The sequence below is a fragment of the Clinocottus analis genome, unplaced genomic scaffold (genome assembly GCF_023055335.1).
Source record: "Clinocottus analis isolate CAN_PGR_092001 unplaced genomic scaffold, fCliAna1.0.p SCAF_15, whole genome shotgun sequence".
Classification (NCBI taxonomy): Eukaryota; Metazoa; Chordata; class Actinopteri; order Perciformes; family Cottidae; genus Clinocottus; species Clinocottus analis.
The window spans coordinates 16972611-17044699 of NW_027175876.1; the positions used below are offsets into that span (position 1 = coordinate 16972611).

Consider the following 72089-nt stretch of genomic DNA (forward strand, 5'->3'; position numbering starts at 1 on the left):
AACGGGTCGGCTCCTCCACAGAACAGGTGGCGTCCTCCACAGAACAGGTGGGCTCTTCCACAGAACAGGTGGCGGCCTCCACAGAACAGGTGGCGGCCTCCACAGAACAGGTGGCGGCCTCCACAGAACAGGTGGCCTCCTCCACAGAACAGGTGGCCTCCTCCACAGAACAGGTCGCCTCCTCCACAGAACAGGTGGCCTCCTCCACAGAACAGGTGGCCTCCTCCACAGAACAGGTGGCCTCCTCCACAGAACAGGTCGCCTCCTCCACAGAACAGGTGGCCTCCTCCACAGAACAGGTGGCCTCCTCCACAGAACAGGTGGCCTCCTCCACAGAACAGGTGGCGCCCTCCACAGAACCGGTCGCGTCCTCCACAGAACAGGTCGCGTTCTCCACAGAACAGGTCGCGTCCTCCACAGAACAGGTGGCCTCCTCCACAGAACAGGTGGCCTCCTCCACAGAACAGGTGGCCTCCTCCACAGAACAGGTGGCCTCCTCCACAGAACCGGTCGCGTCCTCCACAGAACAGGTCGCGTCCTCCACAGAACAGGTCGCCACCTCAAACGAACAGGTCGCCAACTCAAAACCGTCACCCTGAGCAACAGAGGCAAAATTCACACGTCAGATATGAAAACTTCTACAGTTCGATTTCAGAATTCTGCATATCCAAATCCTTTACTAAATCTTGGAGAGGAGCTGTGCAGGTCTGTGTCTCAATAGCTGCTGTGTCCAAGTTGAATGGCAGGACTGCAAATACAAACACATAAATTGCATATATGTGTTACGATACAATACCAGGGCTTTGAGTATCAACACATTACCAGTGTTTAATTAATTAAGTGTTTGCATCACTGGTTGGAAGAGACTGGGATCATTATTTTATAGGCAAGCAATTAGACTCGACATAAACATTGCTTTCTTGACTTTGTATAACAAAAGAATATATAGAAATCAATTCACTGAATTCTTATTTGATAAAATAATAGTATTAGTAATAATAGTAACGGAGAAGGCTGAAAAGCCATTAAACAAACGATTTCACTTGGCAAACAAATATTCGGAGATGTCATCAAACCTGAATATCCATCCTCATGATGAGCCACGTTATCCTCTGCAGTCATCAAGTCATTCTAAAACAACAGAATATCAATCATTGACCAGCACACTATGTCAATTGTGTCCTGTAAAACAATCTAATTGGTCACAAACCATAATAATTTACTCTGCACAATAACTACAAAAAGCACGGGAAAATGACGACATTCAAAATGCAGATTTTCCACAACATTACCTCAACAGGTGCGGTGACACATGCAAGCGCCGCCTCTGGGACACCATCTCCTATGTCAATCTTCTGCTCTGAAGGAACATCTATGTACATGATCACAATCACAAAATACAGTATGTTCAGAACACACAGTATTATAAATTACACTAATTTTAGTTATCCAAATATATTTGACACCTGTCATTTCCAGAGTTGATAACTACTTTCTACATATAGTCTATTAAACAAAGTCTTCCTGATTACCTAAGGCCAGTGTAAATTATGTTAAACGCTAATGTGATAGCTTGCCTTAAAGCCTAAGCCAGGCATGAAAACGGGTCAGGGGTGAAAAAGGTGAGAAGGATATTACGGGGTAATAATACAATATTTCACAACAAACATTTGATGCTAAATATGAAACGGACCGCAATAAGGAGGGAGCGTGGATATTTAATTGGGAGTATTGAATATTTACAGTTAATTCTGCAGGGAATAAAAAACAAAAAATAAAATAAAAATAAGGATAAGTAAAATGCACGGAATGCATAAACGTGTGAAAGTGACACATGTAAAAGAGTTTTACAATTCTAGATGGAAACACGACTCTGCTGCTCAGGAGACGCTGCAGCTGACTCCTGCTCAGCCCAAAGTACAACTGAAAGCTCTCGTCATCCAGAAACAACTCGCGGTATTCGCCGTACTCTCTTTAAAAAAAAATAATAATTTAAAAACGCTCTGCGAGTTTTTGGGAAAAGCGCCCGGTGCGTTTTTGTCAAGGAGTTTTTAGGCGGCTGCGCTTTAAAAAGTCTCGTCGTGTGTGATTGGCCCCTCAGTTCCCTCACCTCCGAATCTAGCTCCTCATTAACAGAAGCGTTAGCTAATAACTTTCCACCGGAGCGTTAGCTAGCTGGCTAACGTCGCGTTCTCTCCTGCTGCGTTCAATGACTCAATTCATCAAGCTGGAGCTAACGTTAGCTAAGTCTATGTCAACAGAGCTCCTGGGTAACTTAACTTAGATATACCATCAAATATTATATTACCATGCACTCGCGCTCCCTTCTGGCACGCGCATCACTGAATATAAATACACCCCCCCCCCCCAAAAAAAAAACTTGTTGAATCTACACGATTCACATAGGTCACCTATTTTGGTTTCAAAACGGCGAATTTCGCCGAAAGGTGAGGGCTTTTCATGCCTGGCATAAGCCTACACTGTTTGAGTGTTTCATGGTAATATGAAGGAACCTCTCACCAAATGCAGGAAGCACACAGTAGGGCACCACCACTTCTGCCTGAATCTAAAAGATGACAGAAGGCACCAATTAAACCAATGGAAGAGGAAAAGGCAGTTTTTTTCATGAGTAAACTGTGTGTAGCAACACAAAAAATGCCATGTACCTGTTTTGAGTCTTCAGAAATGTGAACATGGGTCTCAAGCAAATCAACGCTCTCTTCGGGCCAGAATGCTTTACGAGAAACCTTTAGAAGAATGCAACACCCAATTGGATTTTAACCCATATGTGCTCAAGTCAGCAGTACAAACAACTTTACACCTATTTACTTTTATACTCTCGTCATTGTCACAGAGCTTACCATTTTCACTGTAGTCGTACTGATTAGAGACTTATCCCCTGCCATGATAACCTTGCGGTCATCGCCGTCTTTAATCAGATCTGGAAATGCAAAGAAAAAAGTTCCTCACCCCCATTAAAGTGATTTACATATGCCAATTATTTTTAGCTGTTAATTTGATAGGCAGGAATGCATCACATAGTTTACTTATCAGAAACAATAGCTAGAAGATATGAATGTGTTTACCTGAAGAATGTATGTCAATGCTGCTTTCCATGCTGTAGGTAGGAACTTCTCCTGACAGAGACTTCAAACCAGCCATTACGACCAGTGACTCGTCTATGGCCTCCGGCGGGTTCTCATTCAATGGAGAATTTAAGTCATCTGGCCCAATTATGTTTATTTTCTCCTCTTTAACTCCTTTGTCAGTTTCCACCTCACCCTTGTTACAGCTCAAGGTTATAATACCTTGGGCATCTTTGTTATGGTGGTTAGGTAACCTTGTTTCATTGATGCCACCATCACATGGCAAAACATCTGCATGGGGGTCATCAAGCTCCCCGATGCTCTGCTCTTTAGATTGCAAATGTGTTTGGCATGGAGGGGCAAGTCCAAAAGCACCAGGTTGGATTTTCGTCGTAGTGCTCTTCCACCAGGTTTTCAGTGCTTCATTTATCACCTGGCCTTCACATTCCAACTGCACAAGGCATTTGATTTTTCCTGCTTCTCTCATTACTCTCGTGACAGTCAGCTGTAGCACTTTGTCTGTTGTAAGCACTACCAACGCATCTACTGCACCGCTTTGCCAGGATCCATGTGAAGCATCAAAGCCGTCCAGCTCACACAAGAATGCCAGTTGAGGAATTTCCGTCAGGTAAGGGGGTATTTCCCTCAAATCTGTAAAGTTGACTTGGATCTTGTTCCCATAGTCTACAAAGAGAACAGACAGTCTATCTTCCTCTCTGTCTATGACTTCCGCACGGTACCAAAAACCATCGTCTGAAAAGAGAGCAATACATGGGCGGCCAGGGGAGATAGAATCTGGGTGAATGTGCTTGAGCTCGGCAGAATCTGCATCCACCACTTTTGAGACACTTAATGTAATGTTCTCAAGGTCCTCTGAGTCTGTGAGCTGACACCAAAAGGTCAGAGCATCACTTATAGACGTGATGTAGACCTCTAACTTCTGTCCCTCAAACATCTCTTCTTGGTGGTAACGTAGCAAGGAGTTCGGTGGTGATTTATCTGAGTTCTCTGGCACGTTCTGCCAAATCTGTTTAGGCTGTGCCTTGGCTTGTTCATGTTCATTAGAGGCAATTTCAGAATCATCAGTTGAGCAAGTAGGAGGAACTTCAAACATCACATTCCCATCATAGTCTTTAAGTCTGACTTCCCACACAGATCCTGACTGCCTGAGGAAGTGGCACTTGAGCACTTTTTCTCCATTACTACCTATGTTTTCTTTGAATGCCGAAAGTGCTTTTGGGTCGAGCACTTTCTCTTTTCCAAGACCAGAAGCCTCGTTCAGCATACAGTGTGTGCTGTAGCTGGGAAGCTGCAAGAAAGTCTTTTGAAGTAAGCCAATCTTGGAAATTGGCACCATTGCAGTGTTTCCGAAATCAACAAATTCAACAAGAGCCATCGTTTTGCCGTGGATCTCCCTTACAACTGCTCGGTACCACGAGGAATCATCTGCGAACTCTGCTTGAACGAGGTCACCTGGATGCAAGTCTTTGACAATGTTGGTTTGGGAGGTGGATTGGGGATCATTTAGTTTTTCCGCAAGGGAGAATAGGTCATCCTCTTGTCTGACAAGTTGCACATAGAAACTTGAAGGGCTATTGCAGTGCGAGACATAAACATCTGCTTCCAGATCTGATGTGATAGAGTTTGATGGTAGGTCTGCCAGTTCAGGGGATTTTTCCACAACACTTTCCTTCAGAAACTCAGTGCCAAGGGATTTGGACTCGAGTGGCTTAGTTTCTGTGGAAAGACTTTCTTTTCTTGGTCCAATATGGGCACCTGTCAACTCCGGGACATGTTCTGTAGTACTTGGTGTCCTTCTACATGTCTGTCTTTTGTGTGGAGGTATGTAGCACTTAAAGGGAGCATGTCTAAACTTTCGGCCATTTCCACAAACATAGTTCAAAGTCTTTAAAGCAGACCGCTGACTCATATTGGCATCCTGCATTTCTGCAGCTTGTTCTGGGACAACTTTTGGAATCTTTTGGGAATGATTTACTGCAGCCTTGAGTGCACTCTGAGGTGGGACAACATTCTCTGCTGTGTGCTTCTCAGTCTGAAACATCTTCTTGATCTTAGAATTGACCTTAGTGTTTGCGTGATACAGCTCAACCTGTAGTTTCCCATCAGGTTCTCGGGCCACTACTAGGGCTCGGAATTTACAGTCTGTTGCACTGGTCTCAAACCAGCTGTTCATCTCAGTGGGAACATTGGCAGGGACATCAGAGAGACTACACAGAACTGCTTGCACAGGCACAGACATGATGTCACTAGCCTCTCTGGGAACTGGAAGCAAGTCAGACTTTTCCACCTCAATAGTTTCTCCATAATCCACCAAGTGGACCAGAATTGCTGGCTTTGTAGCCTTGATCTGTCCCCTGTACCAGTGCCCATCAGTGTATTTCGCAAAGCACAAAGTTCCAAAGACAGTTGGGAGCTTTACATTCCTAAGCTGATGACAGAGATTTCCCACTTTGATCTTGAGATCTTTTATCACATCAGCATTTTTCTCAAGGTGGCAGTAGAACTCATCGACATTGTTCACACACGTCACTGTGACCTGTTCCTCGGTTCCAGTTTTGATATTGTGCGTTGAGTAGTAGTAAGTGTCCAGACGGAAAGATGGCCCAGCAGTTTTTTTGGGAGGTGCACTTTTGGCCAGGTTGACAATACTGGTGCAGACACTCTCAAAGGGAGTTTCTAGATCCACAATGTTGAAAACGATCTTCTGCTCACTGTACATGACAGCATATATGGTGCACTTCAAAATGACAAAGTTGGAGGCCGCCGTTTCCACAAAGCTGTGGAACTTTGCTATCGCTTCTCCATTCCACTCATTTATGGCAGACATGGGGTCAACAGGGTTTAACAAACTGCATCGAAAAGCTTGACCTTGCAGGGAAAGGAATTGTGGGCTGATCCTTCTCAGGTCATAGAGGGAGACTGTCTCCGTCTGGCCATAGTCAACAAACAAAACATCCACTTGGGGATTTTCACGTTTGCAAATTACAAGGGCCCTGTACCACAATTGGTTATCAGGGTGGCGAGCGATACACGCCATTTCTACATTGGGTTGGAACTCACTGCCAGCATACTGAGCCTGTATGTCATGCATGAGCAATTTCAAGTGCGCTGTATTTTGTACTTGTTGGCACCAAAAGTCATTTGGATTTCCAATGTGGGACACCCTGACATCAATGACACTTCCAATGGGAAACATGTGCTCCTTGAATGTAGGAATTTGTTTATCCTTACCGACAGCGGCAACTGTGTTCACGGTCGTCTGGAAAGACATCCCTTTGTTGCTGTATACACCCGAGAGCCTAGCATCTAGGAGTTGTGGCGGAATAGCAGGTTGTGTGGTCATTTTAGTTTTGAGTTGTCTCTGCGTCTCAGCATGGCCAGAACTATACATCAGTGTGCTGAGATCTCTTTCTCCCTGTGCTTTAGGATCTGTTAGTTGAACAACATAACCCCAACCATATTTTTCTATTACGTGTACAGTTAGATCTTTATCTTTAACCGCTTTGATGAAAAACTCACAAGCACTTTGACTCCATTTCCCATCTTTTGGCCCGACACCAGCCAAAGAGCATTTTAGTGAAAGACATGGCAGCTTTTTGAACTCGTCAGGAAGAGTCCTGATGTTACTCCTGTCCACCACTTCGGTATTTCCATAATCGACAAAGAACACCTTGACTTGTGTCTTGCTACTCTCTGCCACAGTTGCTCTGTAGAACTCACCATCTTCTGCCTTGGCAGCACAGTAGAGGCCAACTGTTGGATTGCTCACCATATCTATATTATCTGAGTCTTTGTACCGATGGTATATATTGTCCATCAGTTCATCAAACTTATCAGCATAGCTCTGTGTTTGGATCCAAAACTCTGAAGGGTCAGCTATGTGATGAACTGCCGCCACATGTGAGGAATTGAGAGAGAGCTCTTCAGTTGGCAATCTCAATATTCCTTTCCATTCTTTTCCCTCTACAGTTTGTCCATCAGTCAACATCTTTCTTGGATGTATTTCTGGTTGAGCTGGATGCTTGCAACTGGATGCAGTGTTGCAGATTGCATAATCTCCAAGTGTTTTTTCACTCTCCAGAAAACAGCTCTCCTTGGAAGAAAACAGCTTGTTAATGCTTATGTTGTCTTCGCCATAGAGCGTGACATAGTGAACACCCTCTGAGATGCTTTGGTACTCAAATTTGGCAATCACTGTCTTGTGCAGAAGAAGGTTCTTGAGGAAGTCAATCTGGCTGGTTGTCCATCCAACCCCTTTGTCAATGATTCCATGTAAGGAGCAGTTGTAAGTCACAACTGGCATCCTGAAGAACTCTGAAGCCAGTGGTCTTACATTCTTCATTTGAACTAACCGTTTTGTTCCATAGTCAACGTTTAACACTTCTACCACTTTGTTGTTTGAGCATACCTGTTGTAGAACAGAGCGGTACCACTTGCCGTCACTTCCTTTTGTAGCACACGGAAACCCAATCATTTCTGGGCTTACAATGCAATTGGCTATTCTTCCCTCACAGCACTGCGTAATTTTCCCCGACAGTTTTCTCAGCTCTTGTGAGAAGACGTTCAACTGGCAAAACATCCGCTGGGGATTTGTCACTTCTGTGACTATGACGGTCTCTACACTTCCTGCCGCCAACTCGGGGTACATGAAGAGCTCTTTCTTATGCAGTTGCTCACCTGCTGCCATTGAGATCTGATTCTCCGGAGACACCTCCATTCCACTGTGGGACTGCAGCGACATAAGGACAAAGTCCTGAAACATATCTGGAGACAGCTTCCTGACTAATCCCATCTCATACATTTGTTTTGATATGCAAGGAATATGCAGGAGAAATGTTCTGTGCAGCACAAGTAGATCTTGCACATGTGCCTTCATAGACTTTCCTGAGAGAGATTTTAGAAATTCAAGAGCCCCTGGGGACCATCTCTTATCAGGTGAGAGTGGTAACACATTGGCTAGGACACAAAATTCCACTTCGGGTGGCAGGTGGAAATAGTTCTTCTCGCCCCAGGCCAGCTGACTTCTGGTAGTACTATGTGTCCTCCCTTTGTCAAAGAGGAACACACTGTATTTTAAGCCATTTTTGGAGACTATGCGAGACCTGTACCAAGAACCGTCTACTTGAGCCAAGCACTGGTCACCAGGATTTCCTTCAAACTCTTGAAATATGTTTCCAGGAGATTGAATCTCTTTGGCAAGACACCTATAATCTGCTGTCCGCTCCTCGCTAAATTTCCCCCAGAACTCTACAAGCACACAAAGGGGATTCAAGTGGACGCTGCTAATGAAAACTGTTACATCTGAATGTTGGGTTGGGAGTCCTGGGATTGAAGACATTTTGATAGTTTCATGTATTCCAGCTTCCCATGATTTTTCATCTCATCAACACAGCGGTGTGAATATTGGACGTTTTCTGAAAAAATACACACACAAAAACACAACATTGCCACTAACTCCTAAAATTATTGTCCATAAATACTTTTTTGGTATTCTTCTAAAACGGTGCATCACAAATGTAAACTCTGCAGTTACACACAAAATATAGTAAGAATCAAACCACAAATGTTATAAATTGTTGCATGGCCAAGATAATTAGTTTAAGATCCCGTCAATGTTTTTTTAACAAGAACATTCTGCAGACCATCTCCTTAATAAGCTTACATTGTAATACACATCTAAGGTTGTTTCCTCTTAGTACTGGGAAAAAAAAATTTAAAAAAAGAAAAAAAAAGGATGAAATACCAACCATTATGGTAAATCCAGTTAATACATCCACAAGTATGCTCATTAGATGAAAACCTACAAAAGTGTTTAAAAGGATTTTACGACTGAAGAAAACATTCCACCAGGAATGTGCATATATGTAATAGACCAATTCAATCAATTGCAGCAAATGCTGTTGTACATTCAAAATACTCACTGCTTCTTTGTTGTTTTCAAATTCACACAGGAGATGGCAGACCTTGCATAAATCTTGCTTTGAGCAGGGTCAGTGGGAAATCTAAAAACAGGCCCATAGCACATTAAAAAAAAAACAAGCACTCACAACACTGTTAATCAATAGCATGCAAATAAATACTGAGGAGTTAAGATGCAATTCTACAGGTAGGCCAATGGCTTCACCAGTGGCACACTAACAATGAGTGTGCAGTACAATGATGTTTTTTTGTAAATCTTGAAGGGCCTTGCATGCCAAATTTCTGTCACAACCATTAGCAGTCATGCAGCCTGTTAATTACGGTACTCACGACCCATAAGCCATAAAGACTATTAACATTATTAAAGTCAAAACTTAGTCTACAGTGGGACAATATATTCATAGAAAATAAGTACAACAGACTCACTTAAAACCATGCAAGTCATATCCGTTTGTTAACATGAGTTGGTCAAATTTAAAACAAATATAACTTTTACTTGATCTTCAAACTTTAAAATACTGCATACTTAAACAACCTGTTACTTGATTGGTCTAATAACTTTTTCCCATCTGGAAAAAAAACCCTGTTATCTGTGGTTATATTATATTTCTAATATACTTTTTAGAAATTAAGTATTAACAAATCACTCAAATACAGATAGAAACACTTTTCCTGACAGTAATGTGACAATTCTTTGTCCACGACACAAATTGAGACCGAAAGGGAAAAACACAAGCTGCGATTACCTTACCCTGAGTAATGTAAAAAAAAACAGCAGCACATAGCTGTTAAATCTGGCGTGTTAGCTCTCTAAAGAAACCTTTAACATAAGTTGAAGGAATAAGAGGGATATAACCACAAGCCAATGAATTGATGCAAGTAACTCAATATGTGTTTTTAATCAATTTTGTTGTTTTTGCTGCATGTTTTAAGCAACATGTATCTGGTTTCCGGTTTTGAGATCCGGTGCTTTTACTTTGAAGGGAGCAAACGGAGTTGAAACTGAAGTCGCATATTGCGAAGTTTAATGGTTAAAGCTACGGTCTTTACGTCAATTTTGAAAGGAGAAAGAAACAGAATTAGCACTCCCCCGAAGAGGCTCAAATTCTTATGTTGATTTTGGTATAAACAAAACACATTGAAAAATCATCAGTCAAGGTGCAAAACCATCTGTCGGAGGGGTACGCAACAGTTGATGATACCCGACAGGCCAAACAGCTAGCTAGCAACTCAGTTACCGTTAATGTTACACATTTTGGTTTGATCCGTTCGACGGCTTAATTTAAATATGCAATTAATTCGACAGTTTTTACAGACAAAAACAAACCAGGACTGCACAGTTAACGAAATGTTTACAGTTAGCTACTGTTCCGTTCGGATGCAAGCTAGGCAGCTAACGTTAGTTAGCGAGTTAACGTACTTTTGAAGCAGACCCTCGCGCTAAATTGGCAGGTGACGTTACAGGTGCTAAGCTAATTCGACGCTAACTGTGTGCAGATTAGCGTGACGACTGATTTACACATATCGCTGCTTGGCAGTGAACTAATAACTCACCCGTTGTACTTCAGAAGCTCTTTCAGAGTCTTTTTCAACACGCAGCGACGGTCGCACACGGTTACTGAATTATCGCGAATCCCCTCGCGGCCGCCTGAACGTGTTCACCGAGTCAACTGGCGTGAGCTCGCCACCGTGCGCGCGCCGCCAAACTGTGACCAACCTTGCCCCTAACCCGGAAATGTTACTCTGGCACACGGATTAGACTAAATTGAACTTGTGCCTTTTGTTCTTCTTTCTTACAATCTACCAGTTAAGTCGACATAAAGCCAGTTGAGTCAAAATAAATTGAATAGGAGAAGGAGATATATTTAGTTATTTTTTCATAGCAAATAACATTCTCATGCACACAAGTGTTTCAAACACAAGAAGCAGATCCATTGAAAGGTAGTCCAAGCATATATATATATATATATATATATATATATATATATATATATATATATATATATATATATATATATATATGTTTGCAGGTGGACTATCTAAAGAAACCGGTGACCGCTTCTTCCTCTCCTACTTAGCTGCTGCTGTAAGAACACATTAACATGCAATTATTTAAACGTTTACACAAAAAACGGAGGCCACAGATGACTGTGAGTTATAAATGGCTGATAGAGTGTTTTTTTTTCCTCTGACACATGCACAGAGATTAAACTACACTATAGTTTGTGTTATATATTTCTTAGTAAACTGACTAACAAGACTCATAACTAGGACAGACTCCCGGGTGCTTGGGCTGCCGACCAACCCTTAAGTGAACTATGTCTTCCTCTGGTGTAACTGCTGTCGGTGTTGCCTCAGTTGTTTCACAAGCACCTTCCCCGACACAGAAAGCAAAGGAAACATCATCATCATAACCATCTGTTGAGTCACATTCTGCTGACAGCAGCAGCAGCTTGACTTTGCGCCTCTAAAATGTTTGACTGAACATGGGTTGATTCTTGCATATAACAACACAGAACTGGTCTTGCATAATAACCACTACACTCATACAAATGGGAGGAGGGCCGTGATCATTTCTTCATGTGCCTGTGACCTGCCACACCAACTGCTCTGCGATTATTTAGTAAAAGGCTATTTTGTTTTAGATGGTTTGTTCTCGAAGAGTCTCACGCTAATCTGAAGGTCTCTTGCATTGCAACCTCTGGCATGTGTGTGTGTGCATGTGCGTGTGCGTGTGTGTGTGTGTGTGTGCGTGTGTGTGTGTGTGTGTGTGTGTGTGTGTGTGTGTGTGTGTGTGTGCGTGCGTGTGTGTGTGAATGTTGCCACACGTTTTAAAAAACGCAAATCAGTGATTAATGATTGAACTGCCTTTGAGCAACACAAATGCACTCCAAATCGTCAAGTACCAAAGATTGATAGGAACATCTATGTATAAAAGCTTATTAATCCATCAATTATATATTTATTATAATAAAACTCTGCACTGGGACAACTGACATCCATGTGTAGCTCATTAAAAGTGAAGTGAAAGAAAGTTGAATAGAATCCCCACCTGACAGACATACAGTCTAATAGTTGGACCTTTAATTTATGGCAACTGTTCAGTTACATGAAAGTGATCACTTTACAATCAATAAAGATGTGGCTCTAGAAAGAAAACAAGCGCACACACATGACCTTCCCACCCGATCCATTCACCACGTCCCTAGCTGTAATGCACCACTAGGGGGAGCCATTGCACCACAATGTCGAAAAAGCGGCCGAGTTATCTAATGAATGTAGTTAGTACTCAAAGTAAAATTTGGATAGCATGTTCGTAATGAGGCCACAGTTACCTTCGCATAAAGCTACAGAAAAGCAAAAGAGGAGAACACATATGAAGCCATAGCTGCTATAGCATATTCAAGACCTGTCAATCACAAATAGAGGAAAGATGGGAGCATCCTTATTTGTGATTGACAGCATACTCTAAGAGTATTAATCTCAAATACTGAAATGAGAGAAGCGAGTTTTCTCGGTATTATTATTATTATCAGTAGTAGTAGTAGTAGTAGTAGTAGTAGTAGTAGTAGTAGTAGTAGTAGTAGTAGTAGTAATTAGTAGTATCATTATAGTTGATGTTACACACTCCGGTTCAGTTAGTGGCGTGGCGGCATGTACCGTCAGTGTTTGTTTGTAGTCCGCCAGAGTAGAAGAAGAACAACCGGAAGTGCGTAACCATCGGACAACACCGCTGCCATTTTGACAACTAAAAGAAGAGAGTCGGGATACGGCGTGTTTGTTTTCAGCGGTGTTTTTTACACGTACTAATATTTCATCATGGCTATGCAAGCAGCAAAACGCGCTAATGTAAGTCTGAGCACGTCTGCTGATTTCTGAGGGAAATTACTAATGGTATTAACGTAGTTAGGCTAGGAGCTGGCGTTAGCATTTGGCTAATGCTAGCATGCTAACGTATTAAAAACAATCACACTAACTTGTTTTAAAACTCGCCGCTTTCTTGCTTTTATCACGCCTGACGCTGCTTCTGTGTCTTGCTTATGTGTCACCATTTGTTTATTTGTTTTGTAAATACAGCAACATTAACTTAAACATAATAATAATACTGCATCAAAAGCGACAACGTGCAAGCTAAGTGTGGTTGCTGGTGCCTCAACACCGAGTGTGAGGCTCATCTGGTCGAGATGTGATAAACGGGCTCTTAAACACCAGATCATTATTTATATCAATTTAAAATGGACTCCATCAATGGTCATTACGTTAAGTAACGAGACTTTTATCGGTGCAGATTTTATCAACGTCTATGTGTGACGATATTACGTCATATAGTTTCCTCTGGTTGAATTATTGTCTCAAAAGATATTTAACTTTGTTGCAGATACGATTGCCTCCGGAGGTGAACCGAATCCTTTACGTCAGGAACCTTCCATACAAGATCACAGCTGAGGAGATGTACGACATCTTCGGGAAATATGGACCGATCCGCCAAATCAGAACGTAGGTGTTTGTGCACTTCTGCAGTGTGAAGCAGATTGGATCATTATTGTTGTTGTTGCAACATCATATCGAGGGCAATATAGGAAATAAGCCAAAGACGTTGCTGTAGTCACTTTCAAGTGTTGTGTAATACGTAATATTTTACAACAGCCATCCAGTCATGAGGCTTCATCAATGACATTCTGAAGCTTAAATGGATGTCAGAGCAGAGTTTTATCTCTTTCAAAGGGCAGTTCAATGTGGATTTAATCTTTATTCAGAGAGTGAAAACATCGCCTGAAAGACAATGGCCGGATATTATTTTAGACATCTGTCACAATTGATGCTTCACAAATGTGTAGACCAATAAGAATTACATAGAAATATTGTCCGTATATTTATAATAATATCCTACGTAAAATAGATTAGAAACTGCTCGTTTTCCGTTCAAATGTGTATTTTTGTTGGAGTTATTTTGGTATTGTGGTCACGTGTTTGTTTTTTTCTTTCTCTCTCTTCTTAGAGGGAACACACCTGAATCAAGAGGAACAGCTTATGTGGTTTATGAAGACATCTTTGACGCCAAGAACGCCTGCGACCATCTGTCAGGCTTCAACGTCTGCAACCGCTACCTGGTGGTCCTCTACTACAACGCAAACAGAGTACGTATCACCATTCCAGTGTCTGTAGGGGTCACCAGGTCAAAGTGCAATTGTGGGATCTGCTTTTGTAAAGCTCAAACAAAAATATAGTTTTGGAGAAAATAATATATTTGGTTAATAAAAATAAAAAAAAGATAAACATATTTAAACATGCAGCCATTCCAGATTCATTCAAGTTTTCTCCTTGTTTATTAAATCACTTTGCAGGCTTTCCAGAAGATGGACACAAAGAAGAAAGAGGAACAGCTGAAGCTTCTAAAAGAGAAATATGGCATCAACACAGACCCTCCAAAGTAGCCCCATCCACCTCTACGCCTCTTTCTCCTTCTATCTGTACAAACCCTCATGTTCTTTGGTTTATGCTGGTAGTCAATTTACTGATACTGTTGTTAAAATGGTCTTTTTTTAATAATGATTGTGTTTTTTTGGGCTGGTGTACGCCCTGATTCTCAAATTTCTGTTTGATTCTCAAAACTGGTCGTTTGACCAACAAAACAAACTCTTCACAAGAGACGTTTCACCAGGATGGAGATGGTGTCTGCTCATATTATTCATCCTCGATAAGATGTTATTTTTCTCTCTTTTGTTACTCTTTTCACACACATCCAATCTTAAAATTTAAAGGTAACCATGGCCAAACGGAGTGCGCCATGAACTTGAGTTGACCAGTGACAACTATGTAAAGTGTATGGTTTCTGTAAAATAAATGCCCCTATTCTTAAAGCTCCTGCCTCCTCTCTTTTTCACAGTGTAGTGGAAGTACTGTCCTCTGTGTGAACCCGTTCAGATCAATAGATAGTATACATGTTCCACATCTGCACAGCAGCTAGAGGTCGCCTGTTTATGTTCGCCTGAAGCTCTGGCGATGATGCAATCCCTCAGCTTTTAGTTTAGTCTGCTGTTCACGTGTCTGACTCGCGCCTCCAGTAGAACCCTGAGATCAGTATTGTGGGTGAACGCTGCGGCCTTTCCGTCATGTCCACTTGATGTTTTCCATCTCGTGTAACTGGCGTTGTAAACCACCTGAAAAACACATCAAATGATGTTTCTTTGGAAAAATATGAAAATCAAAGAACACTCGTCTGTGGATTTAGGAGTATTTCATGAACCACTTTGTCTCAACGGGGACATCTTGTGGTTGTGCAGAGACATTACAGTATGAATACTGGCTGTAGTGTTGGGAGGACGCTCACACGGATCTCTTGCAATGAGAAAGCTATGGAAACAGGATGTTTCTCCAGTTAAAGTATCTTTGCATGCCCTCTGTTAGGTAAATAAACATCCACAAATTATTTCTAATTCAAAATAAATCATTGGTCTAATAGGTCTTTGGTACATTATTCAATTAAAATTCTTTGCCATTTAGAATATATGAAAAGCAGTTGCCAGGTCAACTCAAAAACATTTAATAACTTAGCTAAAATAGTAAAATAATGAGGTAAATAGATGAAAATAATGGATAAAACTTGATGAAACTGGCCTAAATGAAGCCACGAGACTTTAAAGGTGGGGCATCTGAGCCAATCTGATGGAGACGCTGCATCACTGTGGAAACCAGCGGCCCAGGTGAAGCCCTACATCTGAAGAGTTGAGTGAAAGTACCAGACAAGAGCCCATAGAGTTAATTTTATTAGATTAAACCACAACACAGGGAGTAGTGCAGCCATGTCGTCAGGGACACAATACATGCTACAAAAGAATCCTTGTACACGTTTGCCTTTGCTTACATTTGGTATCTCGATAGCAGTAATAATAGTAACAGAGTTGGGATTAGAAACACTGTCCGGCCGAAGATGTTCATGTAAAGAAGTTCAGATCACAAAGTGTGTGTGTGTGTGTGTGTGGAGGGGGGAGGGCGGCACACTGCTGAGACATGACGATGGACCAGAATGCTGGATCTGTATGTACGGTGACGAGCTGCACCTCCTTCAGCTCCTAAAACACTGCTCGTATGGACGCAGGGCGGAGGCTCCGGGGCGGGGCCGGCGAAGCGTGCGTAAGTGGGCTCACAGGTTTTTCTTTCCAGGATGGTTTCTTCCCAGGAGGCACCGCGCTCTACTGAACTTCTCTACGATTGGAATGCACCAGTACGTGTACAATGTTGTGAGAGAAGGGAGTAGAAAAGTACAAAAAGACCGACTGATTGGAAAGAGAGAAATACTTGGGAGGGGGTTTCCGGAAAAGGGGGCGAATTGTCCAAACTACTAAACGCATGCTTTACAGTAAGCTGTCCTCTACAGGAGCTTTCCGCTGCTGCAGGACTCGTTTACTTCCACTGAAAAAAGACGAACAAGAAATGCTGCGCGGGCTTAATTTCTGCTCCTCTTAACGCTCTGAAAGAAAACCTCCTCCGAATGAGTCGTGTGTTGATATGCAACCTGCAGGCCAGTCGGGGGAGAAGCGGATGCGGCGGTGACACGTGGGTTTGTAACTAAGTTTGATAACGATGCTCTCCAACTAAACGCCGAGCGCCTCTTTCTGATGGAACTGCAGCCGAGGGAAGCTTCAGCCGTCCCTCCAGGGAATCCTCGTCTCACTTTGCTCCACAAATCTATCGGCTTAGCTCTTTCTCTTTCTCTTTCAAATCTCTGATGCAGGTTTAAAATGGCGGATTCTACATTCAACATCTGCTAGTTAGTAACAAGGTCGTGGTAAAGTGCACGGGGGGGGGGGCAGGGTTTTAGTTCTTAGCGACACACACTACAGCTAATCTACAAGGAAACATGCTCCCACAGTTAAAGCAGTCAAGAGAAGGCGCCTCCACGGACCACAGGGCGGACCCCCCGCGGTGTGACGGTGAGCTGTTCCTGCCCCTCCCTGCTCAGGTCAAAGTCTCACGGATTGTCCCCGAGTGCAAAGGCGCGGCTGCTCCCGCAAGGCTTTTCTCTGTCGTCGGTCACAGGATGCAAAACGAGGAGATTTGTTTTTAAGGCAGAAACCTAACGGCATGCAAATGAACTACGTTTACATCGTTTTACTGACAGCACAAGCATGTTCTGGAAGGAAACGCTGGACAACAGACGCTCGTCCGTCTCTCCCGAGAGCGAGCGCCCGGAGACGACGGACGCAGGGTCTTATTGGAGGCAGATACATCGTCGTAGGAATTTGGTTCAGTTGATATTACTCGGTATGATGAAACACACACAGCTAGCGTCAGGAAACTCGGAACAATAAATAGAGTAGCGGTGAATTCAACGTAGCACATCACTGATGCGCAAGCTCCGGTAGAATGAGACCGCGTGGAAAATACTTTGCACACTTCACATTTTGGCAGTTGATCTTTTTAAATAATTTAAATATATATTTATATATGTATTTTCTGTGCGAGGTGTGTGTGTGTGTGTGTGTGTGTGTGTGTGTGTGTTTGAGGCGTGCACCTGCACACTGCACTGTATGTTGTGTGGAGATCTTTTTTTTTTTTCATAGCAAATAACATTCTCATGCACACAAGTGTTTCAAACACAAGAAGCAGATCCATTGAAAGGTAGTCCAAGCATATATATATATATATATATATATATATATATATATATATATATATATATATATATATATATATATATATATATAATTATTATTATTATTATTTTCAGTGGAAATAGCTGCAAACTGAATGGAACATGAAATTCTTTCTGTGCAGTCCGGGGCGGCCGGCGGAGCGCTGCGCTCGCCCGGCCGGCCTATTTCTGGAGGTCGCACTGCAGCAGTAGTACGATGGACGGGTCGCCTTTGGCCGCCTCCTTGAACTCGTCCAGCGAGATCTGGTCGTCGTTGTTCTTGTCCATCTTGGAGAAGATCTTGTCCACCCGCTGCTCGGGCGTCAGGCCGTCCTCGTTCATCTTCATCATGATCACCGTGCCGACCATCTTGTAGATCGCCTGCAGAGACCAGGAAGGAGGGGGGGGGTTACATCACATTGTCACGGTTTGGCTTTTTCTGGGTTCCTGTTTTATTTTGTAGTTTGTCCCCTGTGTCTCCGCACTTCCTGCCCCTGTGGGCCTTGTTTCTGATTGTGCGTGTGTGTGTCCTGATTGTCGTCACCTGTGCTGCCCTCATTGTTTCCACCTGTGTCTCGTTACCTTCCCTTTGTATTCAAACCCTGATCGTCTCCTGTCCCCTTGTTGCGTTGTACTGTGTGTTGACTGTGTGGTTTTGTACTTTTGCTGTTGGAAATCCTGTTTTTGAAAATCCAGTTTTTTAGGCTCCCGCTGTCTTTTTTTGGGAAGAATAAAGTTACTTTTTCTCAACGCACATCTTTTACATCTGTAAAAAATTGATCATAACTATGGACATCCAGCATGATGTGAGGCAGATTCCCCAAAAATGCCTCCTGGAGCGTCAATAAGACGCCTTTTTAGAAAGATTAGGACCTAAAGAATCTGAATCTGCAACAAAAATCACCATAAAACAAAGAATTGGCCTGTTAGGAAGGAGTTTCAGTCAAAAAAAATGTGTCTTTCGGTTCAAAAATGGAAAAATTACGTATTTTACGCCAAAAGATTGTCTGAATGGGGCATGCTGGGATTAAAATGGTGCAGGAGGATATTCTCACACGGTTTCCAAGAGGTTAAATGTACCAGTTATCTGTCTGTCTGTCTATCTATCTATCTCTATCGCTTCTCGGCTGTGGTACCTCGATGATCTCCAGCATCTCCACCCGCGTGATCTTGCCGTCTCCGTCCAGGTCGTACATGTTGAAGGCCCAGTTGAGCTTCTGCTCGAAGCTGCCCCGCGACGTGATGGACAGCGCGCAGATGAACTCCCTGAAGTCGATGGTGCCGTCGCTGTTCTTGTCGAAGGTCCTGAAGGCGTGCTGGGCGAACTTGGAAGCGTCGCCGTACGGGAAGAACTGGGAGGGGGGGGGGGCATCAAAGGAACATTAAAAAGCAGAAATACACCACATTTGCCTCCAAAACAAGCATATGACTCGATATATAGCCGTGGCCACTCTCCCATCAGGCCAGGTCAGGAGGTAGTTTGCAATTGAATGGCCGATTAATGGAAACAAATGATGCTATTTGGGAAAATAACGACAGAGAATAAATTAGCGTTTTAAATCGATGAGCATTCATTACCTGCAGTAATTAATTTAACTTTGATTCCCTATTCTCATCCAGGGCTTTTAAGTTCTGCAAACGTTGCTGGTCTACGTGTCCATGTGTATGAACTAATACAGGAATATGTTATCTTATGTTTTCCTAACTATTCCCACTGCAAGGTGGCGTCAAGAAGTCCTGCTGATTCGCCTCGTCGTGCTCTGAATCTGCAGCCGGCAGCGTTTCCTCAGAGGTGGATACGCCACTGTGGATCTAAAACAGGCAACAACATTTACCTGGTTGGGTCCCTGAAGGGAAGTTGTCTGTTCCCTTGGTCCCCTCCACAGGAAGTCCAGTCACTTGTACCCTGAATATGAGTCCTCCACTTGCCTCACCACTGAGCGATAGTTTCATAACTCTCACAAAGTGTATTGAAGCTTTTTCTGACACGCATGGGATCTCCAGGCTGAATTAACTTCCTGATTTGAAAGTTTGAAAGCTTCGCGGCGTTCGTTCTCGCTCTGGCTGCGACTGATTCAATTTAACTCACTGGATTGATGTTTCCAATTGAATCCCTTTGATCCAGTAAAACCAGTGACAGACCCATGTGTTTGGTGCTAACGAGCTAAGACACACTCAACATCACAGGTTTAGCATGTTGAGCGTGTTAGCGTGTTATTGTGTTAGCGTGTTAGTGTGTTGAGCGTGTTATTGTGTTAGTGTGTTATTGTGTTGAGCGTGTTAGTGTGTTAGCGTGTTAGTGTGTTGAGCGTGTTGAGCGAGTTAGCGTGTTGAGTGTGTTAGCGTGTTATTGTGTTGAGCGTGTTATTGTGTTAGCATGTTATTGTGTTGAGCGAGTTAGTGTGTTAGCGTGTTAGTGTGTTAGCGTGTTGAGTGTGTTAGTGTGTTGAGCGTGTTATTGTGTTAGTGTGTTATTGTGTTGAGCGTGTTACTGTGTTAGCATATTGTGTTAGCATGTTAGTGTGTTAGTGTGTTGAGCGTGTTATTGTGTTAGTGTGTTATTGTGTTGAGCGTGTTAGCGTGTTGAGCGTGCTAGCGTGTTATTGTGTTGAGTATGTTATTGTGGTGAGCGTCTTATTGTGTTGAGCGTGTTAGTGTGTTAGCGTGTTAGTGTGTTTAGCGTGTTGAGCGAGTTAGCGTGTTGAGTGTGTTAGCGTGTTATTGTGTTGAGCGGGTTATTGTGTTAGCATGTTGTGTTGAGCGTGTTAGTGTGTTAGCGTGTTAGTGTGTTAGCGTGTTGAGTGTGTTAGGGTGTTATTGTGTTGAGCGTGTTATTGTGTTGAGCGTGTTATTGTGTTGAGCGTGTTATTGTGTTAGCCTGTTGTGTTAGCATGTTAGTGTGTTAGCGTGTTGAGCGTGTTAGCGTGTTGAGCGAGTTAGCGTGTTGAGTGTGTTAGCGTGTTATTGTGTTTAGCGTGTTGTGTTGAGCATGTTAGCGTGTTATTGTGTTGAGTGTGTTATTATGTTGAGCGTGTTATTGTGTTGAGCATGTTAGCATGCTGACGTTAGCTTTTGGCTCAATGTAGCACGGTGCTACAGAGCCACTACCGAGGCTACGGCTCTTTGGTACATTTTATTACACAAGTCAAGTTCACGAGCCTTAACCAAACATTCTAAGCTCTAAAAATAAAGGTTTCCTTTGATGTGGTTGTCTGGACCAACAGCCGTGTTCAACAGGAGAGCTAATCAAGCCAAGTTCACCACGTAACAACTGTCTGAATAAGGTAACGGTGAAACTTTGCCCTTTGCACATGGACAAGGTTCCTGGAAATGGATTGCACTTAAGTGCGTAACGCCAAAGTCTGGGACCCACAACTCCACCGTGTATCATTCAGTAAATGCTATAGATCAGCTCTGATGGGAGAACTTAAAGCCCCACTGAGTGCACACCGATGTCATCACTGCGCTACATGCACGAGGTCAGAGGCTAATGCAGACGAGCACCGGGCCCCTGCTCCGCGGACCAGGAGCCCTGCGGTTGCCCACCAGAAGCCGGGTGATTCATTGGACGTGACCTTCCACTTGACCTCTCTGGTAAAAACTCTCAGGGCTGATGGGTAATCTGCGCTCAGCGAGGCTGCTCTCTGAGAACCCGTGTGCTGCCCTACAACAGCAAATGGATCAAACTGGGAGACGTATCTGCTCTGTGTTATCGTTTGAGGAGATGCGTTACAGTTTACCGTGTGCTGTTTCGCTGCTGGTGTAAGTGAACTATAAATTCAAGAACTTACATAAGCAAAGGGCAAAAAGAGAACCAGGACAACCTTGAACTTTGTGTTACGTCTTCGGCTTTTGTTTGCTTGTATACAGCGAACGCTCCGAGCGTGAATATATTAAGTCAAGGAGAATCAGCTCAGAGGACATGAGGAGCTTTTATCATTTTACTATTTAATCTGCCAGCAAATGTCATCAGATCCTGCTTGTAAAAGTAAGATCTGCAACGACCACTGCTGCATTGTGGGAACACATTAACACAACCGACAGCTGGCTAATAGGCTGTAAGGCGTCGTTAAAAGTTCGTACAATTTTGCCAGAAGAAAATCAAAGTCACTACGTTGTGTTTCCGTGTAGCAGCGACGTACTCAGCAGTGTGTTAGCCGTTAGCCGTTAGCCTAACACATTGGCCCGAGCGGCAGGGGGTCGTGAATGAGGAGTCAGCCGTCATGGCAGTGTGACACGAGCAGGAGAGGTGATTTGAGAACGTCACCACAACCACGAGTCCTTGAACATGCAGCCGCCACGTCCACTCAGAATATGATGCAGTTATGAGCAGCAGGAGAGGTTAGCCCGCATGATCCTCCTGGAGTTATTGTTTAAAAAAAGGTTCAAAGCTGAATACTTGTGTTTATTGTGTGTATTTGTTCAGCAAAGTCTTGGGGAAAAAAATGTATATCTGCAAAAAAAAATCACTTTTAAAAGATATTTTGATGGTAACTATGAACATCCAGCATGATATGAGCCAGATTCCCCGTAAATGCCTTCTGGAGCGTCAATAAGACACCTTTATGGAAAGATTAGGACCTAAAGATTCAGAATCTGCAACAAAAACCACAATAAAACAAAGTCTTGGTCTGTTAGGAAGTCAAAAAACTGTGTTGTTTGGTTCAAAAATGGAAAAACTATGTATTTTATGCCAAGAGAGTGTCTGAATGGGGCATGCTGGGACTTAAAATGGGTGCGGGAGGATTTTCAAACCGGTTTCCAAAAGGTTCAACTCCTCCTCCTGCAGGTTCATGCAGCGAGAGGAGAGAGAGTGAGAGGGTGAGAGGGTGAGGACGCAGCCTCGGCCTCCTGACAGTGAACCAGCACACACACACTGTCTGGGCAGAGGCCAGCATCCTGATGGGAGGATGAGGAGGGAGCGCAGTAAATGGGGGATGAAAAGAGCGAGGAAGGAGAGGAAGAAACAGTGGGAGAGGATGTAAAGGTGAAACCTGCTGCAGTATAGCAAAGCGATCAGACTGCAGTGAGGAGTTACCAGACAGGAGAGAATGGAGGGAGAGGGTGACAAGGAGATGGAGAGAGAAAGGAAGACAAGAAAAAAACATGGAGGAGCCTAAGATGAGTGTGACAGGGAAAGTGTTGGAGGGAGTACGGCAGCGATTGAGCTCCGTCCCTGTCTGGCCTCCCGCTCGGAGAGGGAGGGGGAGAGGAAGCCACTGCGGCTCCTCCACAATCTGGCAAGTTATGAAACACTTATGTTATGTAAAAAAAGAAAAAGAAAAAAGCGCAGCAAAGGAAGAAAGAAAGAAAGTGGGACAGGCTGATGAGACGATGAAAACCCTCCATCTTTCTCGGGTTCATCTCGTCGGTCTCGAACGCCCGCCTTCACGGCTACAGATGTGAGGCCGTTAGCATTTCCTTTCCGATCCGGCTCCGTTTTGCCGTGACGGCGGTTTGATGCCGTCACCAGAGGACGGGCGGAGGCCGGGCACAGCCAGCTCCCTCATAAAGGCTAATGTCAGTGTTTGCGTGGGTCGACCAGTGTGTGGCGAAGCTTGTTCTATCCAACACACACACACACACACACACACAGGACCCTAAACATGCTGCTGCTAAATGGAACATTAAAGCCTTCGTAATCGGACTGCAGGCTGGCTCTGGTGCCGATCCAAAAAGCCAGAGAGAGGGGGAGGAGACGCGAGGGGAGAAAGAAGACGAGCAGGGGAGGAAGAACAAGCGAAAACGGGTTGAGGAGAGGGAGGAGACAGAGAGAGAGGAGAGGAATAGAAAGTCACACTTAAAGGAGCGGCTCAAAGCAGCGCTCCATCAGCACCAGAGCGACTGACGGCTTCGGCGTTAGGTAACGGCGGCGTTTCGGTCCAGATCTGCAGATCCTCCTCCCCCTCCCCTACCCGTGCGCCGCCGGCTCTCGGGATAATAGTTAAGCTGGACAGACATCTTGTTGCTCGGAAGCTTCCAGTGATGAGCTCGCAAAGGGTCAGGATTTAAATGCCATGAAGATTTGTTGACTCCATGCACATTCTGTTATTCTGTTGCAGTCTGGGAAGCTGCAGATTGCATGTAACTGGATTACTGGTAAAAAAAAAAAAAGTTTCAAAATGGGAAATATGAAGCCTTTATAAGTGTAACTGATCTGAGGAAGCCGACAGTAAGATGCTTTGAGATCTTTCTGCTCTGCAGCTTCCTGATAGGTTAGTTTATCTTCCCTCACGGAGACTCCCTGATTCAATATGAACACGTTTATGTACTCTCATTCACATTAATCATCCGTTGATTCACTCATTTCGTTATTTAGACCACAGCTCCAGTCAAATGCTGGCTTGTATTTAGCACAAGGTGGATTCTTATTTTTTAAAGAAAACATACATATTTATATTAAATCCCATGCGTGACAATAGATCCGCCTGAATGTTCCTTTAATGGCTGCATAATAACATTAAAGATGTGATGCATTACTTCTCTCTAGATCAAGACCCAGAACCTTCTCTGTGTCGTTTATCACACCGGACAAAGCCCTCATGCACTCACTGTCCCATAATGCCCGGCTCTTTTGGGGGCCTCAGAGCTCCCTGAGCATTGTGGGTTGTTTCCGCCCCGTGGTAAGCGTTATCCTGACCTGCAGGAAGAGGACTCTCCTCGCTAACCGCTCAGTGACCAACAAAAAACACTCAAGTGGCTCATAGAATAAAATCAGATCTGAGCTGAACAGCTGATAAGGATTCATGTTCTGGAGCTTATTTATTTTCCCGCTCATGAAGCCCACAAGGTCACCTCTCCTCTCTGACGGGTCCGACAGGACGCTCGGCACCGCCTCTTCCCAGCATACAAGCCCAGCGTCTAGAGGTCAGCCTGGGGCTGTACTTTGACCTTGGAAGCGCTTGAGGTCTGCGTTTTTTCCCGTTAGCGTTGATTCTTAAGGTTTCCGTCATCCCCCCTGTGGCCCCGGGGGGCCGTGTACATACCGCCTTATGCTTCATGCACATTGTCACATGCAGTCAGGCCCGTCTGGAGGGAACACCAGCAGGACTCTTTGTCTCTGCATACGGCTGTTTACATTGTTTCATCAAAGCGTCCCTCGCATGCTACTTCAGTGAGCAGGATGCTTGAGAGGGAATACATGCATAATCCATGGCCGGGGTGTTTACACTGTGTGTGTGTGTGTGTGTGTGTGTGTGTGTGTGTGTGTGTGTGTGTGTGTGTGTGTGTGTGAGAGAGACGGAGCCAGCGTGTGCTCTTACATAAACCCTCAGTGACATGGCAGGCAGCAACAGAAACGTAGTCAACGTACTGCTGTAGCTGCTACTGCGCCCAGCCTCCAGGGTCTGCTCGGATAGGGAGTGCACACACACACACACACACACACACACACACACACAATCCCCTCTGCATTGTAAAATGCATTTTAATCACCATCTCGCTATTTTTCAGATGGCCGTCTGCTGTGATATCCGGGTCAGCCGAGGTAAACTCTTCAGCAGGAGAATATGAGAACGAGCGTCGCTCGGGTCAAATCTTCTTCCCGTTAAAGATCTTTTTGCAGCAGTCTTTCATCATGTAATCACCTCATTCTGCCTTCACTTGTGTACCCAGCAGTTAGATACCAGCTGAAACCAGACACAGTGCACGTCCCATGACGTGAGCTGAATCGATTGTATTAGCGTTAGTTATGGATTTTGTTTTGACTGCCGACACCAATCATATTGTCACGCCAGCCACAGACTCATATGAAAAGGCTTCAGATGTTCTTTAATGTGGATTCGGAGCTGGACCTGGTTCACCGTTATGTGATTAGCAGAGGTCGTTAGCACATCATTAACTAGTACTACCACGTCGATGCTACGCTAGTTGCTAACGGTTAAGCTGCTTCTCCAGCTTCTTCATGACTGGAACAATAAACCGGGGACCAACAGCTTTGGTTGCTCCTTCATGTCGTTGTGTCTGGATCTCCAGGTGATCAGCTGGTTCACTTTGAACCCAGTGAGCCGTAGCTTTAGCGTCTGTCTTTAGCGCTCCAACCTGTTTTCTCTGCTCAATCAGCTTGACATCCTGATACATCCTCCAAACACAGAGCGTAGAGAGCAGACCCTTCTGTCTGCTTCTCGAGGAAATCTCAGAATTTGATCGTATTTATTTCCGAGAAAGCAGTTCGTGACAGTGTGGGCGGCACGGTGACGTAGCGCTGACAGCTAGCCGGAGTAGCCGCGGGGCCAATTAAAAGTCTGACATGGACGTTCGCCCCCTATTTTTTTCCAGATGGAACATTGAGGGAAGACTTTTCCTTCACAGAACAAGACTTACATGTGCCAGGAACCAAATAACAAGTTCATAGCTCCTTTATATTTTTAATCATGGTTTATTGACGATTCCCTAATTTTTCACCGTATTTTGCAACTTTTTTCAGGGTCTCCCCTTGATACCTGTTCTAAAGGATGAAAAACGAAGAGTACTTTAACATGCCTTGTAATTGATAAGTGATTTTTTTATCAGCTGCATTACAGTGATAGTGATTTTTACCGATAGTGTTCTCGGGTTAAACAATATGACGTGAACGATCACACGATCAAATATGCTCCAATGAGACGAACATGGCGGCCATCTGTCTCTGGCTACCGCGCCGTCATCAGACGGCGTTAATACATGCGTGACCTTTGTTTATCGTCAAGGTCTGTACGATTGCTTTTGGTCTTGAAGGATGAGCCTCTGATTCACTGAGACAACCGGGCTTAAAGAAGAGGGGCCACTTGATCGGACCATAACCCCCCCAAATGAAGTACTACTGGTCGTGTGTGTTGGAGTTGGCGTGGGAATCCTCTTGCTGGACAGCGTTTGCAAACACATGCACTGACCAACAAGATATTCCAGCTTTGCGTGGCACTGTGTAACACGCACGGTTGTGTGCGTCTGATTCCTGGAGAGCACAAAATCAGTCAGCTTGTGGTTTAAGAGGAATTTGGAGCAGACCTGTCCCTGACCCCCTGGTTTATCTGCGGTTACCAAACACCCATCTGGCATGAGCAGTGCCAGTGACAGCTCAACGGCAGATGGCACTGTTGAGAGCGGCGCCGTATCGCCGGCCTCACAGGATGCTGAGGAAAACAGCCAATGGCCTTTAAAGAACGATTAGAGGAGAGGCGGCTGCAGCCAGAGCTGAACACATCAGACTACTTACAAAGCAATATTCCTATCAATAACCCAGATCAGCAACTATCTGTGCTGGTGTTAAAAAAACATTTATTAACCGCTCGGGATAGAAAATGTCACTAATTTAAATCAGATACCGGGAGGCAGCCAGAAGGGGCAGAAAGCTGAGGGTGACTCACTGCCGGCTGACAGGTCTGGCAGGTACATCGGAGGGCTACCCTCTGCTCCTCGTGACGCACCTCCACGAGAGGGGGGGGGGAAGGGAAGCGGGGACTCGTTGGCTTTATCTTCGCTCAGCAGTGGTGTGTGCAGAAAGGCTGGTCTCTGAAGCGCTTGGCCAGATAGATCCACAGCAGCTTGAGTGCGGTTTGAAGCCACATTCGTTGTGCGGTATTCTCCGCGGGCTCAGAGAATACCGCACAACGGATCGCAACACACCACCTCCTTTCCTTTTTTGTCCCTTTTGTCCATTATTTGCATCGAACCTCCTTGACTTACCGTCCTGGAGCGTGCGTCCACCATCGATGTCTGACTTCCTGCGTTGCGTGTGAGCAACGTGTCTGCAGAAACCTCTCATGTCTGAATCTGCATGCAAGCATTCGTGTGCTTGTACCCCCCCGCTGCCTGAATGTTATTTCCATCTGACGAAAAGGCTTTCACACACCAGGGGGCGGGATTAATAAATAACACGAACATGGGGAATACTCACATGCGAATATTTCACACCTAACGAAGGCGACGCCCATGTGCAACACTTTCTATAAGAGGTTTGAATAGCGCAAGCAGAGGACCGAGTACCAGGATCCTCCTGACATCCTACAGAGCAGCGTCTGTCAGTATCTGATGTACAGTAATACATCTTATTGAGTTTCCTTTGAGAAAAATGCTCTGAGTGGATTTGAGTTCCTTCCGTTATTCTGTTACGCAGCTTTTATTGTGAAAGGTAAGAACATAATCTGGTCTGTGCTGCCTTTGTTAAGGTTAAAAGGTGTAATAAGGTGTTGTTTGGACTTCTACAGCTCAGGAAATTGACCTCAGCTCAACCGTGATCTGTAGCTTCACCTGACCGAGCAGTTTTGTCTCAATTCACATGGCTAACCGTTGTTTTGGGAATACAAACAATGTATTCTATTGTTCAGGTAGGATGTACGTGTTGACCCATTTTAAGAGCCCTGCTTACACTTTGTAGTTTTGCCAGCTGACTGCTGTAAGTCATTAGACGTGCTCTAATTCAGCTTTGCAGTGAAGTCATGTGTTCATTTGCCTTTCTTTCCATCCTCTGGTCTCTGAAGGGGTATCTGGGCCCCTCTCCTCTTCTTCCACATGATATTCACCATTCCTGAGGCCTTAAGAGTCATGTCACATGCTTTGTCAAGACCTATTTGGATATGTCTCCTTGAACATCTGCGATGCTCAGTTGCTGAGCTGATTAACACTTAGAAACAACTTAGAAATGTCTTTTCTCTCCACCTAAAATGAGGGGAATGTATTTACTGATACATGGATGTTGTTACAAAGCTCATGTGTTTAATAGGATAATGTCTCGATAGCTTTTTAGACATTTCCAGTTATCACAACAGTCACACAGCTGTATACTTAAATAGTACTTTTAAAATATTCATCACCACCAAAGTGAAGAATGCCAATGATTCCAATGCCGACCAAGTAAAATATTAACAACTGCTTCTCTTGTGAGTCACTGTGGTTTAGTTGGATGAGCCTCCATAATCAAATGCTTTTGATTAACTGTATATAAAGAAACAAGCTTTTGCGTAACTTAATTTGGGACTCTGGCGGCCATATTCATCTGACTCACAGCACCCACGGGGAATGAAACTCAGAGGTTGCTGATTGTCGACCACTAATGGGTTACACAACTTGACTATTGTCTTTATCTAACTGTTCACATTATACAGATGCAGTTATGGCTTAATGTTGTATCAGCTCACGGCAAAACAAGCCTCCGGCTCTCATCGCCATACTTCCATAACTCCTGTTTTCTGGTCCTTCAGGCCTTTTTTTGTGGTCTTTTTTTATATTTATCTTTTTCTATCCAGCTCTGGCATTGAAAAGAAGTACGAAGCGCAGAATCCGGCGTCAAATTCCATGTTTGTGAAAATGTACATGGCCATTAAAGCTGATTCTGATTCTGAGAATAGTTTCAATCTGTTGGGTCTGGGTCAGTGACAACTAATGAAGACACTGCAAAGAACAAGAGGTCAAAACTAACTCTGCCTCTCAGCACTGACTCTGAACAGACCTGATGCTCAAACCCAAGAAACACCAAATAGCCAATTGAAGAGTGGACCCAATGCTGAGCCCTGAGGAACACCGGAACTAAACAGCCACAGGTATTTTGCATATTACACTGTGGCATTACCTACTGTACGTGATGATTGACTGAATGAAACACACATACTCAAAAGTGTGACTGGAAAGGTGAACTGAGTAGAGTTCTGTATTCTTTGATATAATTAATACAAACCACAATTGGCTAATCCCTCGTATCGACGCTAATGGGCTTCGTGACAGATACGTCACTCCAACTCAACAACAATTAATGCATCGTAAACTCACACTAACTCACCCACGGGCGCATGCACAGATGGAAAGTGTGCAGATCTTGTAGAGAGTACAAGTCCATTTCCAGTGGACCATACTTTATATCATATTAGTTAGCGAGAAAGGAGTTAACAGACCAACGGAAAACTGAATGCAACAAAGAATGATTGCAAACGGCAAGACGTGGAGAGACAAAACCACGAGTGAGGAGCGAGATAAGAACAGGAGGAGGAGAAAGTGGAAGCCCGGCTCCTAACCTAATAATCTTCTACTTCAAAGCTCGACCAGCTGGGAGGAGGAGAGCCACTGCATTGATTACCAAGGCCCATTCTCAATCAATCTTAATTAGGTACTTTGACAAACGCACGACTACCTGACTTGACCTCAAGCGCATATATGAATACACAACAACATACTGGCATCATATTTTTACTTATATTTTTTGTTCTTATCATTGTATCCATACATAATATAAATACAACTGGCTTCCTGTAAGGACTCTCCTTGCTCGTCTCCCTCCACACGAGGGTCAGAGGTCAGGCTGATGGGGATTCAGCAGCTCCCTCTCATGGGCGGGTGCTCGCTGACCCGGGTCTTGAACCCTTGTTAACCGGTTGAAGGTCGTTCTCACGACCACCCCACTGGATTCAAACCTACGCAGCGAGACGAATGGCTTTGTGCTGCGTCAGCATTCAGCAACGATAACTGACTTATTCCCTCGCAGGATGTGCTAACGATTATCCACAGCTCCATCAGGATGGGATTTCCCCCCAGAACAGGCCCCATTATCTGACTTTGTGCATCTAAAGGCACTCCCTGACTTCCCTTTCGCTCTTCTCTCGCTGCAGCAGCAGCAGCGGGGAGACTCGCTGGGAGTTACTGAATAATTCAATTGTAACTCCAAGGTCCGGAGTGAGACGTTGCAAACGGGCCGGACAGCGGCTGAAAGGACAAAAGCAATTCACTACCATAAATCCTCCCATTAGTTTCCCTCTCTGGCTCTATGTATCCGTCGTTCTGTCCTCTCTGAATGTATTCATGTGTCTACAGTGCAGCTCATTTCCAAAGCAAACACTGACACTCTCAGCAATTAACACCGATGTTCTGTTCAGGAAGACGGGAGAAGATTCACTGTTTGTCTTTGTGAAAATTACAGTCTGCTTATTCAGTGTCAGGTTCCCTCCCTCTGTGCACGATAAACATTGTAAACTAGTCACTCTCATCATGAGTCATTGCGTCCGGATTCATCAAATCAAAACCTTCGGAGCAAAAAGTTGGGAATGTCTCGATGTTTGAGCATAACTCATGAAAGAAGTCTTCTCAAGGGAACACGGCGTGTTTTGTGTTTCTACGGCCGCGCGAACGGCGTCTCCTGCCTTCCATGAGACGCTGTGTGAAGCGCTGCGTGTGTTCCCGTGTGACAGCGATGGAGAGCTTCAGAGACGACGACGGCTATTTATAGTGTATGGCAGCCACAACACATGGACAGAGAGAGAGAGAGAGAGGGAGAGAGAGAGAGAGAGAGAGAGAGAGAGAGAGAGAGAGAGAGACTCGTTCACTGAGCATAGAATCACGTTTTTTTTGCATGGAGATTTTGTATTGATTCACTGACGCCAAGGAGCAATCTTTTATTATATATATAAAAAACATTATATGCAAATATATATATATTAATATTGCAAATATGAATTGCTAAAACAATTGCTTTTCAGCCCACTAGATGGTGCCGTGTTGGTGCAGTCGTGAGTAAAGTCAGCGGGATGTTGCTCTTTTTTCTCAAAAACCGCGATAATATTGTACAATGACGTAAAGTATTGTGATGATATCGTATCTGGGCCCAAGTTAACACTTTGTTACGACACTTTCCAGTGTGATGGCACACCGCTTTATTTTGTTGATGCAGTTTTACAGTGTAAGCTTTGAATCAAGTTGTTGGGATTCACACTGGATATTGTGCCCTGACTTTGTGTAAAATTCCACCGTCGGAGCCATTTTTATATCTGCTCTCACTTTTATTATCAGTATACACGCACACGTCTTTATTAACCACAGATACATTACAACGTGAAGCCTGTGGGCCGCGGACAGGCCTGCACACTTGAATGAAACAACATCAAGTAATGTAGCTGGAGGATGGAGGCGCCCACCATGGTGTTGTGATCTGAATCTTTAAATGAAGCCCTCGTCGGCCTTTTCCCTGCCTAAGTACCTTTGTGCAACACAATCTGTTGTAGAGATGAGTCATTCTAAGCACTCTCTATTTAAAAATCTACAAAACCAAGTAAAGGTGGAGTCTGCGATTCAAAACACGTAAATTGAGAGTCTGAAAAGTGATTTAAAGCTGCATTCTCTCTCCTGACCACCAGGGGGCGACTCCTCTGGTTGTATAGAAGTCTATGCCTCATGTGTTAATCATGTGTCATGTGTTAAAGCTGCTTTCTCTCTCCTGACCAAATAAAAATCTGTTGCTGCATCTCTGTCTCGGCGATCGAGCCACATATGTTTCCTCACGGAAACCGCCGATTGGCCAGATGATGTCAGTGTCCGTCTGTCGCTTCATTTACCTGCCTGTCATCTGTCTGTCTCTCTGGGGAGATGATAGCAGTCAGTGCTGCACACACACACACACACACACACACACACACACACACACACACACACACACACACACACACACAGCCTTGGGCTTTGCAAGCGAGACGCAACAGAGCGGAATCCATCCAACTATCTATATTCAGGCCAGCATCTGTGTGTGTGTGTGTGTGTGTGTGTGTGTGTGTGTGTGTGTGTGTGTGTGTGCCAGTGTCACAACAATGCTTCCAATCTCCAGCGAGGCCGTCTTCTCTCCCTTTCGTACCGCCTCTCATCTAAATCAACACACGGCGAGTTAAAAGGTTTTCTTTTTTCATTTCATTTAAAATGTGTATGTTTTTCCAGCCTCATTATCCATCATGAGACTGACTGACAGCTGAATTCCAAAGCATAATAGAATACATTTTACATTTAATGCCTTTCCAGACCAACAGAGGAACCATGAAAATACAAAGTTGAATTGTGGGAGTGTTCCTCTTTGTTCCTCTTTCCTTGTGTTTCTCTACGGAAACAACAACAGAAAGTTTGGAGCAGAGAAGCAGATGAAGTCCATCAACATCACAGAGAGAAACCTCATCACCCTGATGTGAAACACAACCTCATCACACTGGCATGAAACACGACCTCATCACCCTGATGTGAAACACGACCTCATCACCCTGGCATGAAACACGACCTCATCACCCTGATGTGAAACACGACCTCATCACCCTGATGTGAAACACAACCTCATCACACTGATGTGAAACACGACCTCATCACACTGGCATGAAACACGACCTCATCACACTGACATGAAACACGACCTCATCACACTGATGTGAAACACGACCTCATCACACTGGCATGAAACACGACCTCATCACACTGGCATGAAACACGACCTCATCACACTGGCATGAAACACGACCTCATCACACTGGCATGAAACACGACCTCATCACACTGACATGAAACACGACCTCATCACACTGACGTGAAACACGACCTCATCACCCTGATGTGAAACACGACCTCATCACCCTGATGTGAAACACAACCTCATCACACTGATAACAACACAACAGCAGCTGGCAGGAGACCAACAATCAGCTCATTTCATGTTTAATGTCCTGTTCTAAAACAGAAGATGTGTATGTATCACTGTCCACTGTGTGTGTGTGTGTGTGTGTGTGTGTGTGTGTGTGTGTGTGTGTGTGAGGGCTTGGCTGCTGTCTCTGCATGTCTCCATCTCCAGAAGAGGAAGTAAATAGATCCAGTGATCCTCAGCGTTCATCCGGTGATGTCATTACAGACGGCTTCCGGAGCGGCGGCGGCGGCGGCGGCGGCGGCGGCGGCGGCGGCGGCGGGTCGAGGGGGCGTTTCCTCCCCGTGGCCATTCAGTGTGACATCACAGAAGCCTCTCGTCCATCTGAGCATCAGTGTCTGAGAAGAAGAGCTGCAGCAGCTCTGTGACGCTGCGTGACAGGATGTGTGAGGTTTCAGCAGCCTCAACTTGTGGCCGAGCATTATGGGAAAAAAATCTAATATCACGCTGTTACCTCAATAGCATTATAGGGATGATATTGCAGGGCTCACTGCTGGGACTTTAACAAACAATGTGCATGTGTTTGACAGATAATCATCAGCAATGTGGATATAATGAGTGGGTAAAGACAAATAATAGAGCAACTAAACACTGTAATACAGCCTTTGAAACCAGGAAAAGACGACACTTATGCAATATTATGACACGACAGGTGGAGTTTGCACATTACAGCATATCTATGACATTTATAACATGTAGTATAACTCAAGAGGTGTTTCGTTTTTCCCATAAAATAATAAAATAAGAAGCCTTGGCAGAGGCTAACTCATCTATACTCAGCCTCTTCACATGACGGAGTACTTTAATGTAAAATAATCATTTAATAAGCGGCCCCATTTGAATTGGCATCACTGATGGACATTTAAATTGTGTTATTATCATCCGGAAACCATTTCAGCTGCTTCTAATTTCACGATCTTCATCTCTAAAGCTGCTCTGCCGTCATTTTTGACTAAAGCGACGGATCAAAAGTAAATGTTGAACTCAGCTGTTTGGAAAGAAGAGAGTCATTACTTTCTTTAATGGTGATGAAGCAGGTGGTGCTGACCCCCAGCCGGAGCAGACCGAACTATTAATAACACAAAGAGTCTATAAGCGACACCGCGGCTTCAATATGAACATCACACACCTGAGAGACGCTCACCGATTCTTTACAGCCGACACGCCACACCTGCTTCCTCCTGTCTCTTCCTCTCTTCCTGTTCTTTGACGCCTCTCCTCTTCATCGCCTCCTCTCCCTCTTTAACGCCTCCTCTCCTCTTCATCGCCTCCTCTCCCTCTTCATCGCCTCCTCTCCTCTTCATCGCCTCCTCTCCCTCTTTAACGCCTCCTCTCCTCTTCATCGCCTCCTCTCCCTCTTCATCTCCTCCTCTCCTCTTCATCTCCTCCTCTCCTCTTCATCTCCTCCTCTCCCTCTTTAACGCCTCCTCTCCTCTTCATCTCCTCCTCTCCTCTTCATCGCCTCCTCTCCCTCTTCATCGCCTCCTCTCCTCTTCATCTCCTCCTCTCCCTCTTCATCGCCTCCTCTCCCTCTTCATCGCCTCCTCTCCTCTTCATCTCCTCCTCTCCTCTTCATCGCATCCTCTCCTCTTCATCTGATCCTCTCCTCTTCATCGCCTCCTCTCCTCTTCATCTCCTCCTCTCCTCCTCTCCCTCTTCATCGCCTCCTCTCCCTCTTCATCGCCTCCTCTCCTCTTCATCTCCTCCTCTCCTCCTCTCCCTCTTCATCGCCTCCTCTCCCTCTTCATCGCCTCCTCTCCTCTTCATCTCCTCCTCTCCTCTTCATCTCCTCCTCTCCTCTTCATCTCCTCCTCTCCTCTTCATCGCATCCTCTCCTCTTCATCTCCTCCTCTCCTCTTCATCGCCTCCTCTCCTCTTCATCTCCTCCTCTCCTCTTCATCTCCTCCTCTCCTCTTCATCTCCTCCTCTCCCTCTCCATCGCCCCCTCTCCTCTTCATCTCCTCCTCTCCTCTTCTCTATCCTCTCCCTCTCCATCGCCCCCTCTCCTCTTCATCTCCTCCTCTCCTCTTCTCTATCCTCTCCCTCTTCATCGCCCCCTCTCCTCTTCATCTCCTCCTCTCCTCTTCTCTATCCTCTCCCTCTTCATCTCCTCCTCTCCTCTTCTCTATCCTCTCCCTCTTCATCTCCTCCTCTCCTCTTCTCTATCCTCTCCCTCTTCATCTCCTCCTCTCCTCTTCTCTATCCTCTCCCTCTTCATCGCCTCCTTTCCTCTTCTCTATCCTCCCCCTCTTCATTGCCTCCTTTCCTGCTCTCCCTCTTCATTGCCTCTCCTTCTCTTCATCTCCTCCTTTCCTTTTCCCCTCCTCTCCCTCTTAATAGCCTCCTCGCCTCTTCCTCTCCTCCTTTCCTTCTCTTCCTGTACCTCTCCTCCTGTCTTCTTCATCTACTCCTCTCCTCTCATCTTCATCGCCTCCTCTTTCTCCTGTTTCACATCCTGGGAGATGATTACCGCCACAAAGGAGGAGGCAGTTGGAATAGTGTGTGTGTGTGTGTGTGTGTGTGTGTGTGTGTGTGTGTGTGTGTGTGTGTGTGTGTGTGTGGAGGTCCAACTGAAGCAGTACATGAAGTCCAGGCAGCAGAGACGCCGCGCTGCAGCATATCTGTGTGAATGTGAGGAGATCTCACTGCGTGGTGAAAAAAAACCTCAGTGCACAGGTGTGAGTCCAACCCTGCCCATCTTACACATGCATCTCTCTCTCGCTCTCTCTCTCTCTCTCTCTCTCTCTCTCTCTCACACACACACACTCAAGCGCAACTCTTCTCTCTCACTTCTCGTGACACCATCTGAGCTAATGAGTAATACATAATGCATACACACTCATTCCTCCGCTCGCTTTCCCCATCTCTGATCCCTCCGTGTTTCTCGCCTCCAACCGAGGCAGAGCTGTCTCCCTCTCCCTCCCACTGAACACACACACACATACACACACACACACACACACACACACACACACACACAGTTACTCTTCACAGGAACAATCTGTCCCGTTACTCTAATGTGAGGTCGCAGCAGACCGTTTTTTGCCACTTATAAGCTCTCTGGATTTAAATACAGCCCCATCGCCGATACACTGTTGCCTAGAAACATCCATGACGGGATTTACCCAGAATCCTGCGAGGCCCCTGCAGATCCGAGCCGTGCAGCCCCCTTTTTGTGCGGCAGCAGATTCTTCCTGCCGTCGTGTTGTGCTGTGGAGAGATGTTAAAGGGATATTCGATCCCATACTCTGTGTTTGCATCCCTCTGCTGTTATTTCACAGGACTCCAGGTGATTTTTTGGTCGTTCAATTTTTAAAAAGATTTTCAATGCTCTTCGATTTCGGTGTGCTTTGTTCTGAGTCTTTCTTTTCTTTTCCTTTTTTCTCTAAATCCTGGCAGCCGTTCCTTCACTTATTATGGGCAAAGGTGAAAAAAATCAACAGATCGCATGATTTTTCTGTGATTAATCGCGATTAATCGCATTATGCGCCAAATTCAATAATGAAGTAAAAACTAGTGTATTGCGCGTTATTGTTTTTAAAGTAATGTTATCAGAACAATATAACAGCACTCTGGAGCAACAGCAAGTTAACATACATACATATATAGTTTATAAATCTGTTCTTCTTTGGTCCATGTTCAGTAGTAAGGGTCCCTGTGAGGGACAAACCACTCCTTCTTTGGTCCATGTTCAGTAGTAAGGGTCCCTGTGAGGGACAAACCACTCCTTCTTTGGTCCATGTTCAGTAGTAAGGGTCCCTGTGAGGGACAAACCACTCCTTCTTTGGTCCATGTTCAGTAGTAAGGGTCCCTGTGAGGGACAAACCACTCCTTCTTTGGTCCATGTTCAGTAGTAAGGGTCCCTGTGAGGGACAAACCACTCCTTCTTTGGTCCACGTTCAGTCTGTTTCTTACCTTAAAGACGTTAAAGACCAGCAACTGATTCACTTCACACAAAAGCAATAAGTGCTTTTCATATTTTTAGTACAGTTTTTCTTCCTCAGTGAGAAAAGTCCAGTCTGTGTTGTCTTGAACAAGTGCACTGAACATCTTGTGATGTGAGGAAAGTCCTCTTTGAGAGAAGAGTAAAGATCCAGAAGTGATGCTGCTTTAAAGTGCTCTGCATGGATCAGACCGCAGGGTCGCGAGCTTTGCGCATGCGTGATTAACTTTCAATCTGGACGCGGAGCCTGCCGGTGTGTGAGCGCTTTGTCCAAGCTGTTGACGAAGCTGCTCTTTGCAGCAGCGCTGCTCGTAGAGAACAGAAGCTACAGAACAATAAGTGCTGTCACGTCAGTCGATGAAGCTGCGGAAGGGCGCGTGCGCACCTAAAATAAATCGCCTTCAAAGTAAAAGCAGTGTCGTTGTATTTCATTCATAACGTGCATCTTATTTATTTATTTTTCCTGTTTGATTGACCTCACGCGAGCCGGACTGGGAGAGCCGTGAGACGCCAGGTCTGAACTACGTCTGGAGAGATTTGAAGCGATAAGCTCCTCCCACTGCAAAAAAAAAATGCAGTTAAAGAATTGCCAGATTATTCTTGCGTTCACGCGTTAATCTGCCCAGCCCTATTTATTTATGATGTTTCTAAGATAATCATCTTATTGTTGTGGCCTCTTGTGGTCTCAGCTGACGCATGAGCTCTGATGGCATTTAGAGGAAGTGACCCCATGACCTCAGTGTGCAGGCGCGTCATGTGGGACGGAAGCCCCTTTTGGTGATGAGGTCTTTCCTGGCACCGTGATAAAAGATCAATGCCTTTTCTTACTCTGCTCACGGCGCTTTCCTCCATGAAACATACCGTACAGAGAGGACACAAGATGCTGAGATGAGATTGACGTCCGACAAAATAGAAACACACAGTAAGTAGTAAAAGATTGAACTGTAAACCTCATAGGACATGGACCTGAATCAGTTGTAATACTCACACTGTATGATGATATAGTACACTTATTGTAGTGGAAATCCTTTGTTTTTGTTATTTCAAGTTATTGCTTTTAAAGGTGGTTGCCTCTGATTTCATGCCTCTTTTACCAAATCCCCACCAGCTCAGGTTTAATATTCATTTAATCATTTTAAGAGTATCAAAGTCACCGTCAGGGCTTCCTGCAGCCACATGTTGCGTGTCAGTCTGTTTTTCTATTCTGAATGAATAAATACATGTTCTCTGGGTCACAGCGGAGGTACACCATTTGATCTCTCTTTGTGCACGTTTGTATTAATAGCATTAGTGAGTAGTATTAGCTCAGGTAGTGGAAGCACTCATGGTGGCAGCGACGATGTATTCACAGCCACTTATCTCGCTGTTTCATCACAATGCACCGCTCAGCGCAGGATGGTTGTTTCTATGGAAGTGTTCCTGCCTGATTTCTATATATAATAATAAATTTACTCTGCTCTGTCAGAGGTAATGAGATACAGTCGGCTACATATTAGCATGAGCAGATAATCATCACTCTGTTGGTTGTCTGCCCAGATACGGGAGTGGCGAATGGGAACATGGCAGGATGCCTGCTGAAGCCTCGCAGGGTGTATAATGGGAATGAGGTTTTCCTCAGTGGCTTTTGTGGTAATTCAGAATGTGTTCAACCCAAGCAACCCTGTTAATATAAATTGTGGGAAAACCCACAGAGAATGCATTTAGTTGTCCTAATAATTAACACTGATGCTGCGATACTATTACTACTGGTGCATCTTCTGCTATCACTTCTATAACTGCTAATAGTGTCACTACATTATGACTATGACCAGCTCAACCTGGCCGGGTTTTTAAATTCAGTGAAGCAACACCACCACTCAACTGAATTTAAAGCGACACTCATCAATGTTGTGTTATTAACTATTATCATGTCACTGCCGTTCTCCTCCGCTCTGCAGTGTTTGAGCATCTTTTGGTGGGTTCCCTCTTCAGGAGCCCCAACGTTCCTGTTTTGGGTCACATCTCACGGCGCTCACACACCTTGTTTTAGAGTATTTAGATTAAAAGATACCTGGGTTGTGCCCTACCGGCACCCAACAGCAGACAGCTACAGTTAGCAGCTAGCTAACATGGCATAGCATTTAGCTGTATTGAAGAAGACTTGAAACTAGAGATTGAGACATTAACTCATGTTTACAATGTTTACTGAGGGAATACATCAAGAGAGAAGTAGAGTCACTTATATAGACTTCTATACAACCAGAGGAGTCGCCCCCTGGTGGTCAGGAGAGAGAATGCAGCTTTAACACATGAAGCACAGACTTCTATACAACCAGAGGAGTCGCCCCCTGGTGGTCAGGAGAGAGAATGCAGCTTCAACACATGAAGCATAGACTTCTATACAACCAGAGGAGTCGCCCCCTGGTGGTCAGGAGAGAGAATGCAGCTTTAACACATGAAGCATAGACTTCTATACAACCAGAGAAGTCGCCCCCTGGTGGTCAGGAGAGAGAATGCAGCTTTAACACATGAAGCATAGACTTCTATACAAACAGAGGAGTCGCCCCCTGGTGGTCAGGAGAGATAATGCAGCTTTAACACATGAAGCATAGACTTCTATACAACCAGAGGAGTCGCCCCCTGGTGGTCAGGAGAGAGAATGCAGCTTTAACACATGAAGCATAGACTTCTATACAACCAGAGAAGTCGCCCCCTGGTGGTCAGGAGAGAGAATGCAGCTTTAACACATGAAGCATAGACTTCTATACAACCAGAGGAGTCGCCCCCTGGTGGTCAGGAGAGAGAATGCAGCTTTAACACATGAAGCATAGACTTCTATACAACCATATGAATAGTCCCCTTGTGGTCAGGAGAGAGAATGCAGCTTTAAGACATGAAGCATAGACTTCTATACAAACAGAGGAGTCGCCCCCTGGTGGTCAGGAGAGAGAATGCAGCTTTAACACATGAAGCATAGACTTCTATACAACCAGAGAAGTCGCCCCCTGGTGGTCAGGAGAGAGAATGCAGCTTTAACACATGAAGCATAGACTTCTATACAACCATATGAATAGTCCCCTTGTGGTCAGGAGAGAGAATGCAGCTTTAACACATGAAGGATAGACTTCTATACAAACAGAGGAGTCGCCCCCTGGTGGTCAGGAGAGAGAATGCAGCTTTAACACATGAAGCATAGACTTCTATACAACCAGAGGAGTCGCCCCCTGGTGGTCAGGAGAGAGAATGCAGCTTTAACACATGAAGCATAGACTTCTATACAACCAGAGGAGTCGCCCCCTGGTGGTCAGGAGAGAGAATGCAGCTTTAACACATGAAGCATAGACTTCTATACAACCAGAGGAGTCGCTCCCTGGTGGTCAGGAGAGAGAATGGTAGATTTAGGACACTTCTGCATCGGCTTTACTCGGTAGAACAGAAGGTTGACACATAGCTAACATTAGCTCGCTAACAGCTAACCACCATGTTTTAAACTGCACCACTGGTCGACGTCGGGCGCTCAAACAACCCTGAGACTTCCTGAAATCTGATGATTTTAGCCTCAACAGGCATATTGTTAGCGTTTAGCTCTTTGCGTTTGCCGCAGATTGTTTTTCCCATCCCGGTGGGTGAGGTGATGAGGGGGTGACACGTTATGCTCTGCCTCCATGCGTACATTTAAACTTTTCATAGGACATCGATTGGAGCCCCATCAGCATTTGTTAACAACGAGCGGCCTGTAATGAGTCCAGCAGCGTTCTGTGTGACGCTTCCTCCTGTTCTCCTCTGGTGAACTCCCACAAAACGACCTCTATCGACCCTCATTGTTCACGGCTAAACATCCACTGCTTTATTGAACTCCAGTCAGATCGACTCAGAGTATTTGCTGTGTATGTGTGTGAACGCGTACAAATCAGCGCTAACGCATACAGTGTGTATGTGTGTGTGTGTGTGTGTTGATTATCCATGGTGGAAGCGAGCCAGTGAGTCTCACCTTAACATACAGCTGCTGGAACTCCTCCAGGTTGAGGCGGCCGGTGGGACAGTCCTTCAGGAAACCCTTGTACCACTGCTTCAGCTCATGTTCGTTAAACTCTGTGTTCTTCACCAGGTCCTCCATCACTTCAGGGGTCAGCTTGCTGTTCTGTTTCCCCATTTTGTCTGCAAACAGGGCACACACAAACACACACACACACACACACATACACAAATACAATTAATTCATGACTTTAGGACAGTTTCTCTTTACAAGCTAAATATATGGAGGCTTATTGGGCTGAAAGCAGAGATTTCGAGAGAACTGTGAACCAAAGCTCCGTCTAAAAATAGTCTTTAAAACAAATGGGCTGTAGTCTGAGGCCCAGGAATAGAGTCCACTGTCAGATCTTCTTGAGTAATAGGGTCAGTTAGTTACACATGCAACTTTTCTTTCCTGTCATCCTTTAATCAGCTGCTTGTCCTACTTTCCTTCGTTTGTTGTTTTGTTTTTAGAGGCACTTTCAACCCTTAAATAGCTTTTGCATTGCAATAAAATTCAAGGAAAACTACTTTCTTTTTCAAAAAACAATGTTTCCCTGTCCTGCCTTCGCCCCAGCCTGTTAAAATATATTATAACCTTTAGCGATTTACTTTTAAAAAGTATCTCACTTTCAAATGGAACTCATTTGGAAAGGGTAATGGTCTTGAAGTAGTTGTCCCTCTGTGGCTTTTTTTAGAATAACTGAAGCTGTTTGGTGTTTAATGTCCCCCTAATTCCTCCACTGCAGCTGTTTGCACCCAGCTGCCTCTTTGCTATCTGCACAGTGCTGATTTATGGCCCTGATTATGTTCATTAACCAACCCCTAATTATCATAACAAGCTAAAGATGGTTTAGGAGTTTTGGAACATTTCTCTCATCCCTCTTTGCTGAGATGCTTTATTGAACCTCTTTAGCTCCATCAAGGCCAGGAGAGGAGGAGGGGGGGGGGGGGGCCTTGGGGGGCCTTCAGGGTTGCAACCGGCATCCATTCATTCAATATGATGAAGATCCCCAATGCAGACAGCTGGAGCTCACCTGAGCCAGTGTTACATCATCGTACACAGACTGTTTTTAAAAACGCTCCCCTGCGGTGCTTTCAAAGTAGCTCCAACATCCAACTCTGAAGTTAGCTGCCAAACAGCGAGAAAATACTCAAATTATTATGATTTTTTTCTTCCTCATAGCTCTGAAGTCTTCATCCTTTTCAGGGCTTGATTGGATCAAGAAGATCAATACCACTCAGTCGTATCAATCTGCTCTTCTGAGTGCTGGCAAGGACTCAAATAAGTGTATTTCTTAAAGTGCAGAACTATTTGTTAAGCTTCTGTGAGGATGACGTTGGGCAGATAGTGGGTTTGTATTGTTTTGTGTGTGTGTGTGTGTGTGTGTGTGTGTGTGTGTGTGTGTGTGTGTGTGTGTGTCTTAAGTCAGGTGTCTCCATCGTTGTAAAGGGACAACAGTGGAGAGAGTGGCACGTCGATGAGAAAAGTTATTCTTTTTCGATTGAGAAAAAGGAAATAAACAACTCCTCAGAGCGTCACCGAGCCACTCGGACGATCTAGAAACCATTATTTTGAAGGAAGACAGATATACTCTGCCTAGAAAATCCAATTTTTCTAAATTGCTTGCGGCCAAACTGGGCATGACCCAAGTTCACCAAGGAACTAATGATTCATAATGGACCAAAGTGAAATTCAAGATATGACTAATCTTGCTTCCCCTCAGCCTGTTAACTAAAGGAACAACATAAAAAATGAAAGGAATGAATTACAAATGGTCTGATAGGGGAAGCCACACACACACACACACTTACATAATGTATATCTTACCCATCAATCAAAAGCCTCGGCTCTAAAATCCCGAGGCGCTGGATCTGGTCCCTTTGGACCAGCGTCCAGGCAGGACGTCCCTCCATCAGCTGAGCCCAATGAAGCGCCTCGGCATGACCGATGCTCACCAGAAACAGCACTTCTGGCACATCCTCAAATTCATTTCAGATCACCTGCTTTTGTGCAAATCCAGGCCCTGGTCTGGGAAGCCTTGATCCCTAAAGCTGTGGCTATGTGAACTCGGCTCAGAGGTCTAGCTCCTCCACGCAGCTAAGAAGACACTTTGGCGCATGAAGCCCCAGAACCTTTACGTCCAAATTCAAACACGCTTTCCCCCGACGTTTATGAGAGCCGGGCAGTGAGGAGGACTCGAGCCGTTATGACAGATTATCCAATAAGAGCGCACAAAACGTGTTTGGATAAACACCCTGCATCCCTCAAACAGAGCTATTGGAGAGCAAAAGAACTGCCTCGTGTTAATGAGACCCGCTGGGTGCTTTCAGTCGCTTCTGAAAAGGAGAGGGAGTTGTACATCTTGCTCGTTCAGGACTGACCCTCTGATCCTACAACTGCAGTCTCAATGGGAAACATTTTCAATGGTGCCAAATCATTTAGCAGCAGCAGATCTTCAGCTGTTGGTAAACAAGACAATTGTCAGTTTTCAGTCGGGTTCAATTCAGTTTCCATTTGAATTCAATTGGATTTGTTTTGCTCATAATATGACAAATCCCAAATTCATCGGAGGGCTTTACGGTCTGTACGGCAAACGACATCCTCTGTCCTTATAACTAGCCACAAAACCACTTTAGCAGGAAATCAAAACAGGGAAACCTCAGGGAGTGCAACAGAGGAGGGATCCCTCTCTCTGGATGGACAGAAGATAAATAGACGTGGACAGAAGGAACAGCGTGATCAAATTAAAATGATGCATTTACTGTAATGAGACAGTAACAGCAGAAATTACAAAAGACAAATGATTACTTATAATAATAATAACAGCAGCAGTGGACATAACGGAATGATAATGATAATATAACGCAGTATTAGAAGTAATAAAAATATGACGAGTAAAAATACTATTATACCAATATATGGTTGCATTTTGTGTTGAAAGACTTGGATTCATTGAACTTGTAATCCAGTGATGTAGTATTATATGTCCATGACATTTGGGGATTTAGGAAAAACAGATTAAAAGAACAATGATAAAGCAGCAGAGTTCAAGATAACCTGACTTTAGTCCCTAGTGTGGGTCAAAAGCTGGAAGATGCAACTCAAAAGGCTGGTAAATAAATGTATTCTGCAATACAGACCACCTATTAACGGCATCACTATGACATCGTCAGGGTGTCATCGATGTTTTCCCAGATCTCCCAATTTTTCCACATTTCTCTTCCCCAAAACAATGCATTTGAAGGATTCTGGCTCAAAAAGGGGATCGGAGTCTGGTTTCAGGTTCAGTAAATGCTCCTGAACCTCTGCTCCTCTCGTAGGAGCACACCGATTAGAGCCGCACACTGGCCAAGAGGACATCTGCAGCAATCGTCATGGGTCCAATAACCCTGTCTGAAGATGACAAGCGGTCCTGCGCACAGTGATAAGAAGCATGGGGGAGGGCCAGAGAACAGCCTCTCCGTGCTGCAGTGGAAGTGAGGAGACAGTGCAGTCTGGCAGCGAGTAGCTCACACTTTTCTGCTACGAGGTAGTCTGTCAGACGAGATGAGCTGAGGCTGAACACAGCAGCTGCAGCCGGAGACAGATGTGTCCCTGGAGAGACATGAGCGTGGGACGCACGGCAGCCATTATGCCACCGTGTAGGTGTGTGTGACTGCTCGTGTGACAGAAAGATCAAGGAAATGTGTTTGTATTTACACAGCGTGTGGAAACTATATGTAAATGCTTGCATGTGAAGGTTTGTTCATAGTGTGTCTGTCAATGTGCATGCACAACTACAGAAATCATTAAGAATGAAGCACAATGTTCTCTGTACGATGTAGAGAGCATTATTATAGCAGACAACTATTATCTGTGTAATTATATCTGGCCGTGCGTGCGTGCTTTTTAGTGCATGTTCGTGCATGTGAGCGTGCCCACTGGCGAGCCTCGAGCCGGCGTTCTGCACTGCTCTCATACGGCGGTTACAACTGGACGCCATCATCGTGGAAGCCTAGTTCCCCCTCAGGCTAACACTGTTAGCGCTGTCGCCGCTGCTGTGGTTGCTGTTTGCACTGTTAGCCATGTTAACGCTCTTAACCCTGTTAGCTATGTTAACCCTGTTAGCTCTGTTAGCCCTGTTAGCACTTTTAGCCATCTTCACGCTATTAGCTCTGTTAACACTTTTAGCCATGTTAGCGCTATTAACACTGTTAGCCCTGTTTATCTTGTTAGCGCTGTTAACCCTGTTAGCGCTGTTAGGCCTGTTAGCGCTGTTAGGCCTGTTAGCGCTGTTAGCTTTTAGCCCTTTTCAAGTTGAGAGCTGCGTGGAGGCAGGAGAAATGCTCGCAGGAGAAATTTAGCTTACTTTTAGGTTTAAGTGCTGCATTTCAGGCTTCAAAAGAGCACGTATGAGCATATTGTCGATGATGACGTGTTCTTGTAAGGACAACCCAGAAGTTAGCTTCACAATAGTTCCCTTGACTAAAAAGCTGAATTTTTGACTAAAACAGAAAATAAACAAATTAACAGTAATCTTTTCTTTTTTTCTTTTTTTGTTTTACAATTCTTTTTGAGCAAGTTAGTCTTCTCAAATTTGCAGCCATGAAGCGTGAATTTAATCACCAGTAAAAAGCTAACGTTAGGTGATAATGAACGTATTTCAGATTTCTGATAATATATTCTTGAATTAAAGTTAAATTATCGTAAGCTTCTGTTCATTAAATACCTTTTTTTCAGACATCTAATCAAAAAACTAATCCAAAAACACATCCAGACGAGGGGACTGGATGCACGAAGACGCTGACTCACCTCCAGGTTTCAGGACTCATTCCTATCACTAAAGCAAACACCTGAGTTAATCTGATGAGGAATACAGACTTCTGATGGGGTTCACTTCTAAGATGTACACAATGAGCTTTACAATAGCGTACACTGCATGTCAATGCATGTGTTACTCATTACTCTTTCTTCAGTCATGCAACAAGCAGCTGAGCTCAATCTGCATCTGTATTATGTCAGCGATTTACATAACATCCAGTAGTAAACCTGGGAAATAGTATAGCTTATTCTGACTATCGACAAATTGATCTTGAGTGTTGATTTCATGGTGTACAAAAAGGCAAACTAACACTTCAATAAATCACACATTTTTTTAATACCGCCCCCTCATCTCACTTTATGTAAAACCTGCAACTGCACAACCTTTAAAGTGACGCAAGTGGCAACATGGTGGAGCTTTTGAAAAACATCCTCTTCCTACGCAGGTTTAAATAGACTTTGTAAAGACTGTCATTGGCGTCTGAGTTTTTTGATGGCCGGTAGGAAAAAACATGTTTTTATCCAGGTTTGCCAGGACTTTATGATCTGTCTTCCATACTTTTCATTCTCACCTCAACACCACCAACAATTGCTCTTTTTTCCAGAGCTGAAGCCCTGTGACTCTCTCATCACTGCATTACTGAATAAGGAATGGAAGGAAAACTCTCTTCAAATGTTAGATAACTGAACAAAATCCCTCCGCCCGGTAATTCCTCGGTAATCAGCCTCCTTCAAATGGGACAACGAAGAAATTCCTACATTCTGCAGCTCTCCCCAGTTACAGAGTTTTCTCTTCACAGGAATGTCATGCCTCTGAATCCATCGCGAGTCCCACCCTCATTATTTCACAACACTTTCCGAACATGTTTTCATGTTCTTTTTTCCCTGTGCACAGACAGCACTGAGCATAATTATGAAGCACATGTCAGTGCAATGAGAGGGACAAGACCCACTGGGTCAGCCTGCAGCAGTGATGCACCGTGCTGACTCCAGACATGAGACAATACCCTTTGTCTTCCAGTCTGCCGGGTCCTCGTCAGAGCCAGAAGCAAAAGGAACGGTAGCTGCGATAACACATCATTAGAAGAGGCGTGTACTTGACACCTTTTACGGTCCTGCAACAACCAACAAGACCTGCCCTGAGCCAGACGGGAGGTGGGCTAATAAGTAACACTGTCCCTCTACCACCATTTGCCATCAGGGGATGACCTTGAGAGGCCGGCAGAGCCACCAGCCAGGAGAGGCCACCCCAGATAGGACTGGATTCAGGGAAATCCGGATTTTTATTGTGCGTAATGCCTGCTGCCTTTATTGTCTAGAAATGTGTGTGAGCGTGTTTGTAATGTGTGTGTGTGTATGTGTGTGTGTGTGTGTGTGTGTGTGTGTGTGTGTGTGTGTATATATGTGTGTGTGCAGGAGAGGTGAAAAAAGCCCTAAAAAGCATAGACGCTGGGGTGGATGAGATGTGGTCACGCCTGAATTGATTTGCAAGCAGCCTTATTGTGAGGATGATGTGTGTGTGCTGGAAAGAGACCCCCCCCCCCCTCCATCCACCCTCTCTCCCTTCACACCACCCCACCCACCTTCCCTCTAGCGCGCCACACACACACACCCTTGCAACATCAGCACCAGTGCCAAACTCCACCAGAATACATCATCACACCACCTCGTGCCAGGTCGAGTCACGCACAGACAGCCCACGCAGAGCCCGCATTTATCAGGGAGAATGCGTTCACGGCCGTCACAAAGGCCAGTTCGCCTTTACACTTTTTGTTGTGTTGAATAAAAAGCCTGGTGTGCGTGTGCGTGTGTGTGCGTGCAGCGGCGCTCTGCCCAGTGTCAGTCAGAGTAAATCCAAGCAAGGCATGAACAAAACCATGTTTATCTAACGGCGACAAGTCGCGTGTTTCCGTGCACGAGCGGCCACAAAGGCTATGCAGGTGCCGTTACTTAAATGATCATTAATATGGTCTTCGCCCGCAAATAACTCCATAAATGTGTCTTATGCAACCAAAACGATGACGCACTGCAGGTTGCATCAAGCAGGTCAAAAACATGATCCCCCCCCCCCCAAAAAAAGATGAAAAAAAAGGAGTCCATGAACGCATCACACAGAACATCCGTCTTACCTTGCGAGAGTGCGGAGTGGACGGGAGAAGTCCGGTCTGGTGTCTGGGGCGGTCAGGAAAAAACAACCCAGCGAGGACGGGAGAAAGAAGCGGTTCAAAGGTCTGAAGCTTCACTTCTGTCGAGCCACTGGTAGCTGAATAGGTCTGTCGTGCGTTTCTGCTTTATTCTGGAGGGTTTCTTTCTTTCTGAAGTCAGCCTCGGCTGAAAGTGAGCGGTGCGGGTCCGTAGGATGCTGCTGCTAAACACACACTGCTGCCGACGTACCGAGAGGAGGAGACGGAGACTGAGAGCGCGAGAGGGAGGGAGAGAGAGATGGAGAGAGAGAGAGAGAGAGAGAGAGAGAGAGAGAGAGAGAGAGAGAGAGAGAGAGAGAGAGAGCAGTGCCGCTCCGTCTCACGCGCTGCCAGTGTGTTGAGCATTAAAACATGATGCTGCAAAGAATTAGAAAATAACAAAAGCAGCAAAAAGTGATGAATACAAACATCGTTTTTATATTTAATAATAAAGTTCAGCTATTCGTTGGCTGACCTTTTTGTGCCCTCCAGCGATAGAAACGCGAAAAAGTGAACTGTTTGTGTTCAAGCTGTTAGCTAAACAACGTTAGCTTCGTTCAGCGGTAGTTTGGCGCCACGCAGAGGAGACCCGGAAACGACGTGATCTGTAGCTAGCCGACGGCTGCACACATCCTGCTAGGTTCACTCATTTAGAAGGTGAGTAACTTATGAGTAAGATAACTAATTAAAGACATCAGACTTTACTAGCTTAAAATGTCAGGAAATGTCAAAGTAACTATCAAAAAGTTTGCTTCTGTTTTTCAATATTTAAATTAGACTGTAAGTTATCAAAGACGCTAAACTAGCTCGACATTAGCTGACTTAGCTAACGTTACTTTTTCAAAAATTCTTAATGATACAAAGTCATTCCATTTAACATACTGTAATGTAGAGATTGATATGCTGTAATATAAAGAGTGATATGCTGTAATCTAAAGAGTGATATGCTGTAATGTAAAGACTAATATGCTGTAATGTAAAGACTGATATGCTGTAATGTAAAGAGTGATATGCTGTAATGTAAAGAGTGATATGCTGTAATGTAAAGAGTGATATGCTGGTTCTAGTTATGGAAACTGGTTATAAAAACAGTAAATTTGTAATAGCCTACTAGTTAGCTCACTTAAAGGGTCTTTTATTGCCAAACTTAACTAAATTTGACATAAGGTAGTAAGTAACGTTGGTAAAACAAATCAGTCCACACAGCAACAAAATTTCAAATAAAATTTAAAAAAGAATTAATATTATGAGATGGCTTTGATGAGCCATTGTATAATGTGTGGCTGCCATATTATTACTATTTCACCTGATAACTTAGACAGTGGTAAGTGTTCTTTGGTGTAAGTCTTTTGCTATGTCATAAATTAGCATAGAGTGATTCATAATTTAAACATAGCTCTGAAAATATCATACTGTAAATCCAAAGTACAGTATTTGAACACTTACAAACCTTCCTGTGTGTGACAGGGTGATCAGCCTGCTCGATGTCGTAAAAGTTGGATGTCCTAAAAGTAACAGTTAATAAAGGAAACGTGAGGGCTGCTTTAGGATCAGGTGGTGCTTTTTGGCTCACTGTCACGCTGCCATGGCTGACTGAGAGGTTTAAATTAAACAAACACATTGTTAATGCTCTAAGTATAGTTATCTTGACAAGTTGAAATGTCTGATGTGAGAAGAGCCTAAGTTGTGCATTGAAACAAAGCTGGCGTTGTCAGGGACTGATGCACAGTAGTTCCTGCTTTGGTCGGTAATGTAGGGAAGCTACAGTGCCATCTCTGTATTCTGCATCGTGAATCAGCATCATGCTGTGTAACAATCTGTTCTGGTTAAGGATATGCACTCAAAGAATATGACGTGGATTACCCATGTGTTTTGAACTGCAGGTTTGGTGCAAGATGAGTGACTATAACACTTATACAACAGAGCAAATGGACTTGTATGGTAATACAGGAAGAATATAGACTAGAGCACATGCTGATTTTCGTAAGACCATGCTCTCACAGCTCATTTAGAATCACTAGGTTGGCTTAATGTGCAATAGGTTTTTCTACAAATGTTATCTGCCAAAATAATCGTACGCATAACAAACGTTCTGGACATGATTGCATTCTTGCGATAGTGTGACACTCTCATCGTTGTTTCACTCAAGCTGTTTCTTTTTCAGGTATTTCAGATAGAAGAAAATGGATACAATCACACAAGAAGATATCAGTCGACAAATTGAGAGAGAGCTTACGTCACCACTTTCCCCCAAACGACCAAGAACCGACTGTGCACACGACTGTACACACGACAACAGTGGCGAAAGCAGTTTTGACTTTCCAGAACTTTTGACGTTTTGGAAAACCACTGGCTCCTCGTCATCAACAAATACCTTGCAGGAGAATGCATGCTTAGTCGCGATAGCAGAAAGTGGTGATGTTGAAGATGAAAAACCTCATGAGCAACCACAAGACGCTCAGTTAATCGTCATCCCTATTACTGCGTTGACTACTTCACACACTGCAGACGCAGGATCGTCTAAAATCTGTTTGATCGCTGCAGAGAGACGTTTCAAACATCTGGTGGGAGATGAGCAGCCTCCAGTCACTGCAACTGACAAGCTCAGCTTGTACCTGCTAGATGATGATGATAGGGCATTAGCAGAGACCGGCTCTTCAAAAGACCCCAGCGGTGATACGTCCAGTCATCCTGATTGCAAACTGCTGGGGAAAGCACTTGAAGACGAGCCTCCTGGCGGTCGCGGTCTTCACGCTGGAAATAACGAAGCTGAGAGACCAATGCAAAATAGTGCCAGTCAAATCCGAGCACTTACAGGCAGCTCAAGTGATGAGGGGGTCAGGTGTCAGTCTGATTGCACTTATGAAGATGAGTTAGATGACACAGGTTTCTATAATGCGTGGAGCCAATCTGCAGAAACTGGAGAAAGTAATCTAGAGTGGGAAGAGCATGGATTTAGGGAGAATATCCTTTTCAGCAAGGAAAAGGAAGAAGATAACAGTCTTATGTCTTTCACTCATGCAGACTCTGATTATTTCTACTCAAACTTGCAACCCTTTGGGAACTTGGCACGTGGTGTAAAACATGAATGCAAAATATTAGAATTGCAGATTTATGAAAATGAAAATGTTGCCGTCTGTAACAGGGAAACAAAAGACCAAGTTAATGAGAACGGCGTGAGCATAAACTCCATTCTTTCTGCCGCTATATGTGATGAGGGATCAATTGTTTCTTATGATGTGGTGTCAGCCAGAAATATTGCAATTGAGAGTCTGAGTCTTGAGGCTGATGACTTCTGTGGGGCAAAAGGAGATGAGGCTGCTGGCAAGATGATAGCCAAAGCCGGGAGTGAAACGCCTGATCACACAACAGAGACTCCCATTCCTGCACAAATCAGTCAAGGGCCTGCTGAAGGAGATAATGATGCGAGCCCTTTCAGTGTAATTGACCCTGCAATCTGGAGTGAAACTGACAGGGAGGCTAAAGAGAAGCGCTGTAACTCAGCGAGCGCCGCTGCAGGTGTGGCATTACTTTCATCAGTAAAAGCTTGCGAGACGGAAACACCTCTCCCTCTCTGTTGCGACGTGCAGCTATCACAGGAGGTTCCAGCTCCCGACATGAATGGAATAAAGTCAAATCACCAGAGCAGAACACAGCAGTGCGACGATGAAAAAGAGGACTCGTGGCAGTCGTACACAGAACCACAGGCTTCGTCCATCAACACCAAAGAAGCTCACAACAAGGCTGGCAGCGACGGCAGCTGTCAGTGGAAATCCAGTCCCAGCAGCAGGCCAGTAGAGCCTCCTCCTGCAGGGGAAGGAAGACAAGACAGCCATGATACTGTGGCACATCAGGCGAAAGAGCCGGATCAGACTGGCTGTTTTCCTGTCAGTCCTGACCACCTGGCGACACAGGAGGTTAAATATTTACAGGCTGAAATTGGCAGAATGCATGGGGAAACTGAGATAAATGAAGAAGAAATAAGAACTAGTGAGCACGGCAAACAACCAGAAAACTCACCAGACTTTGAGCAAAAACTGCTTCAACCACAAGAAAACCACACAGAGATGTATACGGGTGATTCCATCAGTGACTTGACAGAAGGCCAACTGAGAAAATATGAAGACAAATTAACACATGCTGATAAAGAATTAAAAATTCATCTTGAATCGTTGTCGGACCACCCGTACAATGCTGTAATTTTATCACTGGAAGGGACAGCAGGAGAAAAGGCAAGTAAAGAAGAGGCGAGCGTCGAAGAAGAAAGGGATGTGCACAATAACTCAGAGCTGTTTGTGCAATCAGAGGTGGAGCATCAGCAACAAAGTCAGCAGAACGAAGACATGCCTGAGGAATGTACAGAGGGAAACATGAGTACAAGTGCACACACTATAACCCTCGCGAGTGAACCAGAAGAAGAAAACAAGCTCAGTTGTTTCTCTGAATTTCAACACAGAGCCGAGATATTCATGGGTGATAAGGAAGTTGACCCTTTGGCCTTCCCCGCCTTCACTTTCAACGGCCGTATCCCAAGGGGCTTTGACACTTTTGAAAGGATCCAACTCTCAACAGATGGTGAAGACGGCCTGAGCAACAGCCCTCTCCTCACCAGCCTACTCGGGCAGCTGCTGAAATCAACCCAGCAACCACTTCCCCGCTCCATGCCGGAGGCAGAGAGCAACGAGCACGAGGAGGTACCAGAAGAGCACGAGGAGGAGGAAAGATGTGGTCGTCACACTGAGAACACGGCAAAGGGATTTTCAAGCAGTGACTCCAGGTGTAATGAGGTCCCAAACTTTATCTCGGCGGCAGCAGACGACGTTGCTCTCGGACAGCCGGAGCAACGACCTCGCTGCGAATCGGCTTATAAACCCTCCGAGCGCTTCCAGGACGACTTAAACACGCGCTCGGTGTCCTCCGCTGTTCCCTCTCACGACGACCGCCCGAAGTTTGAGAAGAGAAAACTCTTTGACATGGTCTTGAAGGAGCTGAACTTGTTTTTTGATATCAGCTCAAGTGATTTCACAAGTGACAGTAGAGCGTCGTCACCTGAGCAGCGCGTTGCCGTCACTGAAGCCTTGGAGGGCGACACTTTGAACCACGAAGAATATCTCAGCAGCCCCAAACGAGGACGCTATAGAGACGCGTCGTCAGGTGCGTACAAACAAAACACCTCCACTTCTACAGTACACAACGCCGTTAATAAGTTCATATCGAGCCTTGGATTGCTGCATGGCAACTCCTGACTCACTTTCAAACAGAGGAAAAAAGCCAAAGGAATAACCTCCATGTTTTATTTATAGATGTTACTGTAACTTTTTTTTACTATGCACAGTTTGAACACTACAAAAAGCTTTCTGTGGATTATGAATATTAATACACAGTATATACACAAACACAATCGTACCATGATTAAAGTCGTATGTGTTATACAGTATCAAACTACATCTACTTACCCAAAGTACATTTTGACTTGCCCCTATACAAATAGTTTATTTAAGACCAAAGTTAATTGTTATATTGAATCCAGGGTTATTGAGCGTTTCAATAACCCTGTCATTATTCCTCATCGTTCTATGAGGAATAATGACAAATAGTGTCATCATTTTAGTGGTCCAAAGACTAGAAAACCACTATACAAGTACAGTCCATCTATCATTTACCCGTCACCAATTCCTCAGGAGTTCCCGATAGGTACTGAACATGTGCGTCCTCTCAACAGTGGTGAGAAGACGTGAAGATGGCTCACTTCATAGCTACAAATGGGCAAGTGAGTTGCTAGATTCATGAGCCGCCCGGGACATTTAACTCTTAATCAGTGTAACTTAAGCATTTTCTCAACCTGGACCCCTTTTCCCACGTGTTTTTGTCTTACTGACTAATAGGAACAACAATTATTGACCATAACGATTTCTGAAATTGGTCCAGTGTTGAGCGAGAGTCCTGCAGGCAGCAGATGCTCACAGGCTGCGATGTAATACTACTGGGGCAAGCTGGCACCGTCATTTATGGTCTATAAAAGTGCAGGACTGACTCAGACCCCGAAGACTATTACTATTACACAACTCTGCACTATAACACTTTCAAAACAGATTTATTTTAAAATGTGCTTATATTGTTTTTGTTTTTTTTATCATATTCTATTGCACATCTCATACTTTTGCACTGTGTTTATTATCATGTACCAATCACCAAGTCAAACTCTTTGAATGTGCAAACATACTTAAAAATAATAACAATAATAATAATAACAGCAAAAAACTGTTTCTGATTCTAACTCTGAGCTATTGCTGCTAAGAAAAGAAGTGCTTAAGTGAAATGATGATTAAGTGAAAAGGTAGTTTTTAATATACAAACCTTTAAAAATAGAAATAAGTATGAGGCCTAATAACAAGCTGCCAGATTTTCCATCCTCTGTATTGACGCCACGATGCTCAAACCATGATGAGAACATGTCCCGATATATTCCGACTTCCTTTGTGTTGCACGTTTGTTGTTTAGATGATGCTGGTGAAGACCTCGGCCTGGAAATGTGTGATGGGGATCCAGTGGTTTCTTTTTCCTCTGGCGGCGAGCAGGAGGTTCCCCTGGGCCAGGAGACGGTGTGCCCTGCAGAGAGACACAAAGGTTGGGCATTATTTCTTCAGGAAGACAGAATTAAATACCAACAAATGTGTCAGTAATCAGTGTTTATAGCCAGGGTGAAACTAGACAGTATTGTTTAGTAAAATAACAGTTTGCTCAACCTGAAAACCTCCTTAGAAGCACAATTTATTAACAACGAATTAAAGTCTGAAAAACATTCCATGGACTTTGTTTATTAAGAGATAATTGTTCTTTTGTCTGCTCCGTGGTTTTACAGTGTCAGCCGGGTTAATTCACAGAGGAAATACAATTATGTTTATTGATTTATCTTTCTGGATTGATACAGCTTGCCGTTATGAATGTTTAAATGTTGAATTTCCCTTCCTCAATAAGCTGCAGGGGAACGATAACACCGCCCTGAATGCAAAAGCCTTGTTTAAGGGTAAACAGAGCACCAAACGAGACAGAATTAGCCCGTCCCTCCTGGCCGCCTCCAACTGTCAATATGTTCCTCGCAGAGCCCCCGGAGATGGAGCAGAAAAAGAAAATATGGTCCCCGTCCTTCGTGTGTCAACCTCTCTTGGAACAACTGAGCTACAGTGAGTTTTAATTCTAGTGACAGGCAAAAGAAGAAAATAAAAGCATTTGATTATATATATATACATTTGATTATACAATGTGGGGTTTGTTTGTTTCAGGAACGAAAGACACTCCAAAGTTTTATTTTCATGTGTGTACATATTGTCGTGATTGGAGCATAATGCAATGGTCTCGTGATTTCTTTTGGAGTAATTGTTAATTATTTAAACCTCATTATTCAACATAGTCAGATAAAAGCAAACCGGCAAAAGCACAGAAGCTGGTCTGCTCTGCGTTAGGAACCCAGGTGTGTATTTAGAGAGTCAGTCTAACAACCTGCAAACCTGCAGATGCAATGTGTTGACTTGTCAGTTTGAGGGAATAAATCTGTCTAATAGCAGGCCTGCTCTCTGCGCTCTCTGAGAAGCACTACGTTACTCTTGTCAGCTCGGGTGAGGAAGCTGAAAGCATCCGCGGAGGCGGCGTGTCCATTTGTTTACTGCGGTTTTCTTTCAACCACCAGCAGACAGCAAAAGCCGGAATGTCACGTGTGGCTTTGTGCCTGAACAAATGGATTCTGTGTTATTTTAATATTGTTGTGTGTTTTTGTGTGTCTGCAGGACAGCCGGAGCAAACCAGGCGACTGGAGCCTCTGAAAACGTGCTCGCGGCCGATCCGGGTCGGACTGTCCAAGAGAGCCAAGACCCAGCACCTGCACCGCCTGCACCCCTACAAGTGACCGTCGATCGAGGTGCCGCGCACGAGTGAGGCGCCTCAAAGCCTTCTGAGTTGCCACGTTCAACAACTGAAACGTTATTTTCTTATTTACAGTATGCTGTTGATGGTGTTCTTGCACTTCTACTCCTTCTTGTTGGTCGCGAGTGCTTCAGGTTCCTGTACAATTGTACGGCCGCTTCTTTATTCAGGGAGGTTGGACTCCTCATAACGCCTCGTCACATTTATGTACCTTCTTCCGGGAGGTTCCTGTATGATCACAGCTTCCTGCTGTTTGCACGCTGAGCAGCCGGGCTGCAGCTGTGCCTTGCCCAAGGACACCCTGAAAGTATTAAAAAAACTGCTTCCTGTCCACATTTATGTATGTAGTAAATACGTAATAATATTCTATTTTTAAAAATATCTTCCCCAATTTTTATGCACTTATCTAATTATATATATTTATTTATTTATATACGTCCAACCCTGATTAGTGTTTTAAAAAATGTACGTATGAATAACCTTGTCTTGTTGGTGTTATTTAATATTTATATGAACTAGTTTTTACATAATTGTGTTGCATAAAAAACATCCGTTTGTTCCGGTTGTTTCCGATGTTTTCCACTGTGGGTGTCTTGATCCACTATGCTACTTGTTCCTGTGACGTGTGGGTGTATTGAGTCAGGGTAAATGAGCTGAGTATCCTCTGTTACTGTTGTGTTCGTACCATTAAACGGGTTCACGTGGCTCTGCGCAACATGTCCTTGAGCATTTCTGTGGGAGGTTTGCTGGAGTTGAGTTTGAAAATAGTCGGTTCGTTAAAGAATAGAATTACATATTAAATGTGTTTTTCATACATGACTCCACCTGAGGCACAACATCAATCTGAGCTCATTATTCTGACAAACAAGGAGAACTGACTCCGTTTTTGCTGTCGCGAGATGATACTCAACACTTGTCTTTGTCTAATTGCTCCGTCAGCTGTGGGCTTATCTTTCCCTCCACAGCAAAACTTATTGTCAGTTTTAACCCATAATTAGACTCTGTATCAACAACTAAATGTACTTTTCGTTATCGTTACAACATTACAGTTTTCTTAACATCCTTCCACTACTGGAGCGCCACACGGCAATAAATATTAATGAGACGGCTTTCAAATGAATTCCTCCTTATCTGTAAACTGGGGCTGCATTCGGTTAGGAGCTGAAAAGCTACCAGGGAAATAGAAATGCAGAGTTGACCCGGCTGAAGGCCGAGTAGAGGTTCCCACACAGTGAAGTGGTTTTCGCGGGGTCTCTGCTCTCGTGGCTGTAGATGAAGCGATAGAAGTGATGAGACTGCTGTTTGGGGTTTGCTTACCTGCCGCCCACAGCGCCTGAATGTGAAGGGAATTTGTTTTTCATTCTCATGTCAGGTGTTTTCTTCCCGTTCGTGCTGGAGACAGACCCGGTGACGTCACATGGATGACACAGCCGTGACGTCGGCGTCGGCTTTTCCTCTTCTCGCTCCAAGCCGATGAGACAGAAGTTAGTCGGCTCGCCGACAGCCGTCGTTTGTGTGATCTGAACGCTCTGGTTCGTTGCCTGGAAGTCCTCTTTGTAAAGGAGAAGGAAAATGTAGAAATACGGACTAATTGGAATTTATTTGTCTCTTAAATCTGGCTCCAATGGTTCCCTTTTTGTTTGGAGGGAGCCCCCTTGGTGTGTGTGTTATCATAGCGATTTGATTGTGTTGTAGTCTCTGATGTTTAAGGCTTTGGGATAACATTTGTGTTTCATGTCCTGATCACATCTCTTGAATTGCAATGGTCCTTCGTGTAAATATAATATGTTTTGTTTCACTGAGCAAAGGGGCCTCAGCTGGTCGTCAAATCAGAAGGAAACAACGCCACAGTATGGCTTTCCAAAAAATAATTGGATTCAAATGCTACACGTCCAATCTGCCTTTTTAATCAGGCACAGTCTGTGACGGCGGGGGGATTTAAATTTGATTTTCCCACCTGATAATGACTTTGTCAGTGCTCGTGCCGGCCGAGCAGGATTTGCTGATGGTTGCAGAGCTGAATCTTTGCATATGGATATATTTTTACCCCTTCAGCTGGAAGCCTGATTCATTCAGCCATCGATGATGACGGGTTTTGTATTACAACAACAATTCATATGATTGCACCAACGTAATGTTCCTTTGTTCACATTTCCATCTGGAACAGTATTTTGTACATTGTGTATTTCTTACGGAGGCCAGTAATCTTGTGGGTTTAGTTCGACTTGAAGTGCAGTGGAGTGTGCACCTATGCACCATTCTTACATAATTGTCGTATTTCCAAATTAATTCCAGACAGTTTTACAGTTAATGAACCTTACTGTTATTATAAGAAAGCCTGTTCTGTTCTAAAAATGTACTCGGCCTACATACTGTGGGTATGTTTGAAAGTAGACTCATAAATTTGGAAATAATATGATTAATAATAGAAAAAAAAATATCGGCATAAAATCCCCTTTATTAATTCTATTGTTTCCTCGATAATCAAAGTAATCAATAGGATAAAGTAACACATTTGAATCAAGATCATTTGTTGTATGTACACACATACATACTGTACATATATAAATACACACATACTGTACATATATACATACTGTACATATATAAATACATACTGTACATACATACATACTGTACATATATAAATACACACATACTGTACATATATACATACTGTACATATATAAATACACACATACTGTATAATCATGCATACACACACATACTATACATACATACACATATACTGTACATACACATACACACATACTATAGATATATACATACACACATACTATAGATATATACATACACACATACATACGTACACACAAACTGTACATATATACACACATGCATACTGTACATATATAAATACACACATACTGTACAAATATACATACTGTACATATATAAATACACACATACTGTATAATCATGCATACACACACATACTATACATACATACACATATACTGTACATACACATACACACATACTATAGATATATACACACATACATACTGTACATATATACATACACACATTCATACACACACATACTGTACACACAGACTATACATACACATACATACTATAGATACATACATACATACACATACGTACAAACACACATACTGTACATACATACACACACACATACTGTAAATACAAACATACATTCATGCATAAATGCACGCATGCACACACATACATGCTAACTCTGATGTATAGCACGTCTAATGTTTACTATGTTCACCATTTTAGTTTAGTGTGTTGCTAATTGCTATTTAGCACAAACAAAACAACACAAACGCGACCTGATTTAAAAGCACAGCACGTGAGAGTCGGTTCTGTTCAGCGTCCACGTCACTGAGACTCCACGCTGACGTCCATCTCAATGTCCGCTTAAGTCCAGTCTGAATAGTGCTGGACTCGCATCGTTTGAGTGGCTGAAACATGTTTTGAGCGCATCTTCTTCTCACTATATGCAACATGCTTATCTTCCATCTGTTGCCTTAAGATAACATCGTGCAGTTGGGCCACATTTACGCTCGTAGCAGGCGGACTGACGGAGATGTAATTCATTTTAAAACAATGACCCTGCACCATGTTCCAGGGAGGTACGTTTATTTCCATTGTGTCAGATGTGATGTTGAACTTGTTTCTGCTTCTCTCTGCGACATGAAAGACACATCACAGCTTTAGATGCTGGGGAAGCTTCAAAGGCTCCTGTAGAGCCAGAAGTTATCTCTTCTTTCTTTTAAGTTCTTACAAAATGACTCATGCAGCCTCTTCACACAGGCTTCACCGTATAATTCACTTACCGCTAATTATGATCTCCGAGCATAACCCAGGGATTCAAGATGTAGTACAATACCATAAATGAAACCTGGCCTGTGGTTTTTATTTTCCTCCTCGCGACCAAAATAAGGGGATTAGGCACATATTTGTATATTTTTTTCATGAGGCGGAACATAACAGGAGCGGTTACCCCAGCGTGAGAGTCCAAGAAATGTTGTTCTGCTCATGGAGAGGCCTTAAAGATGTATTCCCTCCCTTTGTGCACGTTGAATCATTTGCATGGCTCCCGTGTGTAGGAAGAACCACCGTGGCCTATACTTAGAAAGCTTATTACTGGAAAGCTGGAGGATAATTAACGGGTATCAGCCCATTTGCCTTCAATATTTCAACAGCTAGCGAGAGCGGCTATTATACAGCTTTAAACGTCGAGCTGTTCTTTGGCCCAGGTGAGAAAATATCAGCGGTACAGACATTCATAATGTCTGGTTTCTCCTGTGCAAGGGAAACAGAGCAGCTTGATCTTCTTCTCTCCGCTGTTCCATGGACACCAAAGCTTCCAGGTGCTCGTCTGGGTCCAGACGCTGTTTGCATTGTTACAGTTCAGGACATGCGGATGCATCTCTGTGGTCTCATCAAAGGAGAAGCTGTGGCACCAAACTGACTGCAGCAGACTGCAGCGCCTCTCCAAAGCAAACAAGCAGGGCTTAAGCTAAGAGTTTGCCTCTCACACACATTACAGCACTGCATGTATACTTGCTCACACACACACACACTAAGCCTGTATTTGCTGCCTTTTTCCAGATCAATAGCAATCACTGGACCACAGCACAATCAGATGATCGACTCAGAGACTAAAAATACACTGGATACCCATCGCCCCGACGCACGACTTCACACGAGTTCACTGCTGGATTGTAAAGCCGTGAAAGTGAGCAGGACCAAGCGCTGATTGTGCAAATGTCATTTCATGGATACTTTTGTCGCGAGTGCATGACTTGCTGCCTTATCAGTCTGTAGGGATATTTCCAAAAGAAAGCAGCTCTGGCAGAGAGCCTGATGTGGAACAGGACAGGAGTAGTGTACAGTGGGACTTCATGAATATAAAGTTGTTGAATCACACTTGATTTATCTCACCCAGCAACTAAAAAGCACTCAAAAGTGGACCATTTGCGAGCACTCGAAATGTATCCCGCTGCTGTAATCTCTACTTTGGAACAGAGTGAAGGGCAGCGGGCCGAGAAAAAGGACAATAGGAGGATTTCACACGCCCGTGTTTTGACGCGACGATGCATTATTGTTCCGCCTGTTCCTGAAAAGCTCTAATTAAATTGCCGTTGAACGGACAGGAGACTTGTCTGAGCGTCAGGAACAGCAGCTGAACGCACGGGGATCCTCGCTGAGTCATGACGGAGCCACTGGTGGGGCGTTGGGATGAGGTGGCGTTTCATTACTGTTAAGCTCTTCACACAGAATGGTCAACAACACTGCTCCACTAATGCTTTTGATGAAGACGAGCGCTGTTTACGCTTCACACCATATGCTGCCTTTCAGATTTAGCAGATTGCTGTAACCTTTGAACTCGTCGTGAACTACAGCTCGACGTGATCGCTGCTCTGTCAGTCTGTACTTTCTGTATAAAAGACACTGACTAGATCAGTCGGTGAACAGTACATGGACATTTTAGGCACTAACTGAATATTATAATTATTATTACAGTGCCTTTTTGTTCAACTGTGGGAGTTTTTGAGGGATAAATGTGGTCACGCAAATAAAATGGTGCACTATATAGTGAGTGTAACCATCAGGAATAAAAGCAACCAACAATAGTGTTGTCACAAAACACAAATGTGATACAATAGCTGCCTAAATATCTCAATACTGCTGGTGTAGCGAAACCAACACCTGAAACAATCAGGAAAAATAATGAAATAATAGATAACGTAATACAAAAAGCAAATACCAGAAGACTTGACGAGGTAGAGGATGTGAGAAGAAGCCATGAACAGGAGTGAACTATTGCACCGTAGTGTTACGGTACATTTTAATGTCCAACCATTACATTTAGCTGACGCTTTTATCCAAAGCGACTTACATTTTTGCTCTATACACCGTAGGCACAGCACCAGGGAGCACTTCAGGATCAAGTGTCTTGCTCAAGGACACATCGACATGGATTAGCAGAGCCGGGGGTTTGAACCGACCCTCTGATTGAAAGACTGGAATACAGAATAATGAGTCACAGTGCCCTCTCCATTCCAACCAGGACTGGAGAAACTCTTCATTTAGATCATCTTTTCTCAGGTGTACATCTGTCCTCACACTCACACATGCAGTCTGTCAGCAGTACAGTCCACAGTTTGAGTTTTGTATTTTCCAAATGCTCTGAGTGAATTTCACTGCCCTCTCATTCGTGATTTCTTTGTCGAGGGCCTCAACTGTGAAAGGTAGGAACTGGAAAAGTGCAACTAATTTTGGACGTCGCCATCTTGGTTTCTTGCAACCAGAAGTGACAAGAGAGGCTGAACGAGTTGTTACAAATTACTTCAGAAAGTGAAAACAAACTACGACAAAAGCACGTGTGACAACCAAATGGTCGAGACTTGTCAATCACAAGTTAGCCCCGCCCTAAAGCGTCCCCCGCTTTATGGTCTGTTTGACTCTAAATGAGCATAATCTACTAAATGAACATCATGCTGTATAGAAGAAGACTAGAAACTAGAGATTGAGACATAAACTCATGTTTACAATGTTTACTGAGGGAATACATCAAGAGAGAAGTAGAGTCACTTATATAGACTTCTATACAACCAGAGGAGTCGCCCCCTGGTGGTCAGGAGAGAGAATGCAGCTTTAACACATGAAGCATAGACTTCTATACAACCAGAGGAGTCGCCCCCTGGTGGTCAGGAGAGAGAATGCAGCTTTAACACACGAAGCTGTGTTTAACACACGAAGCTCCTCTGGTTCTATACAACCAGAGGAGTCACCCCCTGGTGGTCAGGAGAGAGAATGTAGCTTTAACACATGAAGCATAGACTTCTATACAACCAGAGGAGTCGTCCCCTGGTGGTCAGGAGAGAGAATGCAGCTTTAACACATGAAGCATAGACTTCTATACAACCAGAGGAGTCTCCCCCTAGTGGTCAGGAGAGAGAATGTAGCTTTAACACATGAAGCATAGACTTCTATACAACCAGAGGAGTCGCCCCCTGGTGGTCAGGAGAGAGAATGCAGCTTTAACACACGAAGCATATACTTCTATACAACCAGAGGAGTCACCCCCTGGTGGTCAGGAGAGAGAATGCAGCTTTAACACATGAAGCATAGACTTCTATACAACCAGAGGAGTCGCCCCCTGGTGGTCAGGAGAGAGAATGCAGCTTTAACACATGAAGCATAGACTTCTATACATCCAGAGGAGTCGCCCCCTGGTGGTCAGGAGAGAGAATGCAGCTTTAACATATGAAGCATAGACTTCTATACAACCAGAGGAGTCGCCCCTGGTGGTCAGGAGAGAGAATGCAGCTTTAAGACATGAAGCATAGACTTCTATACAAACAGAGGAGTCGCCCCCTTGTGGTCAGGAGAGAGAATGCAGCTTTAACACATGAAGCATAGACTTCTATACAACCAGTGGAGTCGCCCCCTGGTGGTCAGGAGAGAGAATGCAGCTTTAACACATGAAGCATAGACTTCTATACAACCAGAGGATTCTCCCCCTAGTGGTCAGGAGAGAGAATGTAGCTTTAACACATGAAGCATAGACTTCTATACAACCAGAGGAGTCGCCCCCTGGTGGTCAGGAGAGAGAATGCAGCTTTAACACATGAAGCATAGACTTCTATACAACCAGAGGAGTCTCCCCCTAGTGGTCAGGAGAGAGAATGTAGCTTTAACACATGAAGCATAGACTTCTATACAACCAGAGGAGTCGCCCTCTGGTGGTCAGGAGAGAGAATGCAGCTTTAACACATGAAGCATAGACTTCTATACAACCAGAGGAGTCGCCCCCTGGTGGTCAGGAGAGAGAATGCAGCCTCAACACATGAAGCATAGACTTCTATACAACCAGTGGAGTCGCCAATTAGAGAAAAACACGACTACTACGACTATAGCAAGTGTAAACAGAGCAGCACTGCACACACACACACACACTGGCTGCAACTAAATACAACCCTTAATAAAATACTGTCATTTTAAAAGTATTAGTACTCATACAATGGTGTATTGCACCGTTTTGACAGGGCATTGTAATACTTTTCTAGTATCGGTATACTATGTAACACTAAACCAGTAACATTGATTTTACAAGTTCATTGCACGTCACACTGCTAAATGGCTATAATCTAATCTCGTCTTGGTCGTAATCTGTGTCGGACTGCACATTATGAGTTTTCAAGGCGTGTCAGATTTGGCATCTTGGTACCTATTACAGCACCTTCACTACATTACAGCACCTTCACTGTATTACAGCACCTTCTCTGTATTACAGCACCTTCACTGTATTACAGCACCTTCACTACATTGCAGCACCTTCACTACATTACAGCACCTTCACTACATTACAGCACCTTCACTACATTACAGCACCTTCACTACATTACAGCACCTTCACTACATTACAGCACCTTCACTGTATTACAGCACCTTCACTACATTACAGCACCTTCACTACATTACAGCACCTTCACTGTATTACAGCACCTTCACTACATTACAGCACCTTCACTACATTGCAGCACCTTCACTACATTACAGGGCCTTCACTACATTACAGCACCTTCACTGTATTGCAGCACCTTCACTACATTACAGCACCTTCACTGTATTACAGCACCTTCACTACATTACAGCACCTTCACTACATTACAGCACCTTCACTGTATTACAGCACCTTCACTACATTACAGCACCTTCACTACATTGCAGCACCTTCACTACATTACAGGGCCTTCACTACATTACAGCACCTTCACTGTATTGCAGCACCTTCACTACATTGCAGCACCGTCACTGTATTGCAGCACCTTCACTGTATTACAGCACCTTCACTGTATTACAGCACCTTCACTACATTGCAGCACCTTCACTGTATTACAGCACCTTCACTGTATTACAGCACCTTCACTACATTGCAGCACCTTCACTGTATTACAGCACCTTCACTACATTGCAGCACCTTCACTACATTGCAGCACCTTCACTACATTGCAGCACCGTCACTGTATTGCAGCACCTTCACTACATTGCAGCACCTTCACTACATTGCAGCACCTTCACTGTATTACAGCACCTTCACTGTATTACAGCACCTTCACTACATTGCAGCACCTTCACTGTATTACAGCACCTTCACTACATTACAGCACCTTCACTGTATTACAGCACCTTCACTGTATTACAGCACCTTCACTACATTACAGCACCTTCACTGTATTACAGCACCTTCACTATATTGCAGCACCTTCACTACATTACAGCACCTTCACTACATTGCAGCACCTTCACTACATTGCAGCACCTTCACTACATTACAGCACCTTCACTACATTACAGCACCTTCACTACATTGCAGCACCTTCACTACATTGCAGCACCTTCACTAAATTGTTTCCTCTGGCAACTAACTGCTTGAGTGGCTTAAATGTCAAAAGGCCTCGACTACTGTTCACATTTCCTTCTGTTCAACTCAAATTACTGCTATAACTGCTTTTAAGTCATGGTTGGCTTTGGATGGATGGAGTTAAATTATGGATTACTTCTCACAGTAACAGTGTTTTGGCTTTGTAGGTCAGAACCAGTCCTGCCACACCATAAATCATCATCAGGTCCCTGAACATCGAACGCTGTTGTGGGCGTCGGGGGCAATGTGCCGCTGAGCGATGAGGCGGCTGCTTCAGTGTGTCCGGTGTGTGGAGCCTGAATCGGGGGCCAGGACCTATCAGCTGAGAGAACGTGGGCGGGGCCATTACCCTGAATTACCAAGTGCCAAAATCTCTCATAATTCCATTATGGTACTTCATTACGTGCATGCTGCAGTACCATCCCAGTCCACCCACACACGCTGAGCACTGGCCTTCTGATGGCCAGCTGGCTCCAGCCTTCAGCTCTCGAGCTAAACGCTGTACATCGCTATTCAGAGATGCTGGGAATAATTTATTATAATTTATGCTGTTAGCCATTATGCATTCGCTTTTTCCAAGAAGGCTTTGATTGGCACGGACGATCTCCAATTTTCTAACACACTGGCGTTGGGACGATTTAGCAAGAAGTGTGTGTTATTGCTAAGGGCCAGTCTCTGAGCTGACATGGAAATGAGGGGCTGTCATGAATCCAGTGACTAATGGCTGTCTGCCTCTCCGCTCACCCCAAGGCATGATGGGAGAGGGAATCAATCTGGGGGTTTCGGTTCCCTCGTCTTGTGCTCATTAAAGCGAGCGCTTTAATGAGCTGCTAATATTATATGAAATGATATTAAAAGAGAAGTCACTTGTGATAAAACAGTCATGGTGGATCCTGGAGCGTCATCAGCTCCTGTTTGCCCGGCTGCATGGACACGCTCTCGTGTGCTAAACGGGATGAGCTTCATGGAGGAAGTGCTGGATGAGGCCGGAGCGCTTCATCACATCGTTTATGCCTCTTCTCGCCCTCAGTCACTGTGTATGGAGCATTATTTTTTTTCTCCAAGTGCAGACTCTTTGATATGGCTCTGCGCCGTCCTCATTAATATGCCAGGCATGCTCCTCGCTTCTGTAGAATAATATTTTGCTTGTGAACAGCCCCTCAACTCTGTGTTCTGTGGTGGAGGAAATCAGAGCAATTGGGCTCAATTCAAAGGCGTGAGCACTGTAAGTCGTTGCAGCGACAAATGCTAATAGGACTCAGCGGGGAAGAAATCCAAACAGCATTCGAAAATAAGAGGAGTAATACATAACTTAAGTCGTTGTTGATGAGCCAAACATTTTGGCTCGTCTTGTTATATGATGCGTATGCATTAGTGATGGACTGTAAACATGTTTCATAATGTTTCTGCTGACAGGCTGACAGGACATGCTGCTTATCGCCATCAGAGGCGACACATGAGTCAGATCACAGGAAGGTTACCTTCTCAGAGGTTCGGTGCAGAGACTCACCTTGCATGGCCGGTGTCACAGGATCACGGATCACCTGAGCCAGAACACCTGACCAATCAGTGAGGGGCTGCTGGCAGCGGTGGGCGTGGCCTAGGTGTGTGTGTGTGTGTGTGGCTGTTCTTAACGAGGGCCCCTCCTGCAGAGGTGAGCTGCTACACGAGCACCAGTCACACGGGGGACAATTAAACCACGACCCTGAAGGTTTCTCTCCATGGAAACAAGGTTTTCCCTCCTCTCCCGACCCGCTTCCAGTTTCACTGACAGATGGTTCATCCAATCCGCCGCCAAGTCTTTTTTTTGAAAGGGCCCGCCTCTTAAACCGTTTTCCACTGACAGCTTCTCTTGTGTAACAAGACAGGACCGGTTCTGCTGCTGGATTTGTTCACAGCCACACTGTACAGAGTCTGCTGCTCTATTTCTATCTGTGTGGCCGTGGGTCTTGGAGCCAGCATGCTCTCTGGTGCTTCATTAGGTGTATTTATTGCTGTGGGAACCCCCCCATGACTCCGTCATACAGCTCCAGGGTGCTGCTCCACAAGTCACGACGAAACGGCTCTGGACGCTGCTGCTGCTTTTAATACATGAGATGACACAGAGGTGATGGATATTACCATAACTGTCAGGTATGGAAAAAAAGTCATAACCACGACAACAACAAACAACAACAAAAAGTCATAATTATAGCTTCTTGTCAGGTGATCGACGGCGGCGAGAGGAGACAGCACTGGAATAGTATAAATGATTGAATAGAAGATTCATATCGGTGCTGAGAATTTGTCGTCGGTCACCAGGAATGAATCTGAGCACTGGATAGTGGAGCAGTTGCACTTGAGGATGTAAAGCTGCAGCGTTATGTCGCCTCCTCTTTGAAGGACGGTCTCTGCTTCTGCTCTTTCACGAGAATCCCAAAGGTTCAAGCTGCTCCACACGGACCGACCCAGTCCGGCTCTGGTCTGGTGACTACCGACACGGCACTTTGCAGCTTCATGACGGCACGGACACGACATCAACCCGTCGGCTCGTTTCATCCAGTGTCCAGTTTCAACATATTATCTTCTTTTTGAATGGAAACAGCAGAGTAAAGTCATGGACTTTTAAAATGGTTATTTCCAGGCCTGGAAAAGTCATTGAAAAAAAATAAAATCCCAAAAGTCTTGGAAAAGTTATGGAAATGTGTTGTATACATACTGTATGTTCATGTCTGAGTTTGAAATAATTAATATGCTTTTAAAAGAAAGACGCTCAAAATATAAGCAGGCATACATATCTATTAATGTTTATTATTTTAATCAAACTATTGTCTCATTCATGTGTGTCATTGTAGGTATACTGTATGCTTTGGGACCAAGATTTTTCAAAATGTTTTGTCATAGAAATTTGGTTTAAAGTCATGGAAATCTATCAGTCAAAACGTGTATGAACCCTGGAACAGCATTTTATGGTACAAAGACATTTTCATAAAAGGATTTATCAACGGTAATTGAAACCCATAAGCAGAGTGAAGGTGTGGGGTCTCTAGATGAACAGCTAAGTGTCTTCAGCCGAGCCGGAGACGATGCTCTCAGCTCACTGTGAGTGAAGGAGGATGAACTGTCCAACAACCAGCACACCGCGAAAGCTCACCAGTTAACACTTCATATGAAAAAGAAATGAACTGTAAAACGCTGCAGACTAAATGTGAAGCCAGAGATCATTAGATTAGCTTAGCATGAAGAGCGGCAGCGATGGAAACAGCACTAAAGGACACATCTAGTTTGTTTAATTCATGCACAAATCAAAATGTCAAACTTAACTTTGACCAGAGCCACACTCGCTGTTTATCGTTACTTCCTGTCTTTATGCTAAGCTAGGCTAACTACCTCCACTGAACTTGGAGGTAGTTAGCCTAGCTTAATTCACAGACATGAGAGTGGTATCCATCCTCTCTCCTGACTACTATTACTCTCATAAATACCATACAAATATATTTGTGTGTAAACTGTAAAATAAATAAAAATGACATCGTGCTGGCTGCAAAAGAAAAGCGTCCTCACCTTCCTCTGTTCCTTATTGGCTGCTGACGGGTTTCATGGAGACAGAGTGCTGTTACTGCTCCTAATGGACCGGTCCTCTTGATGTGGGACTCAATGGCCTCCTTTCCATCCAAGTTACCCTCATCCGGGTTTGAACAGCATTTGATCTGTGGAGTTTTGTTACCGTCATGTTCCCTGTGCAAGCTTTTAGCTGGCTGGCTCCGGTGAGTGCACTTTACATTATGATATAAAACAACTTCATGAAAAGTATTTCATGGCTCAAATTGAAAACTAAAAAGCTCTGCCTGCATGTGCACACTGATGAGCTGCCGGCGTTCCTCTCTTTAAAACAACCAAGCAACACTTCTTTATCTTTGTCAACCATAACTTCAGTCCAACATACAGATATTAGAAAAATATATTCAATGAGTTCTTTTCACAGGGTTCCTTTAACTTAAGTTTAAACGTATATGAGGTTGCATGTTGGTGAAACTTATTGCTTGTCTTTTTAGAGTTACTCTTGAGGTTAGGGAGGCGAGTCGCCTGCCAGTGTCTTCACTGTAACATATTGTTTTGGTTTATTATATATTTTTTATCTTTACTTATTTACCTGCATGGACCTTTTTGTGTGTTCTCTTTCCTTTAGGTCCTTCTTGGCCGAACGCATGGTTAGTTTATTGTATTTCTTTCTTGTAATTTGTGTTAACCCTCGCATGGTGTTCGGGTCTGTGGGACCCGCCATCAAAAAAAAAAAAAAGATTCATTCAGATATTTTTTCAAACTCAGACTTATTGGTCTTGGCTCTTTTTCTGTGAAGAACATATATCAGACAAAATGTTCATGGACCGCACACCGTAACCCCCCCTCCCCCTCCTCCTTACACATTATATAACATATAACCCCTACATATTATATTACATATAACCCACCTACACATATTACATATAACCCTCTACACATTATATTACATATAAACCCCCTACATATTATATTACATGTAACCCCCTACACATTATATTACATATAATCCTACACATTATATAACATATAACCCCTACACATTATATAACATATAACCCCTACACATTATATAACATATAACCCCCCTACATATATTACATATAAACCTCCTACATATTATATTACATATATCCCCCCTACACATTATATTACATATAACCCCTCTACACATTATATTACATATAACCCCTCTACACATTATATTACATATAACCCCCCTACATATATTACATATAACCCCCCTACATATATTACATATAACCCCTCTACACATTATATAACATATAACCCTACACATTATATAACATATAACCCCTCTACACATTATATTACATATAACCCTACACATTATATAACATATAACCCCTCTACACATTATATTACATATAATCTTACACATTATATAACATATAACCCCCCTACACATTTATATTACACACAGGATGTTCAGGTCCACTGGACCCGGGATCATAAAAGTGTGGAACTTGTGTACCTAAATTTTAATTATTAACCATATTTGCTTCACATTGCTTCTAATTGGGATGAAGAAAACATCTGTTGAGTATTTTAACATCAAATAGTTTGATTGTGTTGAATTAAAAACCCCAAAATACAGCGGGTCCAACAGACCCACAACACCTGCCGAGTAACAACAAAATGAACACCATATATTTGGGCTTTGTTGCCCCCCCCCCTCCCCCCTCCTGCAGGTCGTCCCGCGGGCCGTACGAGTGTGAAGAGGTTTGACCTCTGCAGGAGGGTTTGTCAATACTCTGACCTCACATCACGCTCCCTCAATCTGCCGTCTCACACGGCCCCACAGGGATTAGCCCGTTCGTCTCAGAAAAAAAAAAAGTCGAGGCCCGGGTCATCCGTCTAAATCCTCCAGAAGCAGGCAACACCTTCCACAGGATAATATTGATGTTTGTGGAATCGATGTCCGTCTCGCCACGGAGGCTAATAAATTGCTTTGATCCGGTCAGAGGAATGAAATGCCGGGGAGAAAAGGAGCATTAGTGCTACTGACAAAATAGTGCGGTGGATTGAGCATATTAAAATGTTATGGATCGGCAGGTGGAGGATAAAAAGAAAAAGAGGTGGTTGATAGACGAGCAGAGAAAGTCTTTTGTGACCCACTGAGAAGAAGAAAAGGGATCATCCAAACACCTGAATGGGTTCAAAATGAGAACAGATCTATCCGGCTCAGAGGCCGATGTGTTGGAGCTGCGTGTTAATGCAGGAGTTGCACCCGGCTTCAGTCGGCCATGTTTTCTTTTCAACTCTCCCTCCGTTCCAGACAGAGGACCATGAGAGAAGAGCTGCTGCAATGCAGCAAAACAAATCACGGGTATCTATTAGGCGTCTGTGATTGTGAGACGTGAGCTCTCCCTCGTTTCTCTTTCTTATTTTCACTTGGCTCTCTCTCTCTCTCTCTCTCTCTCTCTCTCTCTCTGTGGTCAGACATGAACATGAATGAACACTCGGGCGCGCCAGAAGATTAGAAGATAAAATGCAGCGTGTTTTCAGTCGAAATGCACTTTTCCCGCTGCATGAAACCCTGTGTCTTTGTGCCGAAAAAGCAACAATTGGCCGTTATGTAATCGTCCTGGACACCATTTAAAAGCACTGTTTCCTCAGCTGCAGCACAGATCAAGGTTATCCTGTGTTCCCTTCAGGGTTCAAGGTGCACATCTGCCACCTACAGCATTCACTTCTGGAGTTGTTGAACAGCCACACTTCTTCTCCACGGCTTCCACACACACACACTGTGCACACACATTTGTGAGCACTGCTTCATGTTTTGACCTACTGGAAAGAAAGCATACAGAACATGTATATACTGTGCACAGCAGAGCATCCTTCATCCACAGGGTTTCCACAGGGCGTGTCTCTGTAACAATGATGGAGAGTTGCGACTCCATATCTCGAGCAGCGTATCGGGGTGCAGGGATCAAACAAAGAAAACGTCAGCATGTCACAAGCAGTCTTCTTATTTATTGTGGCTTTCAGCTCCAGGCCAATGCCATCCTCCTGTATGTCAGCGCTCTAAAGCAATATCATCTCCAATAAACATGTCTCACTAAAGTGAGAGGTGAACAAACAGCGACTGAAAGTCACAGATACAAACGTGTGTTCTGCTCCTCAGTCCTCCAGTAAACACTTCAGCTGGTAAGAGGACGCGAGAAATATACTAAATATAATATTCC

General features: G+C 44.2%; 3 protein-coding genes across 5 annotated transcripts in view; 1 reads left to right on the forward strand and 2 right to left on the reverse strand.

The window, feature by feature from the left end:
- tdrd6 (tudor domain containing 6) overlaps positions 1-10712 on the reverse strand; it is a 16342-nt gene extending 5630 nt beyond the window's left edge. Inside the window, exons 1-11 of one of the 3 annotated variants that reach the window (XM_068576973.1) lie at positions 10581-10712; positions 9029-9109; positions 3087-8521; positions 2862-2941; positions 2667-2747; positions 2521-2566; positions 1293-1372; positions 1077-1131; positions 681-748; positions 426-595; positions 1-341 (exon numbers count right to left, since the gene is read on the reverse strand). The exon at positions 1-341 is cut by the window's left edge and continues 252 nt beyond it. In XM_068576973.1, coding sequence (XP_068433074.1) covers positions 1-341; positions 426-595; positions 681-748; positions 1077-1131; positions 1293-1372; positions 2521-2566; positions 2667-2747; positions 2862-2941; positions 3087-8445 — 6280 coding nt within the window. In that variant the 5' untranslated portion in view covers positions 8446-8521; positions 9029-9109; positions 10581-10712. Of the gene's footprint in view, positions 596-680; positions 749-1076; positions 1132-1292; positions 1373-2520; positions 2567-2666; positions 2748-2861; positions 2942-3086; positions 8522-8854; positions 8908-9028; positions 9110-10580 lie in introns of all 3 variants that reach the window. The other 2 variants (XM_068576972.1, XM_068576971.1) reach the window with 2 other exon arrangements.
- A 2030-nt stretch (positions 10713-12742) lies between these two features.
- sf3b6 (splicing factor 3b, subunit 6) lies at positions 12743-14887 on the forward strand. Its single transcript, XM_068577201.1, has 4 exons — positions 12743-12875; positions 13405-13523; positions 14026-14164; positions 14372-14887. The coding sequence occupies exons 1-4, from the start codon at positions 12846-12848 to the stop codon at positions 14459-14461; spliced, it is 378 nt and encodes a 125-aa protein (XP_068433302.1). The 5' UTR covers positions 12743-12845; the 3' UTR covers positions 14462-14887.
- A 2838-nt stretch (positions 14888-17725) lies between these two features.
- On the reverse strand, positions 17726-48227 carry vsnl1a (visinin-like 1a). Its single transcript, XM_068577215.1, has 4 exons — positions 47937-48227; positions 40981-41147; positions 18798-19013; positions 17726-18042 (listed from the first exon to the last, which is right to left on the reverse strand). Exons 2-4 carry the CDS (start codon positions 41140-41142, stop codon positions 17845-17847), a joined length of 576 nt encoding a protein of 191 aa, XP_068433316.1. The 5' UTR covers positions 41143-41147; positions 47937-48227; the 3' UTR covers positions 17726-17844.
- Positions 48228-72089: the final 23862 nt, after the last annotated feature.

Bases quoted from the DNA above. Each gene is read 5' to 3' on its own strand.
- sf3b6 (XM_068577201.1), top strand. From the start codon at position 12,846: ATGGCTATGCAAGCAGCAAAACGCGCTAAT. The intron at 13,524-14,025 runs GTAGGTGTTTGT...CTCTCTTCTTAG, and splicing joins CCGATCCGCCAAATCAGAAC to AGGGAACACACCTGAATCAA. The intron at 14,165-14,371 runs GTACGTATCACC...ATCACTTTGCAG, and splicing joins TCTACTACAACGCAAACAGA to GCTTTCCAGAAGATGGACAC.
- vsnl1a (XM_068577215.1), bottom strand. From the start codon at position 41,142: ATGGGGAAACAGAACAGCAAGCTGACCCCTGAAGTGATGGAGGACCTG. The intron at 19,014-40,980 runs GTGAGACTCACT...CCCCCCTCCCAG, and splicing joins TCCAGCAGCTGTATGTTAAG to TTCTTCCCGTACGGCGACGC. The intron at 18,043-18,797 runs GTACCACAGCCG...TGGTCTCTGCAG, and splicing joins AGATGCTGGAGATCATCGAG to GCGATCTACAAGATGGTCGG.